This window comes from Diabrotica undecimpunctata, chromosome 1 (assembly GCF_040954645.1).
Source record: "Diabrotica undecimpunctata isolate CICGRU chromosome 1, icDiaUnde3, whole genome shotgun sequence".
Taxonomy (NCBI): Eukaryota; Metazoa; Arthropoda; class Insecta; order Coleoptera; family Chrysomelidae; genus Diabrotica; species Diabrotica undecimpunctata.
This window is the reverse complement of record NC_092803.1, coordinates 147,294,455-147,356,945: the sequence shown is the minus strand read 5'-3', so window position 1 is coordinate 147,356,945 and position 62,491 is coordinate 147,294,455. Positions and strand designations below refer to the sequence as shown.

General features: G+C 32.3%; 1 protein-coding gene across 1 annotated transcript; it reads left to right on the top strand.

The window, feature by feature from the left end:
* Window positions 1-24,917: 24,917 nt before the first annotated feature.
* On the top strand, window positions 24,918-37,360 carry LOC140435800 (uncharacterized). Its single transcript, XM_072524520.1, has 2 exons — window positions 24,918-25,634; window positions 37,304-37,360. The coding sequence occupies exons 1-2, from the start codon at window positions 24,918-24,920 to the stop codon at window positions 37,358-37,360; spliced, it is 774 nt and encodes a 257-aa protein (XP_072380621.1).
* The last annotated feature ends 25,131 nt before the right edge of the window (window positions 37,361-62,491 follow it).

Here is a 62,491-nt window from a genome sequence, read left to right as displayed (position 1 = left end):
AAAGACTTTTATGGAAGTACGTATTAAATATACACGTGCATAATGATGGATCATTATACGTATATTTCAAGTTAGTTGTTTCAAGTAATGTTGCTTCATTCATTTTTGACTGTATTCACAATAAATTAGCAGATTATTCTAATACCAAGCATATTGTACCAAACTGAAGGCCAAAAAAAAAATCAGACTTTGTTACGGCTTTGTTCTTGGATATTAAAACTATACAGAGTCGAAGGAACACACTTATCCTACATGTATCCTTTATTCTCCCACAGAAGTATGGAGAATGACGATCCGAATTAGCAGGTCACTTTTCTCTTTCTAGAATCGACAGAATAAGGAGAAGAATGTCTCACTTAAAAGGTACATTAATACTGTATTTTTTTTTATTTTTTGACCCTATTTGCATTATTTTTAACAAAATTTTATAGTTCAATATTGTAAGTGTAAGCATAACCCGATGTTTAATGAACGAGTGAAAAAATTAAAAAGCTAAAACAAGAAGTAAACAAAAATACATCAGCATTAATTTATAAAATCAAGTTTCCTAATGACATTAAAGTATTAGTTGACATTTTGCGAGATAACCCGAACTCCAAGTAAAAAGGTTTTATAAATAAATTATGGTTACTTTACGTGAAAGCCAACAAGAACTCAGCAACAGGTACGCCATTTGTTTAATGCAACGTATCCAGACAGGATGAACAGTCAGTAAAATAAAAAAAAACCGTTCGTGTTAAAAACATTCAAAATGTTCGACCTCCTGAAGTATTAGAAAATGAGAAACAATAATCTTACATTAATTATAGAATATATTCCTCACAATACTGAAGGCCAAATTGCAGCGAACATGAGCATATTTAAACAAAAACTATTACGTGTTCTAAAAGAAGAAAAATACCATCAGTACATAATTCACTTACATCAATAATTTTGTGAAATTTATTGTGAGAAATAGTTTTGTGAAAGTTTGCAAGATTTATATAACCACAGTACAAATTTTATCAAAAAATGGGATCACTCAATCGACATTCAATTCAAATTCTTAATTTAACATTTCATATAAAAATTGCTTTTAATATATAAATTATGCATACCAATTAATTTGGTGTTTTTTGGTGTATAACCGTATTTAAAAACTTAAAAATATTTCTATACGTTTTTTTGTACAATCTCTTTCATGAGGTAGCCCAGAATAAGGATCAAGAGGTTGACCAAACGAAAAGTGGTTCTAATTTAAACAATTTTTTTAACAAACTGTAAAAAATAAATTTTTTGTCAATTTTTTTAGACCTTTTGGTATATTCTAAACATAAAAAAACATAAGTTCTCTTGTTATGTATCTCTAAAGCTGATTGTTTTCGAGTTATAAAAAATATAAAACTGAAAAAAACGAAAAATGGCGATTTTCATGGCTCAAGAACACAAGTAAAAATATTATTTTTAAATTCAGCAACTACCTTAATCCAAGTTTAGAACTTGTTCTAGTTCATCAGTTCTAGTTCTCAGTTTTCATCAATATTTTAGGCTTATTTTATTTTAAAGATTGCTTTTTAGTTGTTAATGAAACGCTTATGACAGGGTGGGCGCTCGGGCTGACTACAGTACAGCTCGGGCGTTCTCGGCAAATTTTATAAAGTAATCAAAGTTTTACAAATGTGTAGTAAAATCATTGGAAATCCATATCATAAAATTCATATATATATATATATATATATATATATATATATATATATATATATATATATTGCAAACACAGAAAGGTAGACAAGTATCATTATTTTTCTTAAAATTACATGCTTTAGTTCAACAAGTTTGTGTACATTTGCATCTTTAAATCAGTTTGTCAAGTTTAGTAATTATAAAGCAAACTTTTTAATGTTTATTATAATTTTTGAAGCTATAAATAATAATAAAAAAATTAATAACGCGAACAAAATTTTACAAATGTGCAGCAAAATCATTAGATATCAATTTTTTACGCTTTAATCTACATTGCAACGAAATAAAGGTACACAAGTATCATTATTTTTATTACAATAACATGCTTCAGTTTTACAAGTTTTTGTACATTTCGATCGTTGAATCAGTTTATTAGGTACTGGATTTTTGACATAAATTTCGGCAATAATACTCCTGCTTCATCTGCCACGTCGCGCGTCGCCTACATTTTAAAATTTCAAAACCTGATATTTTTTATATATCGTATATAAGTTTGTAATTAATATCTCAGTGCATAAAATTTAAAAGCCTGTACATGGAATATTTCCTAAGTTATTACCCGCATGAACGGAATACAATATTAAGTCTAGCTTCATCTATTGAGAAACTTTTTTTAAATATTTTTTGGTAAATTTTTTCTAGTATATCAATTGCTCGACAGCTAGTGGCAATCCATTTTCCAACGGAATAAGGGCATTTCGATTGTCTTTAATCTCAAATTGATCTAAAGCTTTATGTTATCAGGATATGATCCTCGCTTTTGCTTTACTTTTGTCCCTTGTAGTCTATGTGGTGAGACCGCTCCCGTAGGAAAATGTCTCTGATTCGTTACGGTTTTATGTTAAAAAATGTCCACTTTAAACAAATTAGAATGGTGTCTGACTAGAAATTGTTTAAACAATTTTTTTAAACAAATTTTAAAAATCACCTTTTTTTGCATCGGAAAATATTTTTTTAAGATTTATGTTTCATTTTAAACAAAAAAGTCTCGTGTTAAGTTGAAATGCAAGTTTAAACATCCAGTTTCAAGATTCTAAAGAGCAATCAGAGCTTATTTCAATTTAGACGTTGTTTTTTAATTGTTAATTATGCCCGTCCATTCGATGTTCAAGCCATCGCAACGGCGGCGTAACGCAATGTATGGTGCATCTCTGTCGCACTCGTACATAATATACGTATGTACGCAAAAAATTCCCAATAAATATTGACATTTATTTAAATTTTGTTACAGTAGTACACAATAAATTTTATTAAATTAACTATGTTAATAATAATTCACAAAATTTTAATAAATGTCAATATTTGTTGGATTTTTTTCGCGTAGATACGTATAATATGTATAAGTGCGACAGAGACGCACTATACAGGGTGTGACAGATAAACGGTCAATTAGAAATATCTCGAGAACTAAAGATAACTGAATCATAAACATTGAAATGAAGGGGTTTTGAAGAGTGACTTATTTAATGAAAATATTTTCATCTATTTGCTATTTACGCTTATACTGGAAGTTGTCTATAACTTTTTTTAATGGGACACCCAATATTTTTTATTTCACAAAATATTCACGTTATTCTTAACATTATTTGTTAATACCTTGTTATACCTATTGTGAACCGTTTTTAAGTTATAATGGTTTATTGGTTTTTATATTAAAATTACACTTTTCTAAAGGTCCCGTCATTTCGGAAGGCATCTAATTTGCATATTATCGCACTGGGCAGAGTTCAAAATTTGACATTTCTACCTAAGCCACGCCTTAGCAGTAAATAATTTCAATACTCAGTAGCGCAGCAGTACAGTTGAGAACAAGTTGTGTGTGTTAAATATTAGAGAATTTTATTTTCAAACAATCTTGCTGAAAATGGACGGAAAAAAGCGTAGCGTTATTAAAGAGTAGGGTCATCAAATAATATTTAATGTGTATAATTATTTTAAAAATATGAAAAGTAAAATGAACACTCTGCTAATGGTAAAAAATAAGACTGCTGAAGCAATAGGTAAGGAGTTTCATTCACAAGGCATTTAGTATTAATTTTTGATATTCAAATTCAATTTTCGCTTCTCTTTTGTATTGGGTGTGTCGATAATACCATTTTCGAATTATTTCTTTTTTCATTCCTTCGATGTGTCCTAAATATCGTATTCTCTGCACTTTCGTTACAGTCGTTATTTTTAGCTATTATTATAATGCCTCATAGCATTCGGTGCAAGTGAATCCTGCGCCTAATAGTAATTCCAAAAATAAGATATGATTGATTTGCTGATTAAAAACAATATAACATTTAATCCTCAAAGTTTTAAACCCGAATTGTATGCGTTGATTAAGTACCATAAAAATCGTTTCAAAAGGTATGAATTAGATGAACTTTTGCGTGAATATGGTCACACTCCTTTACGGTTACCTCCATACCATCCGGATTTAAATCCGATAGAGATATGGGCTGCGATTAAAAATAATATCGCACAAACTAACATAACTTTCAAATTGGAAGATGTGAGACATCTGTTGGAAAAACGAGTTTCCGAAATAACCCCAGATGAGTGGAGAAAACGATGTCATCATGCAATTAAAATAGAAGACAGTTATTTAACATTCGAAGTCCAAATATACCGTCAAGAAGATATTAATCCCATTATGATAAACTAAGGAAGTGACGATAGTGACAGCGAGTGTTCTTCGGAAGAAAATTAAATTAGATTTTGTTGTTCTTCTTTGAAACTTCCGCATTAGGTATATAAATTTTTAAAATATTTTGGTATTTTATTGGTATTTGATATTTTGGAAAATACGCTTGACAATTAATTGCTATTTTAAAAATCCATTTTGTTAAACTTATCAATATTCAGAACTTAATAATTCTTTTGTACAATAAAAATAGTTTGTTTGTTCAGGTAAAACGTATTACGAAGGTATTATTGTTTTTGTACCATCAAATATCTTACTGATCATTTTTCAAATGTTGGCTATATGTTCAAAATTATTGAAAACTAAAAAATCGCCTTTATTCAGTATAATATGTTTTAGCTGTATCTACTAAATAGTGCGCACCACTGTCTTTTAGTTAAAATTTCAATATCCAATCACCAACTTCAAAGGCGGTTCTTATACAATTTCGACATGCCTCATAATATGCAAATTAGATGCCTTCCGAAATGACGGGACCTTTACCATATATATAAAATTCAATATCATCTAGTGTAATTTGAATAAAAGTTTAAAATTTTTAGGAATTTATTATTCAGGTACAGAATTAGCGTTTACAGTTTACCTTTTTCATTATTATACAGGGTGCTGTCAAAATTCGCATAAATCCGGCATCCTAAATTTTCGCCTAATTCCTTTTTTAAATAGGACACCCTGTATGTGATTCATTATTTTAGAAGAATACGCTTTTCACCATCGATCTGTATTTTCCTATACCTATCTCTTGTAGTTTTCAAATAAATTAACTTTATACATTTTTTTTTGTAGACTGTTGTGTTCATTTACAAATTTCATATTAAAAATTAAACATTGAACAATTAAAAAGATGCTATCAAAGAAAATAGACTCTAGATTATTAATGTAATAAATGTTCAAAATTTCACCCAACAATATACAATCATTTATGACCTCCTTTAAGCAGATTTATATTAGTAGCTGTTGATATTAATTCTTTATCTGTTTCGTTAAGAACTTAAAGGACTTTTTTTATTATAGTAGTGACAGGTTCACAACACGCCTTATTTTTAACGTACCTCCAAACATAGTAATCTAATAGTGACCAGAGAAACGGATCTGTATTAACTATCTGTCTATCGCTAAATATTTTATCAAGCAAGGCGCCGACTTCTTAAATATTGTGAGCCGGTGCTCGATCTTGTTGAAACCTAGCCTCGTTAAGCTTATTATTATGTAAAGCGTGCATTGCTGGTACAATTACTTGCCGTAAAATGTTGCAGTAACGCTCTTTGTTTAAAGTTTGATTATAAATCATGAGAGCAACTATCTTATTAAAAGAAAAATTGCTTAAAATTTATTATCTCACGTGAGCTAAAGATTTTCATCACTCCAGAAGTAACTGTGATGGCGTTTAAGCATACCATTTTTTGTAAACTTCGATTCATCACACCAAATAATTTTTTTTGTAAAACCTTGATCTTGGCACATCATTAAAACCCATTCACAAACTTTTACACGTCTTATATAATCTCCAGGATGTAAATGTCGATATAGTGCATACGAATAAAGGGTCCAATAATGTTTTTTGAAAATTCTGTGAATTGTTCGAGTCGATATCTGAAACAATTGCTCGCATTACCATAAGAATGAATTTTGATTAACTGCAAAATATCCCAGGATATCTATTTGTAAGTATTTAATACCGACATGCGTAGTTTTACTTATAATCTGACCAAACTGGAAACAGTTGTTCAACAAACAGTTGACAGTTTTACAGTTTTTTGGTCGAGGCTTCTCAGGATATCTTTCAGCAAAAATATCTTTAAATTGAATTTAAAAAATTATTATTTGTATATTCTAAATGAGCCATTACTATTTTGTGAAGAAAATTAGGCAAAATATTATTGTAACTGTTACCCAATTGCATACAACAAGGTTACTATTAAACATTAACAATTACGGTCTGGGAATAATAAAAGATCGATAGTGAAAAACATATTTTTAGAATATAATAAATCACATACATGGTGTCCTGTTTAAAAAAAAGGAAATAGGCCAAAATTTACCATGCCGGTTTTATGCAAATTTTGACAGCACCCTGTATAATGAAAAAGGCAACTTTACACTGCAAACGATAATGCTGTATCTGATTAATATATTCTTAAAGAATTTAAACTTTTATTCAAATTACATTGGAAGATATTGAACTTTATATGCATGGTAGAAAGTTTCATATAACAATCATAACAACTCAAAAATGGTTCACAATAGGTTTAAAAAAGTAAAAACAAAAAATTTTTAAAATACCGTGAATATTTCTAAAAATTAAAAATATACAGGGTGTCGCTTTAAAAAAATAAAAAAAAATTAAAAAAACGTAGTTATAAGCAACTTCTGACATAACTGTAAGTAGCAAATAGATAAAAATAATTTTAATAAATAGGTCACTAGTCAAAACACCTTTATTTTTATTTTCATGATTTAGTTACCTTTACCTCTCGAGATATTTTTCATTGGTTGTTTATCTGCTGCACCCCGTATAGAGTGGCGTGCCGCGGCGGTCCAAAAATCTAGTTGACGGGCATAATTAACAATTAAAAAAAAATTCTAAATTGAAATGAGCTCAAATTGCTAAGCAACTTTAAAATTAATAATTTACATATGAGTTTTCAGGTCTTCAAAATGTGTATTTTCCCATTTTTCAGATTTTAAAGCTTATAACTCAAAAACTGTCAATTTTAGGGAAAAATGACAGGAAATATTATTTTGTGTAAAATAACACAGTAAACTTTCGGAGCAAAAAAAGAAATTTTGAACTTATTTAAAAAAATTGTTTAAACGATTTCTGCCAAAAAATTTTGCCTGGCATCCTTCAGATTTGTTTAAAGGGGATATTTTTAAACAAGGACTCTCTAAGAAACTGAATCAGGAACACTTTTTCTATGGAAGTGTTTTCACAACATGGACTATAGATTAGTAGTCACATTTGTATCGTTGGAACTAGCTTTATACTTTGTTTTTTACAAAAAATACATGAATCCATTTTCATGTTTTCTTTTATCTCGAACTATCGAAAAGACATAATTCATGTTTTTTCATTTACCGCAAAATACAAGCAGGGACCTGTTGCAGCGTACATATTTAATGCACGTCAGCAATATATTAATAAATCTCTAACTAGATATTGACTTATGTACAGTTCCCGTCATATAAAACTGGTACACTTTTTTTTCCCAATGTAAACCTGTGTTCAGACTTGGTTCGTGAATCAGTTCGTTGCTGCCAGCACAGATAACGGAATTGCACGAAATTTGAATAAGAAAGAATGTTCAAAAATTTTTAAAGTTTTTATATAGGTATTATTATTATCATTAGCAACAAAAAACCCATATCTAATAAATTAAATAACCAGAGAGAGGGTTGCGTTAATGCCCAAAATGGTTAAAGGATCTTTAAACGTAGGGTATTGGCATAGGTAACATTGGAATGCATCTACTGTAATGTTATAATGTATCTGTCGCACAGCCCTCCTTTTAGCTGATTTGATACAATATTTCGTTGAACTGGCAACGTTGCCCTAGAAATTTGAATGACATATGTGACAAGATCAACTTACACAACTTGAAAAACACGATTTTCGGTTATAAGAGTTGTACCAGTTTTTTATGACGCGAACGGTACCATGTTTATTTAAAAAGTATAAAAGCATCGAGAACGTTCGAGTTGCATATAATATAAAAATTACATAGCTAAGACGTGCGGAAGCCCAAGTGCTTGCCGGGTTATAAGCGCTGTATTATTAACTAAAAAACAATATATAAAAATTAAATAGGTTAAAATATTTGTATAGACAAGGTTTGAACTTATTCTATCAGTTTTGTAAATTCAAGCACTTGTGAATTCCAAAGTAATATTTTTTACTTGTGCCTTGAAAATAGTAATTTTTTTCTTTACTTCGTATTAAATTGTATAAAACTCAAAAATGATTACCTTTAGAGAAAAATTACAGGAGACCTTGTTTGTTTAGAATGATCCAAAAAATCTTAAAAAAATTGTCAGCGCAAACAATTAATTTTTTTAAAATTTGTTAAAATAGAATTGTTTAAATTAATTAGGACCACTTTTCATATCGGCAAATTCTTAATTCTTATTCTGGGGTATTTCATAAAGGTGAATATGGAAAAAATATAATGGCAATATTTTTCCAAACGATACCGAGCCTTTCGTCTATATGTCTAAAAGATCGTTAAGTAACGTACTTTGTTGGGATCAGCTCCGCAAGAATGATTTAAAAATTCCATCAAGGCAAGGTTATTTTATTTAAAAACAAATAAAGATGATGACATTTCATTAGTATATATCCTGTATTTCTTTACAATAAATTGTTTAATATTTATATTTACATTTTAGAAAATAACAAACATATTCCATATTTTATAGACACCCTGCATTTCCATTAATATGCATTATATTTATCACCACACATTTTTATATAATATCGAATTTTTTACGTAGTTTACAAATTCTGTACATCATGTTCTATATTTATTTATTTTCGGTTTGTGTTCCCTTACCTTACGGACTTACATTATTTCTAGTTATAGGTATATTTCTAACTGAAACACATGTAAACCAAAATACAAAAGGCATACCATAATTACAAGACAATAAGAAACGAAAAATATGCACTTGTAAAAAAAAATAAAAATTAATCGGAACGCTTTTCTAAAGAAATGGAATATGATCTTTATGTTCTGCAAAAGGAAATATAACGATTTATAAGAGGCCAAAGAATGGAGGTAAAGAAACTAATAAAACCAGAACACAGAGATAAGGTACATGGATCGACTACGTTAAAAAGCTCTATGCAAAGGAAGAACAAACGACCGCTAGAACCAAAAACACCAAAAATTACCACAAATGAAGAACTTAATATAAATATACGGGTTGTTGGTAAAATACTTAAAACTCTGAAGAACAGAAAACCAACAGGTAAGGACGGAATACCAAACGAATTGCTGAAATATTGTAAAGCAGCAATGAAAGAACAATTAATAAAATTAATTAACACAGTTATGGACCACAATAAAATACCGGAAGAACAGATGACAAGTGAACTAGTTTTACTATTCCAAAAAGGAGATAAAAAACAGATAGAAAACTACAAAGGTATAAACTTGTTGAATACTATTCTAAATTTAAAGTTTAGCAGAACTAATATATCAAAGGATAAGTTTAGCAGATAAACAACAGTCTTTTCTTACTAGAAAATTGTGTACAGATGCAATATTCGTCAGAAAGAAAATTACTGATAAAGACTTAAGGATGTTATTCTCTTCTGTATAATAGAGAAATTTAATACTATGAAACTTAAAAAGAGAAGTATCTTGAAAACATCTACAAAAACAAAAAAAAGGAAGTAATAAATGGATAGCTAGAATTCGTTAGAATTTTTAAAAAAGGGCCTGTAAGGAGCGTTAGAAAGTATAATAAATTGAAGAATACGACTATTTTTTATGTAAAATTGTAGTTTATAATGTTTGGAAGTCCCTGCCGCTCAGGAGCATTTTTTTGTTCCGTCTTTGTTCTTTGAGTTGAATATTTCTAGTAATTTTTGTCGTTTGAAAAGCATTCTGTAGTACTAAAATATCAATTTTCAGATAGCAAAATGTACAGCAAAAATATTTTACAAGCAAAGTTAAGTTAAATTTTTATCTCGTTTTCGAACGATCCACTTTTTAAATTTTATTTGGCATAAAAGTTGAATGTGTCGTAAAAAATCGGAATCGCTTGTCGGATCCTCATTTACATCTTCGGGTACGGTACGAGACCTTCACGTAATTTTATATATTTTTAAAATCAGTTCACTTTGTTGAGAAAACCGGGTCAATAAATGTATATATCCTCAGGAACGTTTTTTGCTGTAAAAAGGCAATCTAAAAGGAATTTTAAAACAAAATCTGATGTTTCGAAATTTAATAGCCCGAAGCCAGTTTGGAAAATATGATATGTTAATTCAACTTTACATTTCATTTATTATACTTGTGTTATTTCGTTTTCTGTCCTACACGGACATGGTTAAACATGACTAGTAATAAAGTATCTTAGATCCTGAGATCCTTCTTTGACCCAAATTAAGAATAAAGTAAACGTGCTTTTTAACTTCTTGAATTTTTACCTGTAAAAATGTTCTTCTATGGTGTTACAAAAATGTAGTATTACACTTATTAGATATAGTGCTAATTTTAGAAACACACTTTACGTTAAAGAATTATCTTCTGACTAGTAAATTGGCCCATCGCATGAGACGGGGGATCCAATCAATTGTCATCTACACTCAGTCATTACATTTTTTAAATAATAAACGTTTTTCATATAATCCAATTAAATATAAAGTATCATCTATTGCACTTTGAACCTGACATATTTTTACTATACTTTGTATATGTATATACATATATTGAGTACGACCGTCAATCCAATATAAATTAAGGTACATTCGAAGAGTGGTGGGTTTTTCTTTTGACCTCAAGGCCACTGTCTTTTCTCGTGGTTGGCGTGTTTACTACCTGTTGTTCTCATTTCACTGACAGCAACCAAGAAGCTAAGAGTGGTTACTTCATTAATATATGTATATATATATATATATATATATATATATATATATATATATATATATATATATATATATATATATATATATATTAAATATCACTTAATTCAATTTTAATCAATTTAATAATGTTACCCAAAGTTAAAATCAAATTTAATTAATAATATACTGTTGGAAGTGTATCTTATGATCTTTTTAGTTCTCTGAAAATTAATGTTTTTTACTTAAGTTTTTTACATATTTTTTATATACATGTACAATTACCACATGAGCTTTTGCTGTGCTAAGTTTGAGTGAATTTGTAAACTGTATTTAGTTTCAATTAATTGTTTATACAACATAATCTTATATAGTCCATTTTCATAAGCTTCTTTACATATTTAATATCATTGACTGCTACATATCTTTTTAAGGTATCACACTTATAACAACTTTTCTATGGATGTTTGGTTTTTCATATTGTTCTTTTAAGATAGACTGATGATCATTTTTGATTAAAAAGCGAAACGTCTTCAATAAATAGATGAAGTAGCCATAGCCACCTTCTTTATCTTTTATTTTTCCACTTTGATCGAAAAACCCACCACTCTTCGAGTGTATACCTTAATTTATATATATATATATATATATATATATATATATATATATATATATATATATATATATATATATATATATATATATATATATATTGGCACGCTATATACTATATATAAACTATACGTCTCAAGTCGTTTGATTTGATGTGTCATATGATAGTTCTAGGCTGGTTGTTTATTTTGTAATCAGTCAGAGGCGTTCTTTAAGTCAATAAATTAAAATTTAAAAAAAATTTAAGTAAAAATCCTTTATAAAAGGTATATAAATTAAAAACCCAGACGGGCTATGTCATGAAGACAAAACGTTTTCGAAAACCATGTTCCATCATCAGTGTCCTAAAAAGTATATAACCACTTAAATTAAACAGAACATGAAGTTAAAATTTTGACCAATTTAATAGTTAAATAAAAACACAAAATAGATTTAAATAGTAATCCTGAAAGTATGTGTATTAACACCATAAAATGCCAACAGAAAACGAGGTGAATTTGAATACTAACATTATGTACAGCAAGGCTACGAACAAAAAGTGATCGGCATAAGTGCAAAGCAATGGAAAAAGAAGCTAGACAAGCAGGAATACACAATTGTAAGTATATTAGCCGTCACGCATAAACGGATATACAATGAAATATTAAGACATTATTTCTTTACTTTATTTCAATGACTCCAACTTTTATTGAAAACTGTTTTAACGTAAATTCCGTAGCAAGGTTTTTGGGAATAAAAACATTCACAATTAGAAATTTATTGCCGATTTCGAGAAAAGTCTTTCGATATTTCATCATGCCGCCCTTTCGGATTCACGACCGCTAAATTAAATTAATCCGATCGAGAGAGGGATCCAAATAACTGAAAACGGCAGTGGCTCCACTTGGAAAAGTAAAATTACAACGTTTTACATCGGTAGGTACATCGGGGTTTAGGTGACATTGCGGAAAACCTGAACGGTTTCGAAAATTTGATTGAAATTGGCGAGGTACGCGGTTTATAGATAACTTTAAATGACTAGATTAGAACGCGGAATGAAATGCGATAAAAGTTTCCATTCCGTTTGATTATTTCTACGTCAATGCAGTGATAATATTTTTCCTTTAAATACAAAACACCTTTAAATATATTTTATATATTCATGTATATATATATATATATCATCATTCAATCTTCTCTTATCCACTGCTGGACTTAGATCTCCCTTATAATTTTCCATCTATTTCGATCTTGTGTCTCTTGCATCCAATTCCTATGACAACGTTTTAGATCGTCAGTTTAACGTGTTGGTAGACGACCTCTACTTCGGTCTTATATATATATATATATATATATATATATATATATATATATATATATATATATATATATATATATATATATATATATATGAAAGTAAAAGATTGCATTTCATTTCAATCGAAACTCCACCATTGCTCCACACGTGTTTCGAGTTATTCAACTCATCATCAGGAACACTTGTGGAAGTTCAACGGAAATGAAATGCAGTCTAGTATTTGGTCATTATAACCAAAATAACAGCCAGGTACGCTAGCAGCGACATCTATACGAAAAAGCCTCTTACTAGAGGCTTTTAACTACGCTAGAAGTATCCTTTTACTTGTAACCTCGAGTTGACGAGATTCGTAGTAAAGAAAAGAAAGCAAATAAAATTTCAATGTAAGTAGTGTTATTTATATCCAAGTTTAAGATCTAATGTTTTATCCATTTGATATTGGACATATCTAGAATGACCCGGATAAATCAAGAAGTTATTAATCACCTTTGGTTTTTATCTAGGCAATTTGAATAATACGCAAAGTATCCGGGTAAAACTAGTTTTATCCAATTTATGGGTTAACCTGGAACATATATATGTTACAACAATTCTGCGATTGTTTTTTCAGCTCCAATTGTGTCTTTTATTTCGACGGTAAAACTGCAAAACCTCGTAAGTCATTTTTATGTTACTTCAGAAGATAGACGAAAAACGTTTTGGCTTCTTTATTTAAGATTCAGTTTTTTCGTTTTTTTTTTGTGTAGGGTTCTTTTTAGATAACGAGTACATTACCATTGAGTAAAGTTGAGTAATATTGTTTTTCTTTTAAAAAAGCTACCTACGAGATTTTGTAAATTTAAATCTTTAACTATCATTAAAGTTGCGAGCTACTCACGAGGTTTTGTAACTTAAAATCTTACTTACGAGGTTATAAAAAAATAATAAATTATTTTTAATTAAATTATTACACTACAACACCTATAATATAAAACTTGTGAAACATTCTTAAAAACGAATAGTGACAACCATTCTTTATAGTTAAAAATTAAAAAAAATAAAACTAAAATTGTCATAGTTTATATAAAGAACGTAAAAAATAAAAAAAATCAAAACGAAAAATGTGATAGTTTATAGCTGGCCTATCCAGGATTTACCCATGAAAAAGAGACTCATAAAAATGTCGAAATTTTTAGGAATAAAATTTAAAGATCCTGCAAACCATTAAATTTAAAAATTGTTGTTTTTGGTGAAGTGAGATATGATAATGCAGGAGCATTTTTTGCTTTTTCTTTATTTGGTCGTTATGGTAATGGTTTGCAGTCATCTTCGTAATACAATTTGTATCCTATAAGACCATTATGACGACATGCTAGACACCTTAAATTTGTGATTGTAGGATCACCTTTTCTTTTTCCTTGACGGATTGAGGATGTTTGTTTTAATCTGGGAATATTCTTAAAAAAAATGATGAACTAGGTAATAAACATCATAAGGATGATGTAATTTTGCATTTTTGTAAATTTGCACATAACAACTAGGTACATAAATGTTCTATTTTTTAGCTGAAGCTCGATGCAGGCGTGCATAGCATCACATTCTATTTGTGTGTGTCAAAGTTGGGTCAAGCACTACTCAAAGTTGAATTCCTGTTTTAATAACTGCAGCTATAAGATAAAAATAACTTCTTTTGTTGCTTTTGTTACATACATCTTAATCTGATGAATGACAATTTATGTGAAGTCAGAAGCTTTTATGTTTGCGGCTCCCTCATGACAGATGTATCGGTCACCCTTACTGTCACCTAAAATTGCAAGAAGATACTTGCAATTTTGGCTCACTTAGTACCCTCTGTAAATCCATACTGAACAACAATTTAGTTAAATCGTTTTTACTGGACTGCTTAACTGCGTAACTAATAATCTTCATTACTTCTAATCACAACATTGTTACTAGTGTGGATGTCCCACTGGTTCTTAAAAAAAAATTATTTTATTGCAGGCAAAATATACCAATAACTAAACTCTTATTGTGACCCAAACAGAGGCAAATTTTGGTCCTCAAATTAAGATCTTAAATATGTGTGGCAATAGGGCAAGTTCACTGGTTAATCGACATTCATTAGTGAAACATCTATATAAATCGTCAATATTTTACTGGCTTATAAGTTTAGGCAACTTTTAGAAAAAATCAATTAGGAACTTTTTTTTCCGTTGGCTAGGATTTACAAGTAGTATATAATTGCACAATGTTTTGGGTTTGGGTTACTTTTAACTAACTTATTACACTTCATTTTACTACACAAAAACATTTTTTACATAGCTGAAGTCGTATTTTATTTTTTTTTATAAAGAAAAATTAGGGTGCCTTTCCGCTATTTCTCAATGGCTTCTAAAATTAAATTTCCTCTTAATGAACCTATTATAATATTTATAAACATTATTAGTTACCTGCTTGACGTAGTTTATGTGTGTGTGTGTGGTTGGTGAGTTGGCTTGGAAACTAGTCCTTTAGCCACAGAATTGTAATGTAAGATATTAGTTTTTAAATAATGTAACCAACTTTAAATAAAAAGTTACATATTAGTTCGTATACTTCTCTACTATCTAAGGAGAGTAAATGGGTGATGTTTATGGGAGTCTGAATTTTAAGTTCTGATAGTTTTAAATACAGCTGATCTGTTTCATACCTATGTTTATCGCACTTAAAAAGAATATGGTTGATGTCACATTGTGATATATTATCGCATGAGCATACCCCAGAAGGGATAATATTTAACTTAGCCAAGTGAGCTGGGAATGCACCGTGATTATTTTTCAGTCGAGTAATTGTGGCTGTCAACTTCTTTGGCATTGCATATTTGAAAATATAGTCAACATCTTGTGGTAGGGTAGGGTGGATAGTATAATATTGATTATTTGAATTCGTTGCTATGTTTTTCCATTTTTCTTTCCAATTTATAAAAATTTTGTTATAATAATGTTGTTGTAAGTCCTCCAATGTAAATATGGGAATATAGAGTCCAACATGGGTCGCATCTTTAGCAAGCTGATCAACCAGTTCATTTCCCTCGATACCTATATAACTTTTAACCCAAATAACTGTAATATCTTTACTATATATTTTATTTTTAATAGCACAAAGAATATTATTTCTTTTATGTTGAGTCATATCTGAGTTTAATCGTTTAATGACCGATAATGAATCTGATAATATTACTGCTTTATTTAAATTGTGTGAATCTAGCCAATCTAATGCTTTTTCGATAGCTACCGCTTCAGCAGTATATATTGAACAATGTGATGGAAGTTTAATTTTCAAAGATTCGCTTTTATGTGGAATGTAAACTGCGCAACCTGTGGCACCATCCTCTTTTTTGGAACCATCGGTATACATTATTACGTGATCATTATAGTCACTCAATATGGATCTAAGTAAGACAAAGTTTATTTGTGGGAATTCTGTGTACTTTGGTATAATGACTTTTGGTTTATTTAATGTTACCTGAAAATTAGCTTTAAATATTGGTAATCTTTTTTCTTTGCCATAGATATTAGGATACTCATTAGTTTCTAAGAAAGCATCAGCAAGTGGAGGAGAATTTTTTATGCGCCAGTATTTATTTGAGAGGTTTTTAATAGATAACTCATACAGTTGACTAAGTAGATTATTATTATTTAATCTTAGCTTCAGGATATGTTTAATTGCCATAATTTCTCGACGATTTTGAAGAGGTATTTCATTACTTTCAGCAAGTAGTATAGGACAAGGAGTAGACTTCATGGTGCCCAAGCATATTCTTAGACATTTAAACTGAATGCGGTCTACAGTTAATAAGTGTGTGTTACTGGCGGCACCATACAGAATGCAACCATAGTCTACAATAGATCGCACGTAGGCTCTGTAAAACATCAATGCAACTTTGGGGTCAGCACCCCATCTTCGATTAGTAACGCATTTAAGAATATTAATACCTTTTCACACCTACTTTTTATATATTCCACATGTTTTGACCATAAGAGTTTGGGATCAAGAAGAATGCCAAGATATTTGTATTCTTTGACGTAGTTTGATTAATGCTGTATCAACAAGGCCTTATTTTTTTTTGTCCAAACTCAACTGTCATAAATAATTTAACAACTGTAACCTATCTTCTTGACTAAATTTTCTGCCAAGGGAGTTTTGATGATTTTAAAGACAATTTGCATTCACAAGTTGGACCCATTTGTCGCTCATTTCTTTCAACGGTTACAATTTTTTTAGTAGATTTTTCATACATTTTGAAATCATATTTCTAACCTCACATTCTTTTTATTCTGTTAGTAGAACGACCGATTTTTTTTGTGTACTTTTAAATTGCTTGTACTTTTGTTTTTATTTTGATTTTTATTGCTAGTTTTAGCTTTATTGATAAATGGTGACTTTCATCAATGTTATCGGTAGAAACTACAATTTTAGATCCACTGTGTTCAAATGGTTCCATATCTTCAGAATTTAAAATTATAGCATCATCATTAATGTTATTCAAACTATGAGAACGATTTTAAACCACGGCTTTTATCTGCGCAACTATTATCGTCAAGTGATGCATAATTATCTTGTACACTAAAAAGATAACCTCTCTTTATTTGTTATGAACAAAATAACTTAATATTGCAATAAAAATTCAAAACAGTAAACTTACCCCTCTTGGCAATCTACACTGTCTGTTTTTATTAAGCTTTGGATATATTTTCCTCTTGAATTCATTATGCAAATTATTGTATGCAATAAGAATAGTTATTATCTTCTGTCCCACAAAATTAAACTCCAAAACCCTGCAAGTCGAACTTTAGAGATGCTACCCTACTAAGGGTTCGTTTTAAGTGGTCTTTGTAGATGTCACTTGTACCATAACATTTTAATATTGACCTAAAAGTTAAAAAAAATGTTAAACTGTAAAACAACGAAGTATAACAGTCATAATGAACCAAAAATTTAGGTTTTACAGTTTAACCGTCGATTTGCTTGTTTTTAACTCTGCCTGTTTGTGGTATTCTGCTGAGGTAAGAGCGTCATTATTCTTTATACATAAAAACAAAACATACGGATATTTAAAAACGTTCTAAGAAAGAAAAGTTCTAAATAAAAGTGTTCATTACGCTTTTTTTCATGTTGAAAATAAAGATTTTTTTTCAAATCTCACAAATTTTCGTTTTTATGTACACGTACACTACTTCGTGGATTGCGCATCCACCAAAATTTGTAGTGAAGAAGTACCATCAATATTAGTGGAGATTTAATGCACAAAAATATACATAGGGAAATAAGTCAAAATTTAGAGTCAAGTCAGCCAAATCAAATTACATGTAAATAACAATTACTAGTTAAAAATTTAAATATACATAAAATATATGCTTATTTATACAATGGACAAAATTATAAATAAATTAAGCCACAAATCTTAGGCAATCCTGTTACCTTTGGTTCTTCTATTCTTATCCAAGGCTAGTACATAAGAGTATATTTCACTTAAATGTTTAATATATGATTTTTATTACCACTATTATAACACCCTGCTATGAAAACCATCTCTAGAAAGATTCTCCCACTAAAGTTAATTTCAACACCTGAGATTTTAAAGGAACTATAATCCATAGTGTGATTATTATCATGTACATGTGTGGCAAGAGTGCATCTTCCTGGGTAGAATGTACAGTCACTTTTGTGGAAGGTAATTCGATTTTTTATGGATCTTGAACTTTGTCCTATATATTCTTTATTACAATCTGTACAAGGGATACTGTAGATTATATTTGATGTTAATTCTTTACGATGTCTATCCTTCAATTTTGAGAATACTTTATTTATGTTTTGTTTTGAATTTTTTTGCCATCTGTAACATTTTTAAATATTCTGGTTAAAGCTGGAGTGATTTCTTTCATATACAATATCGAAGCAAATTTTTGTTGTCCTTGGGATGTAGTGTATTGATTTATGTTATTATTATTTTTTAATTGTTAATAGATCCAGAGATGTGGTGTTAAATTTTTTTTTTTTCATTAGTGCATGTGGATAAGAATCATCAATAAAAGGTTTGTAAAAAATATTAAGGTTTTTTTGATGAAATGATTTATCTAATATTTGACTCACTATGTTGTTCATTTTTTTTACTAAATTCACCTTTATGGAATGTTTATGGTATGACATATAATTCAAGTATCTTCCAGAGCTAATTGGTTTCCTATACCAAACAACTAATATTCTATTGTCTGTAGAAGGAATGAGACGTGTATCCAAAAAAGGAACAAAATATTGATCATCTTCCATTTTAACAGTAAACGTTATGTAAGGATCATAACTGTTAAACGTAAATAGTAATTCATTTACTCCATCTTAAGGTAGTGCCAATATGATATCACCTACACACTTTTTTATAAAAGGACATTGAAAGATAGAGTTGGTAGTACTATATCTCCCAAATCATTTATTACATATGAGGCAAGGATAGGACTTATTTTTAATCCATTGGTATTTCAAAAGTTTGTTTATATATTTTGTTATCATAAATGAAATATGTGTTCTCAAACAAAAAAATAACCATACCAAAGAGTTTGTCTTTAGTAATTTTGCAATGTTTGGTAATATCAGACCATTTTTGTCTATAGATCTTAGACAGAACTTTATATGTAACTATATTAACTTCTTTTTTCCCATTTGACCGTATTGCTTTAACATTTCGGTTCTCTGGCATTCGTATAATGTGACCAAGTCATCTAGCTGTTTAGGTTTGTATTTTTGCCGTAATTATTGGTTTTCCATACGTTCTTATTATTTCTTTATTTGTTTGTGTTTTCCAAATATTATATGTGTTTCTTCGAAAATTTTTTGGAGCACATTTTCCAGATCTCTACACTATTTTGACAGATCGTAGGTGAAAAAGAATATTAATTGACAGATGACATACTTTTGATGTCATAATGCTTTTTAAGTACAACTTTAGTGAGAAACCGTTGATTTAATAACATAGAACCAACTATAACTTAAGAACATCCCAGAAAAATAATAATTGGTGGTTAAATATACAAGCTATGCGAAGAGAAAATGCAAGACACGCAGTTTGGATTCATGAAAGGCGTAGGTACGAGAGATGCACTGTTTAGTCTACAGGTATTATTCCAAAGATGCAGAGGTATGACTTGCGATATCTACACCTGCTTTGTGGACTACCAAAAAGCATTTGACACAGTTCAACATCGAAAAATGATGGATGTTCTAACAAAAGCCCAATTAGATGATAAAGACCGGCGTATAATACAAAATTTATACTGGAACCAATCAGCCAGAATAAGAACATATCTTGGAGATAAGCCGACGGAAGCGATCCAGATTCTGCGAGGTGTTAGACAAGAATGTATACTTTCACCTATATTATTTAACCTATATTTAGAGGAAATATTTAATGAAGCCTTGGAAAATTGCAAACATGAAATCCTTTTAAGTGGAGAACGCCTAAACAACATCCGCTATGCAGATGGCATCGTTATTTTTGGAGACAGTTTAAACAGTTTACAGCAACTGATAAAAAAAGCTAATGAAGTAAGTGAAAGATTTGAACTACAAGTAGATATATCAAAAACTATATTTATGGTCATCAGCACAAATAAAATTAGAGACGTCCAACTGCTTATTAATCAGTGGACCGAGTAAGAAAGTTAACCTATCTTGGGACAATAGTAAACGAACAACGGGATCACTCACAAGAAGTACAATGTAGAATGGAGAAGGCTAGGAGTGCATTCAACAACTTAGCCAAACTCTTTGAAGATCACAACGTTAATCTGGAGATAAAAGTAAGGCTACTACGATGTTATATCTTCTCGATATTATACTACAGAGTTGAGTCCTGGACACTCACTGAAGCGTTGGAGAAAAAACTTGAAGCCTTCGATGTGGCTATACAGAAGAATCCTAAGGATATTATGAACGGAAAAGATAACCAACGAGACTGGGCTACGAATAATGTTTAAAGAAAGAGAGGTGATGTATACCATTAAAAGGAGAAAGTTAGAATATCTAGGACATATAATGAGAAACGGCACTAAATACAGATTACTGAAAATAATCCTTCAAAGTATTCGGAAAGCGAGGAATTGGGAGAAGAAGAATGTAATGGTTAAAAAACCTAAGGAAATTGTGCTCTACAACAACTAATCTATTTAAAGCATCAGTTAATAAAATAATTATAGCCAGCATAATCGCCAATATTCGAAACTAATAGGCACCAAAAGAAGAAAAAGGTTATATATACTATTACGTTCACTCGTTATAGTGACATTTTCTTATTCCCTTCTTATATTATTTTAAACCATAAACAATCTTTTCTTAATATACACTTCATTTACTTAGTAACTCAGGGTTAGCGAGTTCATTTAGTGATATCGAATAGGATTTTTAACAAAGATTGAGTTTTCTGATGATTTATGTTCACAATAAATTTTTTATTTAAAGTATTGTATTTTAAAAACAATTTCAGATAGAAGACAGTTTTAAAAGAACATTAAACATATATTAAATAAGCTTCTGATAAAACTAGTCAGCGATATTTTATAAAACAACCTTAATCGTTGTTAATATTTGCGAAAACTGATGCCAGTTTTATATTTTGTGGTAGTTTAAATTTTTGTTTTACGTAACCTATATGCAATACAGACCATGTAGCTTATATGCACACAACCCGCTAAATTTTTGGAAATATTTAGATCTGACATACATTCATACAGTTCCTCTCTAGCTGAACGTTCGCCTTCAGCTTTTACGACTTCGTACGTTTATCTAAATGATATGTGAACACTTCCGAGAACGGTCTACCCTTTACCTACCCCAAGCTTTTTGCTTTCAATAATAAACGCCACAAATTTTTAAAAGGTTGTATTTATAGTCCCATTGCGGAGTGTCACACTGGCTCCGACAGGCAGTATAAACGGTAAAACCGCCAAGATAAAAATAGCTACCGGCTCATCTCTTTTATTCAGTGGGTACTTTCGAAAAATATGAAGGTAACATTTTTTTTTATAATTTATTTATTTAATTTATTTTACATTTGGTTATTTTAAAAACTATTTACTAACAGTAAAAAGTTACCTTTTTTACTATTAATCCAGTCGGATTATCATTTGACCTTGCATGGCGAGCTACCCCAAATTTTATTATTCTAATCTTTAGGGAGGGGTGGTCAACAGTAGTGTAAATTTAAAATCGCTACTGAATTCCGCCACCACGTTAGCCACCATCTTTATTTTAATCCTACATTTGTCGCCTGATAAGGATACTCTGATCGCGTCGATCCCTCAAACCGGTTTTGCTGGGTAAAAAATTCTGTAATTACTAACTACAGGTTACCTTTTTTAGATAAAACATTATGGTAATACATATTTTAAACCAGTTTTTACTTAAATTAGAAATATACACTTACAAAAAAAAACAAAATATAAAGAAGAGTCAGCTCTAAAAATGAGTTAAAAACAAAATGAGAAAACAATACTGTAGTTAACTGTTAAAAAACTCGTACAAAGAAAAACTTTGCTTGAAAAAAATATGCCAAATAAGTAATACGGGACACTTTCTGGTACCATGAGCACAGTGACAGTTCGCCATTAGTTTGTCAACTAAAATATAACCATTTTTTGCGGAATTATAGCTTGAGGATTGCAAAAAGTTTTATAAAAATTATGTATAATCATTATCTTGCATAAATTGCAGGATAATTTTGTTTATATTAATAATTCCTATAGTTATGAGTTTTGCTTGGTTCTTGTTGTCCATCGATAGTCTTAATTATCAGTTTTTTTTCTTTAATATAATTTTCTTTATCATAGATCTATACGATATAATACTGGCGTCTTTCGATTTAATATTTTTCATATCTCTTTCTTCAAAAGTTTCTTTAAAATTAAAACAGATATTAAAGATCTGTTGTATTAAGAAATATTTCATCAAAATAGTAGCTTATTTTTATCCTATAACGCAGTGGGTTAAAACTTGCTTTGCTGACCATTTACTAAATTATCTTTTTAGTTCATAGTTTTAATATTTAGTTTAAATGTGTAGAACTATTTAGAAGATATGCTGTGAATAAGGTAGTGGTTTGCACGAATAAATACACGCAATGTTTTAGTTTAGTTTAGAAGAGGTAGAGGGTAGATACTTCTCTTCGATCCCGGCAGGGGATAGATTTACTTAAAGGATAGCACACCTGCCCACGCGGGCTTATTGATTTCCCCAGCCTCCCAACCCCGGCGAAACCATGTCCAGGCCCAAAGCATTCCTATCTCCACCCTTTTCTCCCCCACTTTAAAACCAACTCGTTAACACGCACTAGCCAATTGTGGCGTTTTAATGGCTTAAAACCCCAAAAGTTATTTTTGGTCACAGAACCCAGAGGATACCTAATATTATCTCTACCACTAGTATTATCCCGGAAAACCTCCTAGGAAACATAACACAACTGGATCTGATTGAACATCTTAACAACGCCTTGCAGAAAGCTGTACTACTCTCGACATTTAAATCGGTACGAAATATTAGGGAGATACTTCACATACCAGGTTATCTAGGGCTTGATAACATGGAAATAGTTCCCCAAAACTCAATAATTTGGATACCCTAGGTATCTGGGATGAATGAGTTTTCCTCTTAGAGTAAGGTTAATGGCGTATGTATTAAATCTGATTTATATATAATATTATCATAAATGACGAGTTTGAGGTGACAAAAAACCAAAAATACAAAATGGAATAGGAATAGGGGTTACTGGTCCTAACATCAAACTTTTAATATTCCTTGAAATTACTCCTACAATATTTCAATTTTAACTAATGGCAATCGGTTTTTGTCCTTAATAGTGCCTAAGAAACGCCTTAGTTCAGCCAAAATATCTATTACCTCCGATAGACATCCTACACCGACACTGAAAACTTTGCAGTCTACAACATATAAGTCAGTAAGACCTGGAACTGCAAACAGTACCTTAAGCAACTGCTGCAGTGCACAACCAGGGATATTTTTCCTAAACATACCAGGGCATAACGGAATTGTTGGTAATAAGATTGCTAGTAGTATTGCTAAAGAAAAAGCTAATATTTCTATATATATTTCAAATAAAAAAAGAAACTTAGTGTATACCACTGAAAAAACATTCCAGACCAAAGGTAAGCTCTAATAATAAGATGTAACGATCACGCTCCTAGGTAAAAAAACAACAAGAAGGTGGACCAATATCAACACCAAGTCCAAAGAACAAAATGGAGTCGTAATCATCAATAAAACCAAAGAAAAATCCTTTGTTGATTTAATGACAGAGGTAAAAAACAAGCTGACAGGAAGAAAGGACATTGACATTAAAAGGATCAGACAGACTAGAGACCAAGGAATATCACTGGAGTTGGTCGCAGGACGGGAAAAGGCAGAGGAAGTGAAGAAACTTCTCTCTGATAATACATGCGTGTCGAGAGCAGTGGCAAAAGGAGGCATCGTGAAGAGAAGAATCTTAGTACAGGAAATCCCACCCAATATAACAAAAGAAGAGATCCAAAAGGCCACAGAGGAAGCAGCTGGAAAAGAGCGGGTCTGTGACATTCTAAAAATTTGGACCGAGACACGAGGCGCAGTAAGAGGGATGATGAGTGCCGTGATCGATGTGGATGAAGATGTTGCCGAAAAGATCTTGCAAATGAAAAGAATAAAAGTAGACTACACATCCTGCTGAGTAATAAAATCAAGGTTAGAAATACCGAGATGCTTGAGATGTCTTGCCTTTGGACACAAACAATGGCACTGCAAGGGGCAGAACAGAAGAGGATGTTGCTTCCGATGTGGCAAAGAGGGTCACATAGCGCTGGAATGCAAGGAAGAAACAACCAGATGCCTCAACTGCGACGTGAATGGGCATGTGGCAAATTCAAGAATATGCCCAAAGTTCAACCGACTGGTTGAAAATAGAAATAACTGAGGACTAGTCTCAAGAGTATGAGAGTGTAAAGGAGAGCGCGAAAGAAATCCAAGGTTTAGAAATGGCAAACAAAGAAAACATGACTCGAGAGCTAAGAGTGCTCCAAACTAATGTGGGAACGGCAAGACTAGCACATGATCTTGCTGAGACTGCCGCAGTTGAAAAGAACATCGATGTGCTGGTGACGGCGGAACCAAATCCAACAGCGGTGAAAAGAAGAGGATGGTTTGTAGATACGACCGGGAGAGCTGCTGTACGAATCTACAATAGGAAACTGCGAGTGTATGAAATTACGCCGAAAGAAGGATATGTGATTGTTCGGATGGAGGGGGTGCGACTGGTCTGCTGTTATATTTCTCCAAACGTGACGGTGGGCGAGTACGAGATGAAGATAGACGAGATCATGCAGGAAGTGGGAAACACAGGAGGAGAATACGTAGTGCTGGGAGATTTTAACGCAAAAGCAGCGGACTGGGGATCTCCCATCACCGATGCTCGCGGCAGGATACTAACTGACTGGGTGTGTGCTCTAGACGTAGTGGTTCTGAACACAGGTCTGGAACCTACGTTTGTTAGGAGAAGTACAGGTACGTACATCGACGTGACCATGGCGACACAAGAAATAGCGGCGAAAGCAGTAGGTTGGAAGGTTTTGCAAGACTACACTAGAACTGAACATCAATACATTGAGTTCTCGATAACTGGAAAGGGGACCACTAACACGGTCCGTGCATCCGGGACGTCGGTGGGCAGATGCGGCGATGGGAATGACTGGAAAGTATACGAGGAACTAATTAAATGGAGAGTGAGCATAATGCAGGGTCAATCACCGACAGTGGAAAGCCTGGAGAGAGTCATTAAAGAAGCGATGGAGGGAAGCAAGATTGGTCGCCAAGATGTCAACAGGATGCCATATTGGTGGAACGCGGACATCGAGGCACTAAGAAATGTGTGTATAGCAATGAGAAGAAGGTTAACAAGAGCAAGAGGTAGAGCAGGAATCAACCCTGAGATCATCGAGGAGATCGAGGAAGAGTACCGCGCAAGGAAGAGGGAACTGTACAGGAAAATCCTTACAGAAAAAAGAAGGCACTGGAAAGAGTTGTGTGAACAGCTGGATGAGGACATCTGGGGTCAGGGGTACAAGATCGTCATGAAGAAGTTCCATGCGTAGTCTCCTTACGAAATGCCTATGGATAAGAAGCTTGAGGTAACAAGAGAGCTCTTTCCGGACGGCAGATGTCATGGTGTATGGAGGGATGAAGGAGCTGAGCAAGCTGTACCCTTTACCATGGATGAACTTATCGAGGCATTGGGTTCACTGAAGACTCGTAGGTCCCCAGGACTAGATCAGATACCACCTGAGGCGGTGAAGGGTCTACGACGGGTGGAACCTGCGTGGCTTCTGGAACATATGAATGCACTGCTGGAAGCACAAACTTTTCCTGAGCCTTGGAGGACATCGAGGTTAATACTGCTTCCCAAAGCTAGGGAAAAGTATCGCCCCATCTGTCTACTTCCATGCATCAGTAAGCTGTATGAAAGGATGCTGCGAGTACGCATAGACGACATGATTGAGAGGTCAGGTGGTTTATCAAGGAGGCAATTTGGTTTTTGCAAAGGGAAAAGCATGATTGATGCAATCATGAGTGTACTCGAAGCATTGCGCAACAGAGGGGATGAACATCGCTGGGCGGCTCTGCTGTTGTTTGATGTTAAGAATGCATTCAATACGTTGCAGTGGAACGAGGTAATGAAGGCAATGGAGGAGAGAGAATGTCCTGGTTACCTGATGAATGTGGTGGCGGAGTATCTGTCCGAGAGAAGGATTATGGTGGAAAAGGGCACGATCGTGGACGTGACGGCCGGGGTACCCCAGGGATCTGTCTTGGGCCCGACGCTATGGAATCTGGCATATGACGGGGTTATGCACTGTGAATACGGAGAGGGTACAACCCCCTTCGCATTCGCGGATGACCTCGCTGTACTGGTAGTGGCTTGGGATGAACCAGATCTCAAATACCGGGTTAGAAACGCAGGCGGCGTCGTAAAGAAATGGATGACGCAGCACGGACTGAAACTTGCGACAGAGAAAACCGAAGCCATCATTCTGAAGGGGACAAGGAATAGGCAAAATATTGAATTAAAATGTGCGGGAGCATGTCTAACACCTAAGAAACATGTAAAGTATCTAGGAGTGACATTGCACCAGAATGGAAAATGGGGAGAGCATGTGCGGGAGGTGGTCCGGAAGGCTGCGAATAGTACGGCTGCGTTGGGGAGGGTGATGCCGAACATTGGAGGACCCAAATCCGAAAGGAGGAGGGTCTTACACGGTGTTGTACAATCGATCGTCCTCTACGCGGCACCAGTCTGGAGCGAGGCGGTAGAGATAACTGCCTGTAGGAGTCTCATGACACGAGTAGACAGAACAAGTCTGTTGCGAGTGGCATGCGCCTACAGGACTGTGTCTGCGGCAGCCTTATGGACCATCACTGGATGTGTTCCGTTGCATGTTTTGGCGGTGGAAAGAAAAGAGCTTTATGAGAGAAGATGTCCAAACCTTACTGTGGCTGAGAAAAGACAGGAAAGGGAAAGGTCAGTTGAAAGATGGCAAGAAGAATGGAACAACACGGAAGATGTGGCACAGTGGACGAAAATTCTGATCCCGAACATAAGAGATTGGGTGGACTGTGGCCACAGGCGACTGGATTATTTCCTGACGCAGGTGCTCACAGGACACGGGTGTTTTAGGGCCTACCTCTATAGGATCGGAAAGGCTGATACAGATGAATGCCTATACTGTGGATACTCGGACACTGTGACACATACGATGTTAGATTGCAGCAGATGGATAGTGGAAAGGAACAGAATGGAGAGAGAGACAGGTGTGAATTTTGTTACAGTGAGAGAAATGATTGAGAGAATAATTGAAAATAAATTAGTTTGGACTAACATACACAGTTATATCCTAGCAGTGATCAAGAAAAAGGAAGAGGAAGAAAGACTGCTAAACCAACGCTAAAGGTAAGAGTGAATGATGCTGAAAGGTGAAGCTAGAAAAGTGGGTCACACTGTGTGAGTTAGAATGCGTGAGTCAGACTGTGGGGAAGGAGGAAATGCCCATCTGCAAATAATGCCGAACTAGGAGCGATGAGTGTCTTCTACGCGCTACCTGGAACGAGACAGGGAACCTCCTTGCTGATGAATAGAGTGTGGATGTGTATGAATGGAGAATGAATGAATATAGGTAGTGATTCGGAAGTGATGCCGGCCTTACAGCGGCCATTCCGCTTCCGGATCGCTGGTTGACAGAGGAGGGTCTGGTTTAGCAGGTAGGCGTTCGGCGTAGACTCGGCGACGAGAGGGCATTTTAAAGTACCTCGGGAACTATCGCCGGGAGTACGAAGAACGAATCCTGCACTAAAGTTAGTCAGGCGGCGCCCTGGACTGAGATGTCTTTTGAAGATTCCAGACCCCCCCTCTATAAAGACGAAAAAAAAAAGACCAAAGGTAAGCAAAAATGTTATAGCAACTTTGTGTTCAATACATAAAAAGAATTTTGGAGCTTTGATAGTCTGAACTGAAAGTAATCACAGGTATTTTTATTGGACTCACTAAGATAGCAACTATAAGTGAATAGAGGAATAGGCAGATTTTACGAAAACAAAAAAATGTATTGTAATAAAACTGCAGCTCAACATTTCGCTAACGCCATAAATACCTGTACATGTAATATCTCATCTAAATGATAGGTTTTCTTGAAAATATAGATCTGTTGGACTTAATATATATTTAGATATAATAGACTTTAAAAATAAACTCTTTCGAGCCTTATTATTTTTCTGTATAACCATACTTTTAAGCTTAACTCACATTTTTCCACTAACTTAATTGCGTCTTCTAAGTATGATTACAGCCTTCTATTTAACATTTTTTGTATGGATTTTAAATCAGTTTGTGATCGACTATTAGACCTAAGTATTTGACCTGACTTAAAACTATAATCTTCACTCCCAGAGCACTGGTCAAAGTAGTTACTGAATTAAAGACTGATTTTGTTAAACATCTTCCATCAAAACATGATAATTTGCAGATAGTCTGCATGTCCAAGACGAATAGCCTCCATCTACTGTCCAAGAACTGCTGTTCCAGCAGTGGAGATAGGCCTCTCCTTTGTGGACTTGTGAACAACCACTGTTGTCCATTGATAGATGAAGGTAAATACTTACTTTCGTCTAATCTTCTGTGCGATTTCATTATTGATTGTAAGAAGTAATTGTTAAACGTTTCCTTCATGCTTTTAAAATTAATTGCCGCTATCTGCTTGTCATTCCACGACTTTTAAAGCAGTGTGTTTTTTCTATCTGGTATGCTTATTAAAGATAGCTAATTGATGTATCTTTTAGCACTTTATGCGTTTATCTATCGATTTCAAGGTAATATATGAAATGTATTGTTAGCCCATTTAGCATCTGAGGATCAGTTCCTACTCTGAAAGTCAGATCAGGTTCCTAAAAAGTTGCTGCTCTTATCTAGGTCACGTAAGAATCCGAAAATCACAAGACAAACAACTTCACATTCCGTTCATTCTAATGCAGGCTTGCATCGATAAACTCTTGGGCGAATAAGCTGACATTTTTGAAGCTAATCCGCTAGCTTGTTCTACCCATCTATAACCCACTCCTTTTCCTTACCCCAAGCAGAGAGAGATTGGTTTCTTGCGGTTTTCCAATCTCACTACTCAACGATAACTGTCCATTCACCGAGAAAATAGCCGCAACTATTTTCTCACCTGAACTAGCAGGAATTATAACTGTCTATCGAACTCAGACGAGGTCCGGCCGTTAAGGCAAGCTTGAGTACAATACACTAGTTCTTAAGTTGGTCGAAGACGTATAAACGGCTTGCAGGAACAATGGTCACTAGAAAACACAGTTTTTGTCTCTGCCTGTTTAGACTTGCACACATTCACACTCAAAAATACTCATACACACCACTGGCCTCACGGTAAAAGCTGCTACCGAAGTAACCTCGCCGCTGGAACCTGGAAGTGGTATACATAATTGCTTTTTGGTTGTAACGAGGGATAATGACATAAATATGGAAAGTTAAATAAACAGTATATAATTTTTTTTATAAACTCACAGAACTTACAGGTAAAATATTTCTTAACTCTTTGTATAAGTTCAACAAAACTCGCATATTTATGATGATAAGAAATATGAATCCTGTCGAAAATTTAAATTGACTGTATGCATGCTCCAAATTATCTCCTAATGTCTTTCCCGTTGAATTCAAATCACGACCCAAAATATATTTACCAATTCATATTTCGATACGTCAAAATGTATTTTCCGCAAAATGGATATTTGCCAAGAAAATTTCATTTTGATTGAGGTCTATGATTTATAGCTATCTCCATTTCTCCTTTGAAACCATTATAAAACCAAAGAGAAGAGTTTAGTAAAGAAGCCTCCCCTTCAATTGTTTTTTGATGCGAAATACAAATGATGCTGTGCGAAACTGTCTGTGCTTAAGGCCTAAATGTTTTTGGTTGATTTGGGGAGCGGTTTCTTTTGTTAACGTGGATACGTCCGTTTCGAAACAAAAAATTTAATTGAATGGGTCAGCGGAACAATGATTTGTGAGGGAGTTTGTATGGGTTTATCTTTATTAACAAAAAACGTTTAAATGTGTTCGTTTTAAAATATAGATTGAAATAATTAAACATATTTAAAGAATTTAATTAAAGGTTTTTTTAAATTTATTCTTTTGATTTTTCATCCTTGGTACGTAGAAATTTTAATAGCAAATAGTTACTTAAGCATAATGAAATTGTCTAACAAGTCAAAGTCTATCTACAGTAAAATTCCAAATATAATATTTTTCAAGGACCAGATATGTAACAATAAAACACTGAAAACTTTTATTTTTAATGCTTCCACAAAACTTATTAGAATTTATTATCGTATTGCACTACGACGATGAATATTAAAGTTACAATCTGGTCATAACTGATCAATTCGCAATTTTAATGTAAACTAAATTAATACTGTTCCTTGAAATTAAGAGCTTACCCCATAACGTCTCTTATCCAAACTAACAAGATAGTGCACTACTCTAACATGCACATGCGCACAAGCACTATTCTCTGCTTTTTACTATCACCTATCACTCAAACTAGTTCAAATACGACCTCTTCAATTTTCCAGCTTGCCCAGTATCGAGGAGCTAAATTGCCTCAATATTCTCGTGCCTATGAAGTCGTTGCTCGTGACTTCCTGCCATCTTGTTGATGATTATGTCCACAGTTTCCATTTTTAGATCCTTATGGAAGTCAGTGATTGTCACATAGCAAGGAGCATCTACAATATTTCTTATTATTTTATTCTGGAATCTTTGTATTATTGTTATATTACTTGGTCCAGTACACCCCCACAGTGGGCATCCAATACAGGCCTCAATATTTGTTTGTAAAGTAATAACTTATTATGCATCGACAATATTAAGTTTCTTACAAATAGTCAAGACATTCTTTTGTACCTCCCAAGTATGTACCAAGTTTTGTACCAAGAAATAAATGTAAGACATTTACGTAAGACCCTTTTTTTCTTTACGTGAGCCTTCCAGCGTAGCTTTGCATCTAAGGTTATACTCAAATACTTAGCAGTATCTGGTTAGCAGAATTTCTTCCTCTAATTGAACAAGTTCCTCCCATCTTTCTTCATCATCTTGAGATTTATTTGGTTTGAATGTATTTTCAAATATGTAGCAAATAGCTCTGCTTTTTGTGCATTACTTCTGGCTTAATTTCTATTTTCTAGTTTAATAGGCGAAAAGTGAATAATAGGGCTTTCCAATCGTTTAGTAGTTTTCTATAAGGAATAATCTGTACTACCGTCATTTGTTTACTCCTGTAAGTAAGAATTAATTGAGTCATTCTTTAATTGTAGGATAGTCCTTTTGAGTTGTTGACTTGCACGATTTAGTTTAGTCTTATCTTGAGGGGATCTTGTTTGTTGCCAAATTCTTCTTAGCTTTCGTTTTTCAATTATCATGTTTCTTACTTCCTTTGAATACTTGTTTCCTTTTAACCTAGATTTTGGTGTAGGAGTTTTCGGTGTAAAAGAATTGGAGATGGAGTTTGAAAAAACAGAGCTAGATATACTGACACTAATAAAACTAAGAAAAAATGACAAGAAATGGTAAAAACAGAAAATTATCATATAGAAGGGGTGGGGTGCATAGTGCACAACAGATTAACAGAACAAATAAATAATTGGGAAGCCCGTTCAGAAAGAATACTATCGGTTGAGATGAAAAAAAAAAACAAGAATTTAAAAACAATACTAATTCTATATGTTCCAAACGATAATGACTAGGCTTATAATAAGTATACATTCTGGGAAGAATTAGCATTGGTCACGGAACAAGCAAAAGAACTATTTATATAGTAGTTAATTTTAATAGTAGCATAGGCGCAATAACCAGTTATATAGTGTGCAATAACCAGGAAGTTGTATAGGACTCAATATATATTCTATATAGTGCTCAATTTAGTAATAAGTAGTACATTTTTTGAACACAAAAATATCCACAAGTACACAAGAGAAATTATAAGTAGAGAAGAAAAATAGATAATAGATTACATGTTATAAGAAAATAATAAAATAAAAGAAAGATAATATAAACAAAAGTTAAAAGGGGTCCAGCAATAGGAAGCATTCACTATTTAGTAGGAACAAAATAAAACAAAATCAGTCAGATAATAATCACATTAACAAACTCCAAGTAAAGAAACAAGAATATGAAACTATAAGGTCATATAAATTGAAAAATAAATAATATACTGAAAAGTACCAGATGACCATAAATCAAAAGCAAGAAAATGCTTAAAAAATGATCTAGGGTCGAAACGTAAAACAAATAAGAAAGTACTAAGAGAGGTTTTAATAACTACAGCAAGAGAAGTATAAGGAACAAGTCAAAAGAACAATAAAAGAAAGCAAATTTATTCATCATCATTTTGGCTTTACAACCCTGTGTGGGTCCTAGCCTCCCCAAGAATTTTTCTCCAGTCGTCCCTATCCATCGCCTTCCTCCGCCAAGCACGTATTTCCATATTTCTCATATCTTGATCTATGTTATCTAGGAATCTTGTTCTGGGCATTCCTCTTCTTCTTTGACCAATAGGTCTATCAAGGAGCGTTTTTCTAGCTGGTTCGGTTTGCTCCATCCGCATTACATGGCCTACCCACCTCAGACGTCCTATCTTTATGTGTTTTACGATATCTGGTTCCTGGTATATCCTATAGAGTTCGAAGTTGTATCGTCTTCTCCAGACACCATTTTCATTTACCGCTCCATAGATGCGCCTTAGTACTTTTCTTTCGAAACATCCTAACATGCTTTCATTGCTTTTTGTAGCAAATTTCTTAGTGAATGAATAAATAGAACAACAAATTAAATGAAAGAAAATTGCTTAGAAAATTTATTTGGAAAATAATACACCAGCAAAATATGAAAATTTAAAAAATACAGATTATTACAATAATTCGTAACAAAAGCAAAAACGGACAAATGGACAGAATTTGAGAAAAAGATAGAAACAAAGACTAAAGGAAATGTGAAATTATTTTATGTTTTTAAATTAACTAGAAAAGCAAAAATTAAGACATAAAAAACATAAAAAATAACACAAAATAGTGAACAGATGGAAAGAATATTTCCAAGCGATGCTACAAACTCACTGCTATCAAGAAGAAAACAACCTATTGTACCAGAGAATATAAGATAATAATGTCGATCCAATAACCATAACCAAGTATAAACTTTTTAAGTAAAATGGTATAAAATTTAAATAAATAAATGAATTTTATACCATTTTGCTCAAGAAGTTTTTACTACATAATACGTTTTTTAAAACTATGGTATACAGCCAATCACTGGGAAGTTCACTTTTAAAGCTTAAAATGATATGGTTGAATTATTTTTATGTATATTCGAGTAAGATAAGCGTTGTGGATTTTTTTTTTGGTTTTATTTCAATGATCCATTTACTTTTACCTTTTTTTCCCTTTTCGTGTTGTTTTTGTGCAATTTTTATTATGCATACACTCATAAATACAACTCATTATACAAATATAAATAAAATAGTCAACCTAACCTTACTAATGTGACTTCACTACTGTGAATGTTTTTTAACTTTTTAGAAACCTTTATTTCTACAGAACAACAATTATTTTCCTTAGCTTTATTAAAAAATTCTTTATCTTTATAAATATAAAGCGATTTCTATATAACCTTTGTCTAGTTCCAGAGATATCTGAGATAATCTTTATGTGCTAAAAATGTCCTTTCTGTTAATAGATCTTTACTACAATGCCTTGTTTTCTCTATATTTTTCTTTACGTAACAAAACGTTCTGTATTTTGCTTTTAGCGTTTGATTCATGTAATAATTGTCTACACATTCTTGTATGAATTTATTTTTATTTATTGACTAATTATTCAAGGTAGTGAATAACCAATGATTTATATTTTTTTATTCATTAATTATTCATGATTTCATTTATTCATAAGTAATCTTATTTATTCATGCTTTTTTTTACGTAGAACATTGCATTATTACGGGTTAACTTCTCGCGCTGAAATATATAATTAATTCTCTTTTATACGAGTTGCATCAACGAGTCTTTAAAATTTGGGGATTATGAAAAGGATTTCGACATAATAAACTAAAAAAAATTTCAGAACATTTGACATCATGTCAAATTGATAAATATAATTAATATTATATTAACATTACATAACTTTCTGTGAAGTCTACCATGGTATTTACTATTTTTCTTATTTTTAAGATGCTTAATCTTTGCGAAAGTGGGCGACCTCATAACTATTTGTATTTTATTGACTGCTGCTCTGAAGAGGACATTCTATAAGCAATAAAACCAGTTCTTAAGATTCCAAGCCACGACAACCGTCTTCTTCATATGCGGCGTTTTCTACTATTTTTCCTTAAATAATTATTTGAGATGAGTTTTGTTTTGTACCTCACATTACAAGACCCAGATATTAAAGTTTTACAACTTTTATGCTTCGATTTTATTTGTTGATGTAATACTTCTAAGACAAAACTTACGGTTGTCAGCAAAACAGAGTTACAACCAATGAATATCAGAGCGTATGGAATAGAGTTAAAAAGAATCCACAATATCACCAATTTAGGGGTTTCGCGTTGAAAAAACCAGAGCCGTCCTCTAAAATAAAAAAAATCTCAATAATAGAGATATTACATTAAACTTTAAAATTAGATTAAGACGCTGCTACATATTCCTCACATTGCTGTATGGCATGGAGAGCTGGATTTTTACAACAACACTAGTGAAAAACATTGAGGCCTTTGTGGTGTGCATTTACCGACGAATGTTGCGAGTAAGTTGGGTTGATCGAATAACAAATGAAATAATTCTATACCGAATAAAAAAGAGCACAGAAATACCAAAAACAATAAAAATTTGAAAGATCCAATATTACGGTCATACAATGAGACATCCAGAGAGGTATTACCTTCTACACCTCCTAATACATGGCATTAGGAAAATTATAAAATATATTTTTGTAACAAAACCCTTTTAAAATCATTTCTTACTAAAGTTAAAGGGTAACATAGAAAGCAAGTGATAATGAAAATACACTCCGTTTGCTGTATCTTTGCACGTCATAGTTGTACGAATTAAATCAAAGCGTTTAAATCAAACGTAAGTCTTTTCTAGATTCATGAAATAATTAGGAAATGTTTAATATCCCGTTAAAAGTATTTATAGTGATTGTTTTTATTTCTTTATTGTACTGAATGTTAAAAACTCATTATAGAATTGTTTTGAACGTAATTTTGAGTTTTCTACATATTCAACCGAAAATCGGTTGAAAAAAATCGAAAATACATTAATTTGTAGAAAACTTAAAGGGTGTTATAAATTAGTGCTCAATCTGTTAGGCTAAAATATTACGACTTCCCTTATGTCGCATGCCTTGAGATTTAGTATTTATTTTTTATACTAGCTGGTTTTTATCAATTATTTTTTACTTGTGTATCGAACTTCTCTGTAGTTTCCAAAATAAAGTGTGGAAAGTTATGTGTAAAAGGTTTGTTTGTTTTAGCCTAAAGATTAGATCAATTACTTTGTTACAACCTATTTTCACAAATATGACTAAATGACTTAATTATTAAAATAAAATTGAAAAAAAAAACAAAATATCAAAATTAAAATTTTCTTCACTTTCAGAATCTGAGCTATCTCCAGTATTTATTATGATGGGTTGAATATCAATATCAACCATATTTTGCTCTCGGACACACCACTTTTGAATAATTTCATGAGTATGTCTTACACATTTTTCCCCATTCATGTCTCCATTACATTGATTAATCGCCTCTTTCCATATATATATATATATATATATATATATATATATATATATATATATATATATATATATATAACAGCACTATCAGAGTAGCCGTCCTTACCAATATGCTTATTGTCATCTGACTTGCAATTTGCCCAAATTAATTTAATAGCGTTGAATTCGCAATGATAAGGAGGTAGTCTCAACACTTCATGACCATGCTCTCTTAGTAACTCATCAATAACATACACATTTTCTTTTTTTATTCATTTTTGCAACTTGTAGTAATTCAGGTTTTGTAAATTTCGGGTCAAATTGGATGTTATTTATTGTCAGCCAGGTAACCATTTCATCTTTCTTTGAAGCAGTGGTAGGTTGCTTTTGTAAAAGAACACTATGATATGTAGTATTATCCATTACAATCAACGATATTTCTTCTAAATTGAGAATTATTTGTGTCCTTACCCACTTAGTAAAAATGCCGTTGTTCATTTCTCCATGGTAATCAATATGTTTAGATTTAGAACAAAACAATAAACTTGCTTCAGAAACAAATCCTTTAGAAGAACCAGCGTGAACAATTATGAAACGTTTACCATCAAAACCTTCTGGTTTACGTACACTTTTGTTACTAGTGTCTTGTGAGGAAGTTGTTTTATTTCCTTTTGAATAAATCCATGTTTCATCCAAAAAAACAAGTTTTCAAAGTACTTACGAAAGAATTTTGCTCTTAAAGCAGCAATATTGGTTCGTTCGAATAATGATCTTCGATTGTCATTATTTTTATATTTAAATCTTATATCTCTCAGTACAATGCTTAAGGATGTTTTCCCATAGTAACAACTTATTTTTCTTCTAATTCACATTTTAAACTTTGTAGACTAATATGCTTAAAAAAAAAACAAATAAAAACTAGTAATAATTGTGAAATTTTATTTTAGATGTATTAATTTTGATGTGAAACATCTACTGGCTGGGATATAAACCAGATCGTTTTTATTTTGTACAATATCAACTTATACTTATTTTCTAGGTACATATTGTACACAGTGTTTTATTCAGTCAGATCAGCTTTTACGACGACGTCTAGTTTTGATTGGAATTGAAAGGACAGGATTACTTTCTTTTCGTTTTTTAATTGTACATAGTGTACGCCGTGATATTTTCAAGGTAGCAGCTACCCTCTTAAATTAAAAACAATTTCATGATAGGCAAATTAATAAACAACATACAATTCATTACAATACGTCTTGAACACAAGCCAAAGATGACAATAAGGGTCCTCCGTTCCTTTTTTCCAACTCAAAATATCCATACAATTTCAGCACGAGTTGCTGGCATTGAGAATTTAAGGTATTTCCAGGCATATTCTAAAAATAAAAACCTTGAAAAATATTTTGTTTGATATTTGTTTGATATTTATGACAACAAATAATGTTTTATATCGATTCGTTAGACAGAGTTTTAGCCAAATTCAAAAATGATACGTCAAATTAAAGGTAAGAAAATTTAACTTCAAAATTTATACTTACATCAAGGAATCCAATACTGAGTGAACAGTTTTTTTTTTGAGAAAATTTATAGACTCAAGGCACGAAAATGTAATGGAAAATTAAACAATATAAATGTAATTTTTGTAAACACCACAACGCTGTAAAGTTGACAATAAGCAGGTTCAATGATGAGAATTTATCACATACTGTTTTTATATTACTGTCTTTGTCTGATGTATTATTAAATGTTGGACAAGCGGCTTAATTTCAAAATTTTAAATTCTGTGAGTAGAAATGAGACAAAATTAAAAAATAGTTCGTGAATAATTTCATACATGTGCAAAGATACAGCGAACGAACTGTATATACATACTTCAATATTCATCAATAATTACTTAGATCATGCAAAACTAAAAATTAAGAAACGTATTTGTTTCCCCACGTACACTTCCCTTAAGAGCTTTATACTTTTCTACCGTAAAATTCCCTAAACATGCCCTCGTCGTAAACCAACTTTTAACTGTCAAAGACTCACTGAACTGTATAGAAAAACGGACTGGTGCTATGCGTTGTTATTTGACGTTTCGGCTTGGGTTGACTTACCGAAGATTGATGGGTACTTAACTTTGAAGTATTATGGAACTCTAAAAACACATGACGCATTTTACACGACTTTTCCTACAACTTCATACTTAATTTGGTCACTTTTCTACTTCAATTCTTAATAAATAGTTTGTTATTGTATCTTTGTTTATTATCTTTTAAGATGACTCGGTTAATGCCAGGATCATTAAAGCACTCAGTTTAAATTATTTTTCAAATAATTAATATTAGTAATAACATTAAAACATTTGTCAAGGTTTTACATCATTTATGACTCAAATAGAAGTATAGTTTAATATATTAAGAATTTGATGTATTGTACAATATATACTCATGGACAAAAATATCGAATATTTTGGAATTTTCCAATTTTTTTTTGTAGTCATTATTAATTCAAAATTATTTTAGATTACTGATAATACTCATATAGTAGGCTGATGTACTCAACTGGTTTGAAATATTTTGATGTTTATTTTGACGTTTATTCAGTGGTTAGTGACAAAGAAATCCCGTTCCAAATACGATAGAGTAGCTTCGGCTTGCTGCACAGTATGAATAGAATGCAATTTCCCAAGGATATGTCTAAAATTTACTTGCAAGCATGCTGAGAAAGATGCAAGCAGTAATAAGAGCTAGAGGAGGAATACTCGTTACTAATTATGCACTTCTTTTAGTTTAAACCAGTTGTTTAAGCAATTTAAATTACCATTTAAGTTTAGAGTAAAATAATCTTATTTATAATAATAGTCTCCCGTTTTATACCGCTTCGCGGCTTTGGGAGTATAGCAGGGTGGTCTGCTATATCTAGGGCCTACGGTATACAAGGAAGGTAACATGGCCAGTGCTACGCTTCAACCGCCTATTATTACCCCTGGTTTTACCCAAGGTACTCATTTTATTCAGGCTGAGTCGACCTGGGGCCTATAGACATTTTAAAAATATCTAGTTGTTCTTGCCGGCGGTAGGATTTGAACTCTGGACCACCGGCATGCGAGGCAAGCATTCTACCGCTTGCGCTACGCAGGCCCCTAAATAATCTTATTTACCTAATAATAAACATTTATTTTTTTCACCATTTTTTCCGCATAAAAACTTAAAATTGTTCATTAAACATTGTTAAAATAAACTCTATTTTACAATAAACGACCTGCTGGACCAGAATTTATTTTGAAAAAACAAAAATTTGGAAATTCCAAAATATTCGATATTTTTGTCCATGAGTGTACAATGTCAGTAGAAGGTGTTAGTAAAATTACATTGATTGCATTATTTGGCACATTCTTATAAAATAATAATCCACTGTCATAAAAGTGGATAATATAATACAAGACTAACTAAAATTAACATTTGTTTCTTTATGTTTATTCCATTTCCATTCCAGTGCTATTTTAGACCATGTCAGTTTGTTTACTTTTTCATTTAGTTTGCAACGTATTCTAGTTACTAGTGTAAATTCTCCATTCTGAAGTTATTGTATACAGTCTGTCCCAAACCCTTCTTCCAGTAGGTCACTAATTTTGATATCATATAGGATTTTAAGAATGTCCAGAATTATTGCATGACATTTTAGTTAAATTTGACAGTTGTAGGATCGTAACCTCTCTTTTTCTAATTGAAAATAATTTAATAATTTTAATATTAGTCTTTGTTCTTTCTCGATATATTTCGGTATATTTAAAATATTTTTATGACAATAAATACAAAATTTTCACTGTAAAATCTCTAATAATACTAACCTGGAATGACAATTATCATTTTATCAGTTGACATTGTGAAAGTACTGTCACGATCGAGACAATCTGCGTCAAATTATTATATGCGCATCGTTGATTGGATATCTATTTAGCGTATTCTAAACTCCAACCAATTATACATCCGTAAGTAGAATTAGCTTTACCATAAATCATTGTCTAAGTTCTATGTATAATAATCACAGACTCACGTTTTTTTCTGTCACTTCTAGCTTAATGTGTTAGAGAGAATTCGATCAACTATGATCAACTAGTCTTTAGCAATCTTTTTTTTTTATTGGGAATAACCCGCATCAACCATAGAAGGTTATTAGCAGTGGTACAATTGACTATAATTTAGAAGTTTTCTTGAAGTATCACTTATATTTGATTATACAATTTCGTTTTCTTTAAAAACCTAATCATTTTGTCACAATCCGCACTGTCTAAAGAGCACTTTATATCACTTGATAGTCCAGTAGCTTGTCTTTCCATTTAATATAATGGACAGTCTATAACAATGTGGCCTATAATTATATTGGTGTTATCGTAGCATATTCTAGGAGGTTCCTTCCTTAGTAGGTGTTCATGCGTCAGTCTGGTAAGTCCTATTCGGATACGATGTAGTACAACCTGGTCCCTTCGCTTTACTAAATTTGGTGTTTTCGCTGATAGATCTGGGTTTGCTTGACGCAATTTATTATTTGGTAAGAGTTGCCATCTTCGTAACCATAAGTTTTTTGTGTACTCATTGATGCATTTTTTCATATCTGAGTGAGGAATTTGGTTAGTTCTATCATCGAATCTCTTCATTTTAAAAGCTTCTTTGGCCATTTGATCAGCTATCTCATTTCATGGTATCCCCACATGAGATGGTATCCACACAATATGTAGTTGTTTATGATTATTTTGTAGAGTCACAAGGTCTTTTTTAATCTGTTCTAAAATCGGATTATTCAGATATATTTTCTGAATTCTCTGGATTGCACTTAAAGAATCTGTGAATATTACTGTCATGTCTTCAGGTCGATTAAGAGTTTGTTGTACTGCCTTGGATATCGCAAACAGTTCAGAAAAATATATTGAGTAGTCCTTAGGTAGTAAAAACTTGAGCATAGAATCCTCTGTGACAATGGTGGATCCTACTGTTTCCAATTCGAGTGTTTTTGATGCGTCGGTATAAACTAGTTGACAAGATGAATTTTTATTTTTAATATTGTAGAAGTATTAGGGAACAAGAGATGAAAAGGTATTGTCCTTAGTATAAGTTGACATATCTGTGTTACAATATGAAATTTGTATAGTCCAAGGGGGAGCATAATCAATATTGGTATGCATAATACCCGGAAATGTAAAGTTGCTAAATCTTTTGCTAAATGATGGTCGAAGATTAGGATTTTGATTATAATTAGAATGGTGATGTGTGGATAGAGCATAGGGGTAGGCCGGGTTGTTTGGATTAGTTTAGCTTGCTTGCGTATTGTAAACTGAGACGTAATTTTTTAATGGAAAATGGAGATTCATTTGCTTCGACGTAAAGACTTTCAACTGGACTGGTTCTGTAGGCTCCTAGAGCTAGTCATAGCGCAGTATTTTATACAATATCCAATTTTTTTAATGTTGAGTCCTTAGCTAAATTATATACAATTGTACGGAAACGTAACTTGTACGCAAAACGGAAATGTAACTAAAATAAAACATTTTATTTAAATGTCTTACCGGTTGCACATATTATCTTACTCGCATTGTAGAGATGGACAAACAATCTCACAAGTAGTGATGAAAACATATTTCATCTCTACATCATCAATAAATCTTTTCTGTTTTAGGAAGCAACTCTAACATGGCTTCCTAAGATAGAAAAGATTAATTTCACGTTCAGAGCGTTTGCGAAAGCCGTTCTGATAATGCCTATTGGGCTGAAATACGTATAAACGGATGCGCAAGCTCCCTATACGTGAAATCAAATCTTAACTGTCCTTTCCTTGTTATTTCGATATACTCTGTACGAGTACTAGAAACCAATTCGCTAAGAATTTTGCTTAGTTGAGGAGATATGTTGTGGAATGCAATTTTTAGATTCCCCATATCTCTCTTAACATCTTTATCAACGTCTGTTTTGCCTTGCAATTCTTAGAAGGCACAGATTAAAGCGGAATTCTTGAATTTGGTTTCGAAAATTAGTCTACGATTATCTACCAAAATGTCACAGCTAGCGTAAGACTATCTGAACAAGAACGTCTTCGTTCAAAAATTTTTAGTAATTTTTATTTATAATTTTTTATTTTCCATTATACGAATAAAATTAATAAAAATAAAAGTTTAGGCAGTTTCTTTTGCTACAAATAATAAATTTTAAATTAAAATTTTATTTTATTAAATTTTAAATAAAATAAAATAGTAAATTTTCTATAGGGTTGCTAATTCACGCGATACAGTACGAAAACTCTTTTCCCCTTTTTTTCAAGATGGCGGCCGAGAGACAAGGTTAGCGACCCCACCTACTTGAACTTAAGCTTATAATAACCCCCATACACACAATTAAAAAAAAAATTATGTCATCTTAAATATGTAATCTCGATGTAACTTTTCAATAGACTAAATATGTTTCCCAGTTAGATGCTGTTATGGGCTTTATCACCACTTCTTAACTTCTTACTTTTTGTTTCTTCTCAGATTTTTTTAAATCTCTTGCATGTTGTAGATTTTCAATATATTTATGGATAATTGTAACCGTTATGTGTTCATGATATTTTCTTACCCTTTTATCATTTAACTATTTACGATATTTAAGATAATATTAAATTTAATTCCTTAAAAACAAGTTGCAAGAAAATGCGATGACTCTTAATTAATAATTTATAATAAGTTACTTACTTAAGACATAAAACGCCAACCTTGTTCTTACTGATATAAGAAAGATAAGGACAAGACAATGAAATAATGAAACATAAAAATGCATAAGGCGATTGTCACGAAATTAGCGACACTATATATTTGGTGTCTTTTTACTTGACTAGGGGCTCCTATATATAACATAAACTTTTTCAATTTTATTAAAATCTGAAACAAAGATATTAAATAACAGCGGTTTTATGTACTTTGTACATAAAACCTCTTGTTAATATACAAAGTGTATGCCGAATGTACAAAAACTTGTGAAAAAAAAATACACATTGTAAATCGATTATTGTTAAAAAAATCGTATGAAGCTGAGGATATATAATTAGCTATCTGTCATATTCCTTTTCAAACCTTTAAAAACCTGTATAAGATTTTTTCAGCATTTTTCCTTTACTGGCTAAGTTTTTATTATGGAATCACACATACATTTACCACATACGTTGGACTATGTCAAATTGGTCTTCCTTTTTATATTTGTGAATTTGGTTCTATTCAAAGTTGTAATCAATTCCAATAATAATATTGTTTGGAAAATATTGGAATAATGCATATTTATTAGTGAATTTGGTGTATTCAGGCTTGTAATCCGTTCTAGGACTCATATTGTTAGGGAAATATTGGAATAATGCAAATTAGATTTTAATATCCATTGAAAAACTTGTATGAGTTAGCTTAATTTATTTGCTGTAAACAAGATATTTATATTATTCTGTCGGTTATTTAGTACACATCAGACTTGGGAGTTCACAAGTAAAACTTTAAATTGATGTTATGGATAAGTAAAGAAGATTTTGATTATAAAGTAAAATTCTTATAAAGTCTTCTATTTAAAAAAAAATGCATTAGTTTGGCCTGCCACTGTGATATCGAAAACTAGAATATGAAGCAGAAAGTAATCTACAATTTTTGTTATTAACTTTAATTGCTATCTATTATTGTAGCGGATCTACTAAGCTTTATCAGAATAGTCAATCACCCTGAATATACATATGTATACAGGGTGAGGATAAAGTATAGAAACAACTAAATAGCTTTAAAAAAAAAGATGCTATTCATGAAACTTTTGCACGTAAGTACAATGACACACAACGTATGTGACACCGTCTTTTTTGTTACTAGTGTACTTTCGGTTTCACCGGAAATATTCTTAATTTATTTATTTTAAATCGTACACCCTGTTTATTTTTGCAGATTTAAAAAAAACTTGTTATTGCTAATTCGCACATAGCAAGTTTGGTAGAAAAAATTTGTTAAAACTAGAAAAATCACTGTACAGTTAAAAAATAGGAAAATTAATTACCTAAGACCAATAAGAATATTAGAAAATACTTCAACTATTCAAAATCCTCGTCGTTCATCTCCTGATAATGTGTAAGCCTTTTATTAAATTCGTGAGTCACTCTTTCCAAGACTTATCCGCGTGTTAGTTGATAACATATTGATTGCCTAATGTAAATACATTATTTAAGATAACCCCAAAGAAAAAATCGAATCCAATAAGGTCCAAAGAAGTAGCACGCCACTATATGAATCCTTTACGTCCAGTCCATTGATTTGGAAATTCGCATTAAAAAAATTTGTAACCTCTCGATTATAGTGGGTAAACGCTCCATCTTGTTGAAAGCAAAAATGTTGTGGTAACTCGCGTCTAAATACTTTTTACCACTAAACTTTCCGTCTATGAAAAATAGGTCTACAAGTCTATTTTGGATAATTTCCATATAAATATTTAACTTTTTTGCATATTTTTTTAACACGATTACCATAACCGATCATTATTTATGTTTTAATACAATCTGTTTCACTGTGAAATTAATGAATAAATCATTTTTATTCTACAACTTATTACTGTGTATTGATTTGCCAACAGTTACCTACTAGATAGATAGTACTCGTTTAGTTCTTACTACATTGTTTTAATACAAAAAAACGTAAGACAGGAGTTCAGTCGCATCAGACTCGTATCAGATTAGTAAATAAACTAGGCTTACACATTGTGAGGGTATGACTTTTGAAGTCATAGCTTCACGATAAGTCAGTTAAAATTGTGGCTAATTAAAAAAAAATAGTAAACTGCATTAAGATGCTACAAAAAAATCGGTTCAGTACAACATTTACAGTGAAATCGGAAGTGGAGTGGTTACAAGAAATATGGCATTAGATGAGGTATTTATGATTGTACTAGCATGCACAGTTTCATGACTATCGTTATTTTCGTTTCAAATATATTTACTTGGTTCCATACTTTATATCCCAACCCTGTTTATTAAAATACAGCAGAAAATTACGATCACACTGTATAGTAAGTATTTAATATATTTTTTTTAAATTGGTTGCATACTGTTTAATTCTAGATACATATAGAAAACCACATAATCAAAATATCAATTCTATATTAATGATCAGGTCATTGCTCACATTATAATATTTGATTACATGGTAGACGTTAAAAATTATTCAAGAATTTGTACAGCTTAAGGAATGACAATGGAGTGCGGACTTTTAATTTTATAGAATCTACCGAGAACTAGATATCGTAAAATATATGAAGATAAAATGTCTGAGGTATATAAGGCATGTAATGCGGATGGAACAAAATGACCCAGCTAGAAAAACGCTCCTTAATAGACCCATTGGTCAGGGAAGAAGAGGAAGGTTTAAGGACAAGGTTCCTTGATAACTTCGATGAAGACATAAGAAATGTGGGAATACGTGCTTGGCAGAGAAAGGTGATGGATAGGGACGACTGGAGAAAAATTCTTGAAGAGGCTAGGACTCACGCAGAGTTGTAAAGCCAGAATGATAAAACGTAAAAAAGTTAAACAATATTTAAGACAACTTAAGATGAGTTTTCATAAAAAATTAGCAAACATAAAGACATTGTCTGCGTTATTAGTACTGCTACAACAATATCCAAACTAACTACAATATAATAACTGTATTTCATTGATTAGTCTATTAAGAATTCTCAGGCTGTCTCAACAAACCATTATCATAGAAAACCGTTCCTTTGATTTTGACGCCGTGCGAGGCCTTCAACTGTCTGTGAGTTATGCGTCGCTCACTGTTCTAAAAAAATATAGCTTAAGCTACAGCTATGGTTTGTTAGAACAGTGAGCGACACATAACTCACAGTCAGTCGAACGCCGCGCACGTTCGTCAAAATTAAAGGAATGGTTCTCTATAATAACGGTTTGTTAGGTTCTGCTTAGTTGAGCGCGCTGCAGAGCTATAGCTGTGTACGTTGACGGTGTGCGCTGAAATCAATTGCGATTTGATTTGAACGCAGACGTTTAGCTGAGCGCACAGCGTACACATTTATGTCGAAATTATAATTGTGTTTTTATATAGATATTCTTATTGTAATAATTAGGTGATGTCTTCCGTTGTAGGGTTTTTTTTAGTAATATCATCCCTTATAAAATGTAAGAATTCCAAATAAATCCCTGGAAAGTCTAAAGTATTCTCAAAATTTTTCCTTGTTTTAACCGTAGCTTAAGGTTTGTTAAAACAGTACGCAGCGCACAGCATACACATACAGCAGAATCTGTTGTACTCGACTTAAGGCAGTTTTGGGTGAGCCGGTTTGTTAGATTAATTCGCATAAATATTTTGTCGCTCTAAAAACAAGTTTAGAAATTAGTTTCATGTTTATTCTCTCAAGGTTGTACGTTTAAAAAAATGAATTTTCGCAAACTTAACGCAATAATTTTATTACTCTAAGGAGACTAGGAAGAAGAAGAGTTAATAACGTTAAATGTAAATAAAAGAAATAAAAATGCAAATGAAATTTTTTTATGTTTCAATACAGAAGGTGCTTTTAAATTAACAGTCGAAGAAAGATTGTCTCAAAACGAGAAAAAATTTCGAGAATATTTTAGACTTTCCAGGGATTTATTTGGAACTGTCTTAAAATTTGTACTAGATCCACTAGTCTTTCATCTTCCTCGGGAGAAATTTTTTTTTTTTATTTAGAGATTACAGCCGCATCCACCATAATGGTTATTAGCGACGGCTACAGAATTACAAAATTAGAGTTTATAAAATATTCCTATAGATTTTAAGAAATTTACGATATTAATGACAGAAAAATTAGTGCCTAATAAATTACTTAAATTGTTAGGTATGTTAAATGTAAGACGAAAATGGGCAAATCTATGACATTCAATTAATAAATGGTTAACGGTTATTTGTACATTACATGTTTCACAAATAGGTGGATCACTTTTGGACAGTAAATATGAGTGAGTAAGTCTCGTGTGTCCAATTCGTAATCTAGTTATCACCAATTGTTCTCTTCTGTTCCTGGTTGAGGGTTGCCAAGCTGTAATGTCATTTTTAATTTGCTTCAGTGATGTTTTAGAAGATTGCCATTCGTTTTTCCACTTGCATAAAACTCGATTTTTTATAAAAGCTTTTATATTACTCGCGGTATTTCGATTCTCGGCTTTTTCTATATCGGCACATTTAGCAATTTCACTCGCGCACTGGTCCGCACTTTCGTTGCCAGCAATGCCAATGTGGGATGGAATCCATATAAATCTGATACTCCTAGAATTTTCTTGAGCCTTCATGAGTTCTAGTTTTATCAGTTTCTCAAGGGAACCTTTAGGATAGATCTGTTTAAGGGTTTGAAGGGCGCTTAGTGAGTCACTTAAGATAACAGAGTTAGGAATGTTATTAGAATTTATATGAATGATAGCTTTAAACATTGCATAGAGCTTAGCAGAGAAAATCGAAAAGAAGGTTGGAAGACGAAATTGATATGTATCGCTTGGAGTAACGAATGCAGCACCTGCTCCTTTATCACACTTAGATGCATCTGTAAAGATTTTATAGCTATGTTCGTAATTCTGACGGAGAATTAGATCTAGATTATTCTTAATCTCTGCGTAACAGTTAATATGTTTGTTGTATTGGGTTAGACAAGTATTTAAATTTGGGGTATTAATTATCCAAGGAGAGGGGCTTTTAATATTGATTGGAAAGGTATTTGGGAATTCTATATTAAGACATCTCAGGTAACACCGTACTCGCTCATAGTAAGGCTTATGTTTGGTACTATTGGTAAAGAGATTTATATATTTATTAGTGAACGTATTATTAAATAGAGGTTTGTTTACATTTGAGGCTATTGACGTTGCGTGTGAAAGTGTTAAGGAAATTCGGCGGTGATATAATGAAGGCTCCCCACTTTCAGAATATAAACTTTCCATCGGTGACGTTCGAAATGCGCCAAGAGAGAGTCTAAGTGCTGTGTTGTGAATAGAGTCTAGTTGTTTTAACAATGTGGGGGAAGCAGAGGCGTAAGCGATTGATCCATAATCAATTTTTGATCTAATTAGAGTTCTATTTGGCCCCAAAATCTATTTGACAGTGTTCTCATTAGGTTAAGTTTCTTATGACAAGTCGAAACTAATTGTCTAATATGTTCTTTCCAAGTAAGTTGATTATCAAACCACATACCCAAGAATTTTACACATGATTTGAAGGATAGCGATGTATTGAAAAACTTGAGATTGGGATTATTTGAGAAGTTCTTTTTTGAGAATACCATACCAACGGTTTTTGTAATCGAGAATTGAAAACCAGTATCGCGAGACCACTTTTCGAGTTTTTGTAAGAAAGTTTGCAAAATCGTTTAAGTTAAATTAATATCTTTGCCTTTTACGTAAACCACCAAGTCATCTGCATATAAACGTGCTTTTAAAGGTTTTTTGAGGTTCTTGATTATGTCATTAATAGCAATTAAGAAAAGTGTAGGACTAATAATTGAGCCTTGAGGGATACCATTTTCTTCCTCCTGCATTTCGGAATAGAAGTTGTTAACTCTTACACGAAAAGATCTGTTTTCTAGAAAGTTCTTGATAAAATGAAGGCAATTTCCACAAATGTTCCATGACTGTAACTTTTTTAAAATGTTGAATCTCCAACATGTATTAAATGCTTTACTTAAGTCAAAAAATACTGCGATAGAATGCTTGTTGCCAGAGATTCGTGAATATCACTTTCCAGGTCCAATATGTTGTCTATACCGGATCGGTTTTGTCGGAAACTATTTTGTTCGTTTATAAGTAAGTTCGAATTTTCTAGATGCCAAATCAGCCTTGAGTTAATAATTTTTTCTAGTAGCTTGCCCATTGCACAAGTTAGGCTTATCGGTCTATAGGAATTGGGGTCTAGACGAGATTTTTGGCTTTTAAGAAATGGGAGAATGATAGATTTTGACCAAACAGATGGGTACTGGTGTCGCTGCCAAATGAAGTTAAATAATTGAAGCATGTAATTTTTAGCGGAAGTGGGTAGGTGCTTTAAGAAAATACTTGGGATATCGTCAGGCCCAGGACTTGTTTCTTTTAGATCGTTCAGTGAGTAGTTTAGTTCTTGTAACGTGAGAGAAGCGTTTAATGGAATGTTATAGTTTTCTAAATAGAGGTTAGACCTTTTGGCCTCTAGTTTATTTTCCAAAAATACCGGGTCAAAATTTTCATTGGAAGACATTTCTCTGTAGTTTTTAGCTAATGTATTAACAATTTCAAGAGGAGAGGTGACAATTCGATTACCTATTTTGAGACTAGATATTGGGGATGACTCCTTTATACCAGAAATTTTACGTATTTTCTTCCATACTTCTCTTACAGGAGTGGAGCTGTTAATGCTAGAGACATATTGGGCCCAACTGGATTTTTTTGTTTGATTTATTAAACGTTGAGCTCTGGCCTTCATTTTTTTGTAGTTAATTTTATTTTCGAGTGTTTTATGCTTCTTAAATCTATTAAAAGCTGTTTTGCTGGCACGTACTGCTTCGTTACACTCCGAATTCCACCAAGGCACAGAAACATGATTTTTAATGGGCTTTGTTTTGCCGATGAAGAGCTCCGCACTCTGCAGAATGACACTATTAAAAGTACCTAAAGAATCGTTAATATTATCATTCAGTATAAGACTCTCCACAGCCTTATCTATATAATTTTCAAAATCGATCCACTTAGCCGAATTCATATTCCATTTGGGCAAGAATGATATTGGGCAAGGCTGACCTGAGAGATTCTCAATGGTAATAGGGTGATGGTCGCTACCATAAGTATACTCGAGAACATTCCAAGAGAGACGCGGAGCAAGACCTGGATCACAGAGGCTTAAATCTATCACGGAGGATTCTCCAGTGCAGATGTTAAATCTTGTAGGTGAACCGTCATTTAGAAAATTTAATTGAAGATCCTGCATTACCTTTTCTCAAAGTGTTCCTCTGTGATCAGTACGCTTAGATCCCCAAATAAAGTTATGACCGTTAAAATCACCTACGATGATTCAAGGAGAGGGTATCTGTTCGATAAGGCTTTTTAAATCTTCATATGTAGCTGAAGAACTAGATGGAAGGTAAATGTTACAAATAAAAATTGGAACGGGAGCGGTGATCTCTATAACTATAGTTTCAATGTTACTATTGACAGGAAAAACATTTGCAACCAAAGATTTTTTGACAAGTGTCATAACACCACCTGAAGAGAAATTATTGTCATGTACTCTATCTTTTCTAAAAATGTTAAAATATTTGGAATTATAGTTTTTTTGGGGGTTTAAATTTGTTTCTTGGAGACATATTATTTCGGTAGAGAATTCACAAATAAGTTTTTGTAAGGTTGGGAGTCGATGGAAAAATCCATCTATATTCCATTGCAGTAGTTTAGTGAATTGTATTATATACGAAAAATATGAATTTACGGGTTAACCTGAGATGACTCGCCCTCGGATTCAGAGATGTCGTTACCCAAGTGTCGGAGGATTTTCTTTTTTAAGAAGGTGATATAACGTTTGGTTGATCTATCTTTTAATTGCGGATGAACTTTAGTTAACATATGAACTAATCCCAAAAGGTCAGAAGTAAACTCTTGAATTATGTTAGAAGGATCTTGCACGCCGCTAACATTGCTTAGAAGTAGATTTAATTGGTCAAAATTGAGAACAAATGTGGGTAAATGATTTTATATAAAATCTTTGGCAGGTTCAAGGTCATATGATTTTGTTGATTTTATGCATGTATGCTCCTCGTTGCTTTTAACTTTCTTGGCTCTAGGTTTGCATGTAGGTACAACAAATGATTTTTCTGTATGAGTTGTTTCTGGAGACGTAAGAACATCATTGATACTACGTTTTGGCTGAAGATCGATATTGATTGCTTTGCAGATTTCCAAGGTGTTAACTTCTTCTTGACCATTAGGATTGCTCAGATTATTTGCTAATTTTTCTTGGACTAAAATTTGTTCGTTTGATATGGATGTTGATGCAGGTTGAGGCATGATGTCAGGGGTGAAAGGAGTAGTAGATTGACTGTTATTAGAATCGATTAAATTTGTTGTTGATTCTAGTTTATCGGGAGAGTTGGTGGCGATATGTCCAGACTTTTTGCAGTTATAACAGGCCATAGTTTCTTGAGATAAGAATATTCGATATGTTGTATTATCGAAGTCTAAGGTGAATGAGTCGGGTAAGGAGATATTATGGGGACTGACATATATTTGTCTTCTGAAACTTAAAATATGATTATATTCCGGAAGGGTAGAACTTATTTTCAGAAAAGTGACAGGAGAGACCATATTAAGTCCAATACTTTGTAGATAATCAATTAACTGACTATGTGGTATTGTTGGACATACGTTTGAAAAAACAATCCGTTCCGCTGGTGAGATTAATCTTCTAGCTTGTAAAATATTGTTCTGAATTTGTATGTGTCCATGGTTTTGCATGAATTCGTCCACGATTTTTTTGTTTGCAAGGTACATGCAAATCCGATTATTGGATAGTCGGGAGGAAAATATAATATTTTTGGGATGAATTAGGTTACCCAAAGGAATTAAGTAATCTTGCAGTCGAGTATTTTCTAAAGCGCTGAAGACAATTGCTTGGTGTTTTGGGGGAAATTGTGTAGAAGCTGCTGATGAATAGGTTTTATTGGTATTTGTCTGTAATTGCGATACTTGTGGTATGTTAGAGAGACTCTGAATATTGGGTTCCATTTTTGATTTTAACACGGAACATGTGTTAAAAAATAATACGGACCTGCCTAGTAATCAAACAGGTAGTAAAACTGGAATAATATTTCTTGAGTCGTATCTTATTGATAATTGTTAAATTAACAATCAACCAAAAACTGGTTGATCACGTTATATTAATGAAAACTAATATGATGTGTTCACTTACTGGTGTTTCATGTAATTGTCACTTAACTATTTATAAATAAACTGTTATAATTACTGCATAAAATTTGCAAATTTGTTGAGACCAAAATAAACACGCCTTTCGGTGGCTCATTCAGGGCCGAACTCCCGGGAGAAAATTTAGTAGATATCACTTAATTATTACAATAATAATAACTACATAAAAATACAATTATAATTTCGGTATAGATGTGTATGCTATGAGCTCAGCTGAACGTTTGCGTCCAAATCAAATCGCAGTTGATTCCAGCGCACACCGTCGACGTACACGGCTATCGCTCTGCAGTGCGCGCAGCTCAGCAGAACCTAACAAACCGTTATTACAGAGAACCATTTCTTTGATTTTGACGAACGTGCGCGGCGTTCGACTGACTGTGAGTAATGCTTCGCTCACTGTTCTAAAAAACCATAGCTTTAGGCGACGACCTTAATGCTCTATTATTTTTCGGCGCTGTGCTGTGTCCCTTATCTTAGTGATGGGTTTTCTTGACATCATTCCCGATCCTAATACAGTATCTAAACTTCTGTGAATCCTGTTCGCAATTTCTCGAAAACCGTTTTGAAAGTACGGTTTCTCTTAGGTCAACCATCCGCCGTCTAATAAACTTTTTCAGTTGACGGAAGAACCTCACATTGCTAAATTTTGATCGGTTCTAAACATAAATTGTTATTGGTAAGCAAAATTTAGAAAAAGAAAAAAAAATAAATATAAAAACCTAAACTAATATGGCTAAAATTCTAATGATTTATTGTTTGGCCAAGATAAACCTGTGGATCACATTTTATTAAAATTAAATAATTTATGATGGGTGTTTGTATTTCAATGCCATTTAGTACAATAACCTGGAGCAAATTATCGTTTAAGTTTAAGTATTTTCATAATTTTATTTGATTATTTAGATTTAAACCCACGTAAGTACATAAAAACATGTGGATCACATTTTATTAAAATTTAATAATTTATGATGGGTGTTTGTATTTCAATGCCATTTAGTACAATAACCTGGAGCAAATTATCGTTTAAGTTTAAGTATTTTCATAATTTTATTTGATTATTTAGATTTAAACCCACGTAAGTACATAAAAACATATTTAATAGATTTATCTGTATAATATTTATCAAATATTCATTTGTGGAAATTTTACCGAGTAACAATTTTTTAGTCTTGTATTATAGAAAGTAATCTTTTCGTATATCATGCCAATATATAAAAGCTGACATAATATTACTTGCACAGAGGAAATAGAAAACTTAAATTAGATAAACTATTTTTACTAATCGTCTTAAATAGTCCCGTATAGTATTTATTTGGCAATACTAAAAAAATCTGATAAATCGTTAAAACAAGAAAAGAAACTTAATTCAATATTTCGAAGTTAGTGGAAGAGAAGTTATCGGTTCAATCAAAAATTTCTGGCCATAGGGGAACTATTGATTGCAATTATCTATAGGAGGTTCTTTCAGTGCGAAAAATGTGAACAGTGCGCCCGAAAATGGAGTTTCCCGGAAATAAGGTTCTCGTTGATTGTCTGTCGTGTTTATTTTCCGTTTCTTTTTCCTCATCCTGTCTGTTACTGTTTTTGTCAGATCGAGCAATAAGACACCTGAACAAATAATAAAAATTCTTATACATCACCCGAATTGCTCTGGTTCGGATTTGAAGGAAAAATCGATGATAAAACCTGATTTTGTTTGAGAATTCTATTTGAAGACAGCGCCAGCGTGCTGTGCCCTGCTCTGCTCCGGACTCGAGAGAATTAAAGGATTCTTTTCAAAAAAGAAAATTGACGTAATACTACCCCTTAGAAGATTGTAGAATTCCGCTAGTTTATGAAAACGCTGAATACTCTTAAAGGCTGTACAGCTTGATTAAAGGTATGCAAAAAGGATGTAAAATAGTTTACTTCTTTTCCAAAGGTTTTGCGATTAATATCTCTAAACGTAGATATACGGGTAAATTAAAAATTAAAATAAATTATATTCTAGCGGCCCAATAAAATTGTTCGCTGTTTTAATGAATATAAAAAGTGATTATTAAATCACCACAAAGCTAATATTTTGATTTGTTTTAAACGAGGTTATTGTTCTTATTTCATTAGGTATTGTAATTTAATAAGAATATAAACATACGTGATGTGTTATTTTTACAGTCTGGTCAGTAAGTAATTAACCATTTTATTTTATATTAATTAATTTATGTTTTAAGATCTATGTTTAGTGGACCTTAGGAAGGCATTACGCCGGGTTCAATGAAAGGACGTTAACCGCTTATAGTAAGCAAGAAAAATACCTTTAGGAATAATCAAAACGATTGAAAATATCTACCAAAACAATACAATAAAAGTAAAAGTGGAAGAAGAACTAACCGACCCTATTGAAGCTGGCAATGGGATAAGACAGGGAGGAGATTCCATGAGTCCTCTATTGTTTAACCTGATTATGGATGAAATAATAAAAAAAGTAAGAACTAAAAAAGGATACCAAATAGGAGAAAAACAACTTAAAATCTGCTACGCAGGCAACGCAATACTACTCTCTCAAAGTGAAGACGATTTCCAACGTATGCTGCGCCAATTTAATATAATCGCCAGAAAATTTAAAGTTAATTTCCCCAAAAAAAGTCAAAATGCATGGTTACAACAGCAAATTTACTAAGATGTAAATTGGAGATAGCAGGTCAGATAATAGAACAAGAGATGGAGTTTAAATCTCTTCGCATCACATTATTAGCTTCGGAAAGCTCGAAACTGAAGTGGAAGATCAAGTCAATGGTGCAGGCTTCCTGAATGAAACAATATGGAGAAATAAAAATATTGGGAAAGAAATGATAGGCAGAATTTACAAAACAGTTATCAGACTAATAATGACATACGCGGCAGAAACACGACCTGACACAGACAGGATAAAAATAAAGTTAGAAACAGCAGAGATGAAAACACTTACAAAAATTGATGGCAAGACACTATGAAATAGAGCTAGAAGTACAGATATACGACGTAGATGCAAGGTGAAGAACATTAAGAACTGATTAAAAAATAGAAAAGTAGAATGGAATGATCGTATAAGCTGAATGATAACAAATAGAGTAATAAGGACGACAAGAGACGGTTCCCCAATAGGAAGACGATCAATAGGAAGACCACGAAAACGATGAAACGACAACTTATTGAAGGCATATTCAAAAACAGAGTCAGGTCTACATAAAAAAGTAACAGAAGAAAATGAAGTCTTAAGAAATCTAAGAGCATAGTAATGGACAAAATAAAATTCAACACAAGAGTAAAATTTTTTAAGGTTATATTTTTAGATTTTATATAGTACTTAAATCTTTCAGCTGGAAATAGGTAATATACATTGAGGAATGTATGGCAACTGCGTTTTCTCAAGTCCACTGCTGTCGTCAAGGCTGCAGAAGCTATAACTTTCAGTATCAATTGAGACTCAATTGGGTGTACATCGAGGGAGTTCTGCTACGTAAATATTTTAAAGTTATTGCAATGCACTTAAGCAAAGTTAGATTAACTTTGAATAACTACATTTAAAGGGTTTTTAACCACATATTTAGTGGCTTTAAACATTTAAATCCAGATAACACTGATTTTTTTAACATGAGTTTTTCCAAAAACGTTCTGTAATGTAGTCCAATAGGGTTTATATATTAATATACCTTTTATAAAGGAATTTTTTTTAATAAAAACGTTTTAAGATATTTCGCTGAATTCAGTCCTTACTGACTAAAAAATGGACTAATTACATGCTTACCTAAAATGCCGGTCCGTACATAAAGTTTTTGAGGACGTTGGCTCCGATTTAGAATACTTCGATGTTCATTTTCTTGAGAACAATACGGCGTTCTGGAAAAATTGTGATGAGCTCGTACAGAAAATGACGATTAATAGGTGAAATGGATATTTTTTTTAAAATTATCATGTTCGAGAGATAGATTTATTGCAGCTTCACAAAACTCCATTCTATGGGGCTATTTTCGAAAGTATTAGCAAATAGATCTACACATTCTGACAAACAATAGCCTTCATTATACTATTTAATTATTTAAACCTTTTCTGAAGAAGTGTGACTAAATATTTTAAAACGATAATCTTCGATTCACGGTTCCAATTGAAAATAAAATGCGTACAGCTATTATAATATATTCTAAGATGCCGATTATTAAGATACCAATCGCGTTGTAGGCTATTGCTAGGTGTGGTGGGATACTGGCATAGACTTTAAAAAGTGCAGTTGTCACACTTGCCTCAATGTATATTATCTATGTCCAGCTGAAAGATTAACGTACTGTATATAGGTAGTTAGAATAATAAACTAATTAGTGGGAGGGTTGTGTTTGGGTATTTACACATAACTTACCTTTTTGAATGCGTCTATCCATAAAGAATACTGGCGCACATCTTGGCAATCTTTATCGTATCTGCAGCAGTGCGGAAAGGCTAGACAGATGTTGTATTAAACTAGGTTCTGAGGTGTTTTAACCAGGATGTTTTTCTTCCTCGTGGACCTCGCTTTCTAAATATTTTTCCTGGCACGATGGCTTGTAGGAGGGCATATCTCAATTTATTGCTCATAATGTATCCAAAGTATTGTAACTGTCAAAATTTGATGATGGTCAGTACTTCTTCGTTCTTCTTCATTTTTCTGAGGACCTCCTTATTTATGACTGGGTCACTCCACGGGATCATATGTATTCTCCGATATAGCCGCATTTTCAATGCTTCTTCATATCTTCGTTCAAGGTCCAAGATTCAAAACCATAAAAAAAGACAGAGAAGACATAGTAGCGCAGCATTCTTACTTTAACACCAAGTGTTAAAGTGGCTAAAAAAAGATTGTGGCTCTTTTTGAAAAAGATCCTCTTCGATTTAAGGTGAAAAGTTGTTTCTGTATAAGTTCTTAATGTCAAACATCGCGAAAAATCCGTTCTTGCACGTTTATGTTGTCGAGAAGGGTATCAAGTATTTTAAAGAGCGTTTTAGAAAAGAAGGAAAATCAAAATTCCTTCTTGTTCAAAATTCACCAAAGTCTAATTTTGGTTCACCACCACACGACAAATTAATCAGTCTTTCTTTTTCAGTTGCACTTAAACCCTCGGTCGACGACTCAATAAGAAAGAGATTGCGTATCCATTCAAATTTGGAATAATTTTCTGTGAAGTATCCATTATTATTTTTCTTGATTAATTTACCACAGTGAATCCTACAACGTAACAATACATCAGAATTACTGTTAATTTCATTATCAGTAACGAAGCTTTTAAGTTTTGAAAAGTGGTGGAGTAAATTATTTTCAAAATTTTTTTTCAAGGTGTCAAGGTTTTTTCCAGGTTTCAAGTTCAAGCTCCTTGAACCATCAAACCTTATTAATAATAACAAAGCGAGTTGTTTGTTTGCCAAACTCAAATTCAAATCGTTTAGTCTGGTAAATTTATCACTCAGATATTTGGCTCAACTAAATTTCGTCAGTAAACTTGTCTTTCAGTCCATGATTTTGTTTAGTTAGTAATATTTGAACTTTGAAAAGTAGCCCAAAACACTTTTCGTATTAAAAGCCACCTACTTTCTGTATGTAGAAGCAAACTGTCGTGAATATTTCTCATTTCGGAACACAGAAGCCGAAACAGTCTCGAATTCGAAATTCTTGACAATCATCTGACATCTCCTTAGTTTTTAAAACTTGTACATGTAATCTACAGTGAAAAAAGACATATTCCAGTGCGACTGCTTTAATTTTTGTTACAACGGCTCCATGCTTTCCTCTCATTGCACGTGCACTATCTAAATATACCACAAATTCAGCCAATCCAAATAGGTTTTGTAATAAAATCATTTACTTTATTAAAGATTTCGAATTATGTTGTCATTGAAAGGGCTCGCAAAATAAGAATTCTTTTTTTATTTTATTTCCGTGCAAAAAGCGGCAAAATTGGTCACATCGTTACTTTCGTCCATTTGCAAGACGAAAAAAATGCGAGACTTCATCATTGGCCATTTTAAGTATTCTACGGCTAACTTCAATTGTTTAGCTGCCTTCTCACCAAAATACAATTACAATGTCTTTGGCAGCTGGTAAAATAAGTCTTTCTCCAATTGTATGTGATTTTCCACTCTTAGCCATTTTTAAACTGGCCACAAACAGCGTTTTTGTTTCTTAAAGAAAACGCAGCTATTTTCTTCCATCTACCTTGAAGTTTAGCTTTTTTTATTTTAAAAAATCTGGCATTTTTTTTGATAAATGCTTGCACTTTAAGTTTCAATAGAACAGCTTCAATAAATTATTTGAGAATACTTAATAGGATATATTGCACATAGTGGACGTGACTACTCCTTAATGTCGGCAAAAAAATCCTATTTTTTAATAATTTGAATCAGATCCTCTGGTAACTGTTTTTTGTTTTTTATAATTTAAGTTATAAATCAAACTTTTGTTACTTTGTTTAAACTGCATGGTAAATTACTTGTTTAGTGAACATAACAGTAACTATTTATCCATAACAAAAGATGAAATGTACTACTACTTACTTATCAAGCCAAATTTCTACTAAACTTACAAAGATGATTGACGACTACTCCGCGATTTTATAATAAGTGTTGCCAGCTTGACCAGCATTTCTACAATGCTCCTGTATTTTAGTTTTATAGTCACCTACTAAACTTATAACGCAAAAAACTAGTTTTTTTTTGTGTATTGTCGTTCTTGATATCCGGTATCAAGATCCGGAGCACTGGACACATTTGAGGAAAATCTATGTTCAGCAGGGTATCCTCCAGGCTGTGTGATGATGATACAATAATAGTATCAACAATTTAACTTATTAATATTATTTTTTGTATTCCTAGCCAGATACATATTAAAACTAAATTGGCTACCCTTGTTTGTAGATTTATATACAATTATAATAATTTTGGTAATGACGATCCAAAATCTTTGAAGTCTTCCGTCAAGTGAAATCTCTTGCGATAATGTATGCTCTTCCGGACCAATTGTGTCAAATTTAAGTAAATCCATCTAGGGTTCTCATTTCTCTGATGTATAATTTCTCATACTCAGAATAAATTATCTACTGATCCGCATGACGTAGATTTGGAACGCGGGCTTAATCTAATTTTCAACGAAATCGATAACTTTAGCGGAAAATTATCTCTTTGTGGTTTAAGTCGATACATTCCTAAAAAGGTATTTGTAGAAATTATATATAACAATTACTTCAATCAAATAAATATTTTTGTACTATTAACTTACTGACTCTATTGAACTGATCACACATTAGGGTCGATTTAACGGTTAGGTCACTAAACACTTAACAATTAAAATTCTAACTATTTGCGAAACACAGAATGTTTTTGTAATTTTTTACTAATTGCAAATGGATAACTGGTGCATTACCCACTTAAAAATATTCTTTATATCTTAAAATACGACTATTCAATAGCTTTATAGCATATGTGCAGATATTCAATATGGGAAACATACGATATTTTTTTAATTATTTTATGCTATAACCAAACAGGTAAATACTGTTTCATGTAAACAATGTAAAAAATACCATGTCTTAAAATAACTGTATCTTTTTAAACTAGCAAAACAACTGTGTAAGCATGAGTTATGAAACGCATTTTATTTTTGTGATTACATTTTTTTCTAATAATGTGTCTGTATCTTACTTCCAAAGTTTATTGTTGTATTCGTATTGTTGTATATGTTGTATATATATTGTATATGTTGTATTTATATATTATTTCACTCCATCAAATATAAAAAGTAGCGCTTTTTGCTAATTAAAGCTTCGGAAGGAAATTTCACGGCGTAAGTCGAGTCGTGTAATTTCCGAAGATGAACTTAATAACGGGAGTAATAATAAATTCTTGACTAAAAATACCTTTAACGAAAGTTCAGTATGCATGCCTTATAACTGGACATAAACATAACGTAACTTTAGCGGAAATAAAGAACTGACAAGTAACTTTATGATTATGCAATCTCCTTTTTCTTGTTACTGGTAATTTTTGCCATGCTATTTTCCAGAAAATAATAACTTAAACAAACATTACATGGCACAAAAGGACTCAAATTCGACGACAAAAAACAATTATTATGATTTACTAAAATATTTATATATATATATATATATATATATATATATATATATATATATATATATATATATATGTATATATATATGTATATATATGTATATATGTATATATATATATATATATATATATATAAAGAGGTTTCGAGTTTCTTTCTAAAGTCTAAGGCTTCCGGGGTCTCACGTCTCAGGTCTCAGTTCTGATAACTCTTGGTTTGTAGAATCGGATAGGGGCTATAGTTTTAGAATTTTCAAAATTAACTTTGTGACCTCTATGGAGAATATGTTGATCTAGACGGAATTAAATGTTCATAAATTCCATTTTGAATTCCACGATTGGTTTGTCCTATGTAAGATCGTGAGAAATCTGCCCAAGAACTCTTTAACAAAAGGTTGTGCATTTGGAATGTTATCTTTGCGGATATTGCGGAATGTAAAAGAGATGAGTTATGTTGAGAGGTGAATATTGTCACTATTTTTCTTCATTTCAGATGTTCATTGTGGCATTGCATTTTCTTCATTGTCGATGACACCTTTCCTATGATGAGGATCTGATTCTTTGGATTGGAATTGAGATTCATCCCTATGAATGCTCCTATTGATATACTTTTTGCGGTAACCATTTTGGATGAGGGCTCGTGTTAAAGAAAAGAAATCAACAGATCTACTCATCTACTCGAATCATCATAAAGACATATTAATCTGAAAACAAGGGTGTTAATTACAGAAATTAATTTGTAAAGGTGAGTGATAGGAGTTGGCATACAAGTACCGGTTGTTATGGGTGGGTTTTCGGTAAACACAGTAATAAAAACCTGGGATTGATTTTTCTTTAAAAGAACGACGAAGAACGATATGGATGGGTCAGTATCCAACTTAATTATAAACTGGGATACTAGAACGTATTTAGATTGGTTTAAAAATATAATTAATCTTGAAATATGAAATAAGGGCTGAAGAGCAATGTTTATTGAGAGCCAAGTTTTCTCTCTGGATGTTGTATTTCGATTTAAGGTTTAGATAATGCATTTCGTTCCCTTCATATTTAAATATGAGATAAGATATTGTTTAAAAAGGTATATAAAATAAAATAATTCTTGACTGAATTTTTTCTCCACAACTGTGTTGATCTTGATGATCACTACAATGTTTATTAACTTTGGTATAATGTTGCCAACCTAACATGTTTTGCTTTACAGCATCTTCCAATGGTATATTAGGAAACTTAAGAAAAACTTCCATTACCTAGTATTACACTGAGATACTTAACTTTACAACCAGATTTAGATTTGTACCATTTAAGCTTAGAACATTAAATCCCTCTAAATTTCTCCATCTGGTAAATTTGATCATTTTGGACTTCTGGGATCTTATGCTAATCCCTACATTTAAAATTTAGTCTGTAGCTACTGTCAGATCCTGTTGCATTCTATTCCTGAGTGTACCATTAAATTTGTGGTGGGTTAAGGTGACCAGGTCATCCTCATAGCCCAGGACATGATACCTGTTGTTGCTGAGTCTAGATCTAATCAAACCTGCTTATTAAAATCCCGGTTCTAGGAATATCCCGATTTAAGGAATAGAAATTTGAGGTCTCTAAACGTTTCCATTTACTTATTAATAAGTTTGTCCGGTTATAGCTATACGTTTTGATAAACTAACAGAGCTTAATAGAATATTTTGAACGAATTACTTTTAATGTACAATTTCCTAAAAATTTAAATGATGTCTGATTTATTAGGGTCTGTCAGTTGATAAATACTTTACTACTTTGTTATGAATACCAATTCGGTCCTTCCCCGAAACATCCACAGACCATAAAGTACTTTTCCTTCTGCTCATCCACACCGTGGCCTGTTAATAAATTTTAAGAAAAATTTTAAGAAACGTTTAGAATTCATCCAGAAATCTACGTGTTTGCGTAGTAAGTGGATTATGTCGTCATTAAATTTAAAGAGAATGGATCTTACTTTAAAATGAACAGGTATTGTAATTTAATACGCAAAACAATCCAAGTGTAGTCAAATCGAAAGTGTTCAAAAGTTTGAAATTTCACAAACTCAGGTGAGCAAACTATTGAAAACCAAGACAGTTTTGTCAGGCTATAAATGATTAGCCAGCTAGTTCAAAATCAACCTAAAAATTAAAGCGTATTGGAAAGATTCCGA

Coding starts and splice junctions, on each gene's coding strand:
- LOC140435800 (XM_072524520.1), top strand. CDS start 24,918: ATGGCAAACAAAGAAAACATGACTCGAGAGCTAAGAGTGCTCCAAACT. Junction 25,635..37,303: donor GCGATGGGAATGACTGGAAA/GTATACGAGGAA, acceptor CTTATTTTCTAG/GTACATATTGTACACAGTGT.